The 72,089-nt window shown below is 43.9% G+C and overlaps 2 protein-coding genes and 1 long non-coding RNA gene across 3 annotated transcripts; 1 reads left to right on the forward strand and 2 right to left on the reverse strand.

The window, feature by feature from the left end:
• Nucleotides 1–28,098: 28,098 nt before the first annotated feature.
• Nucleotides 28,099–30,542, reverse strand: LOC142718393 (uncharacterized). The gene is made up of 3 exons (XM_075848752.1): nt 30,235–30,542; nt 28,301–29,060; nt 28,099–28,188 (listed from the first exon to the last, which is right to left on the reverse strand). The coding sequence occupies exons 1-2, from the start codon at nt 30,290–30,292 to the stop codon at nt 28,342–28,344; spliced, it is 777 nt and encodes a 258-aa protein (XP_075704867.1). The 5' UTR covers nt 30,293–30,542; the 3' UTR covers nt 28,099–28,188; nt 28,301–28,341.
• Nucleotides 30,543–31,512: 970 nt separating this feature from the next.
• Nucleotides 31,513–33,901, forward strand: LOC142718392 (uncharacterized). Its single transcript, XM_075848751.1, has 2 exons — nt 31,513–31,766; nt 32,941–33,901. The coding sequence occupies exons 1-2, from the start codon at nt 31,709–31,711 to the stop codon at nt 33,657–33,659; spliced, it is 777 nt and encodes a 258-aa protein (XP_075704866.1). The 5' UTR covers nt 31,513–31,708; the 3' UTR covers nt 33,660–33,901.
• An 11,663-nt stretch (nt 33,902–45,564) lies between these two features.
• Nucleotides 45,565–46,790, reverse strand: LOC142718394 (uncharacterized). Its single transcript, XR_012872517.1, has 3 exons — nt 46,415–46,790; nt 46,127–46,332; nt 45,565–45,640 (listed from the first exon to the last, which is right to left on the reverse strand). It is a non-coding gene; the product is annotated as an uncharacterized LOC142718394 (long non-coding RNA).
• Between the last annotated feature and the right edge of the window lie 25,299 nt (nt 46,791–72,089).

A 72,089-nucleotide genomic window follows, 5' to 3' on the forward strand; every position in this document is an offset into this window, starting at 1 on the left:
TCATAAATACAAATGTTTATGACATAAAGAAGATTCCATATTAGAAGGTTTTACTGCCACGTTCAGCGCCATATTGGATGGGACTGAGGACCTTGAGCTTGACTTCCCCACCAATACCGACCTGATGTAATTTGGAGGTTCTAGCAGGGAAACCCTTCACCCCAGACCACTTCTTCATCACAGTGATGCCATCCTCTTCATACGGGTTGTCTGTAATAGAGGGGGGTTTCCAGCAGGAGATCCCCCTCTATTAGCCAGAGCGGAGACAGGTGCTACAAGGAGGCATCTGGAGGACCCGTCTCATCCGTGGATCACCCATTCATTTTAATGGGTGCCCAGGAAGAGAGACATCCGCCTAGCCAACCAGATCAGCCGATTTATGTGTTTTATGTCGTTCGTTCATTGTATTGTCTTTCCTTGAAAATCTGAGAAAACGTACAAATTCTGTTACAAATGATATTTTGGCACCTTCTAAGCCCAGAGGAAGGGCAATCCTCCAGCCATGGTTTCCCTAGAGGTTTCCCCCACAGGGGGTTTTTCCTTTCCTGCGTGCTGGAGGGTGACTCTTCGTGAGTGGGAGGTTTGCCATTTTGGGTTTGGTCATATAATATAATAAAAGTTTTGACCATTTAACACCCAATTATAATGTTTTGTGTCTTTATTTTGCATTCTTTGGTTTGGTGATTGGGATTCTGGGTCTATCACATATCACAAAATCATAAGGCCGGACATCTACTTCCCACACTGACATAGAATGGAGACAACAAGCGTTGCTGCACAATTAAGTGTACACATCCTTACATTAAGATATTGTATTACGGTCTGTAGCCTTTGGGGGGAATATATTAACCTTTCTACAACAGTTTACTAGCGTAGAAAATTCACAAAATGCTCAAATGTCTTTATGTATTTATATGAGAACATATATGGTAGGGCAGATAACTAAGAGTTCATTTGACAATGTGGTTGAAAAAGTGATCGTCGTGACTAGAGATTACCCCCAGTCTATAAATTAAATGTAGGGTTCACAGAAAAGCCGCAAAAGTAAATCCCTCATTCAGACCACCAGGGCTAAGGGATCCCAGACGGTGGATCCAACGTGCCTCCTCCTGTAGTAGCTTGCGGTCCAAGTTTCCTGCTTGCTCTGTTGAGCCAGTGATTGCTAGTGCCGTCCGTCTGTCAACAGAGGAGGAGGCTTGGCCCTCTACTCCTCTCATGATAGGTCATAGACTGATTGGAGACACGTGTGCAGAGACTTGCAGTGAATATATAATTAGGCTGACTCCGCCGCTCGCTGTCATTGGCCCCGATACCCCTGAAGACGCTACATCGTAGCGAAACATGTCGGGGGGGCTTCTACCATCATTTTAATAATTGTCCTATTGCAACTTTAGAATTTAACTATCAATTTACTGGATGGAGTGCTCTGTGGTTGTGGCACTTAACCCTTTCTAATACAGAGTTTCTACGTCTGGCACTATGCTGACAGTTGTCAGAAATGGACTTTAACTTTTAAACTCTATGTAGTCTGTTCTTTTCAAATCTAATAAAGACTTTTTTATTTGATTTTTCATAATAGTTGGAAAACAGGGCATCTTTTTGCCGGTAGGCAACCGCTTTTGAATTTAACTGTTTGACGCCCACCAACTATTGAGGTCCTGCTCCTTGTATTCATCACATCATAGTTACTCTCAGTGGGCGAGAACTTCCTGGAGAAGTAGGCACAGGTACGGAGAAGGGTGAGGGACCTGGTACCCTGGGACAAGACAGCACCCATTCCCACCTCGGAGGCATCAACCTCCACGATGAATGGCTCCATTTGGTTAGGCTGAATCAGCACTGGGGCAGAGATAAAGCACTTCTTAAGGATCTCAAAAGCCTGGACCACCTCCGGAAACCAGTGGAGGAGATCAGCACCTTTGCGAGTAAGATCCGTAAGAGGCTTAGCAATGACCGAGAAGTTACCAATAAATCTCCTAATAATAGCAAACCCCTGGAAGCATTGTAACGCCTTTAGGGAGGCAGGTGGACCCGTTCAGCCACAGCCTGGATCTAGGCAGGGTCCATGCGGAATTCATGAGGAGTGAGGATTTGACCCAAAAATGGTATCTCCTGCACCCCAAATACACATTTTTCGGATTTAGCAAAGAGTTTGTTTTCCCGAAGGGCCTGGAGCACCTTCCTGACATGCTCAATGTGGGAGGACCAGTCCTTGGAAAACACAAGTATGTCATCAAGGTACACTACAAGAAATACCCCCAGGTAGTCTCTTAAAATCTAATTTATGAAATTCTGGAGGGCCGCAGGAGCATTACACAACCCAAAGGGCATCACGAGGTATTCGAAATGACCTTCCAGTCTTCCACTCATCCCCTGCTCTGATTCGGATAAGGTTATAAGCCCCCGAAGATCAAACTTCGAGAACCATTGGGCCCCCTGAACCTGATTGAAGAGATCAGGAATCAAAGGAAGGGGATACTGGTTCCTTACAGTGACCTTATTCAAGTTTCAGTAATCGATGCACGGCCTAAGACCACCATCCTTCTTCCCTACGTAGAAGAAGCCAGCACCTACCGGAGAAGTAGAGGGGTGAATCTAACCCTTGGCCAGGCTTTCCTGGATATATTCTCTCATGGCTTCACGTTCGGGACAAGAGAGACTAAATATCCTACCCTTAGGAAGCTTAGCTCCTGGTACCAAATAGATTGCACAATCGTATTCTCTATAAGGAGGTAACACTTCGGAGGCCTTTTTAGAAAAAACATCAGCGAAGTCCTGAATAAACTCAGGTAGAGTGTTCACCTCCTCAGGGAGCGAAATAAAATTAACAGAAAAACTGGACGTCATGCATTCATTACCCCATTTGGTAAGATCCCCAGTATTCCAGTTAAACGTGGGATTATGCAACTGCAACCAGGGAAGGCCTAAAACCAAATCGGACGATAATCCCTGCATCACCAACACAGAACACTGCTCCAAATGAATGAGCCCACAATGAGTTCAAAAACAGGGGTATGCTGCGTAAAAAACCCATTAGCAAGTGGAGTGGAGTCTATACCCACTTCCGGGACAGGTTTAGGCAAATCAATCAATGGCATAGCTAGAGACATAGCAAATTCCACAGACATAATAATAGCAGAAGACCCTGAATCCACGAAGGCACTGCCGGTAGCAGACCTACCACCATAAGAGACCTGAAAGGGAAGCAAGATCTTATTAGGTTTCATATTTACGGGAAATACCTGTGCGCCCAAGCGACCTCCCTGATGGTCACTTAGGCGCGGAAGTTTTCCGGCTGCTTATTCTTACGCCTAGGATAGTTGTTCACTTGATGCTTGTCATCCCCACAGTAGAAGCAGAGACCATTCTTCCTTCTGAGCTCTCTACGTTGTTGGGGAGACACGAAGGCCCCAAGTTGCATTGGTTCATCCGAGTTTTCCGTGGAAGAACGAAGCAATGGAACCTCGGGAGCCATCATGGGGGAGCCATAGGGGAAGGCACAAAAACGTTCAAGTCATCGTTCCCTGAGACGTCGGTCAAGACGTACCGCTAAAGCCATAACCTGATCTAGAGAGTCAGAAGAGGGATAGCTAACTAACAGGTCTTTCAGGGCGTTCGACAGACCCAATCTAAACAGGCACCTCAAGGCAGTGTCATTCCACCGAGAACCTACACACCACTTCCTAAAGTCAGAACAGTACTCCTCAACGGGTCTCTTACCCTGACGTAAGGTCACCAGCTGACTCTCGGCAAAGGCAGTCTTGTCAGTCTCGTCATAGATGAGCCCGAGAGCAGAAAAAAAAAGGTCAACAGAGGAAAGTTTAGGGGCGTCAGGAGCCAAGGAGAAGGCCCATTCTTGGGGGCTGTCCTGGAGCCGGGACATAATTATACCCACTCGCTGGCTCTCAGAACCTGAGGAGTGGGGCCTTAGACGGAAATAGAGCCTACAACTCTCCCGAAAGGAGAAAAAAAGTCTTCCGGTCCCCTGAAAACCGGTCAGACAACTTGAGGTGGGGTTCAAGAGGTGAGGTGGAGGGCACTACCTGGTTAGCATCACGCTGGTTGCACCTCTGAGCCAGGGCTTGGACCTGTAGGGAGAGAAACTGAATTTGCTGAGCCAGGGTCTCAATTGGGTCCATAGTTGTGTAGGAACCAAGGTAGAAAAGGTATATGGGCCTGTGATTATGTAATGTCGGGGTTGGAAGACAGACAGGTGTGCCCTAATCTACCCTCCACTCAGTCCCTGCCTACTTGCAGGGCCCGTCCTAGGCGACGGCGTACAACTGGGCGACGGTCCCTACGCTCAATATGTGCATGACAGACAAACAGACAGGGGTACACAGAAGCTAAGGGAAACAGGGCAGTTGACCACGGCAACACCGTGAGCAACAAGAGTAGTGAACGAGCCGAGTCAAACCAGGAGTGTACGAGGTACCAAACGCAGAGCAGGAGCATAGTCAGTAAAGCCAGGGTCAATATGAAGCAGAGGTCAATAGTAATAGCAGGAACAGCAGAGCCAGGAAGCAAGAGAATCACAGGCAAAGAACAAGCAGCAAATGAAGGTATAAATAGACCGAGGGCGGGAGCTAGAACCGTCTGGCTAGGCTGTGATAGGTTCTCCCACTCCTCAGCCTACAAGCCTGAGTGGTAGCAGATCAAGTCACTCTATCAGACCTAGGAACAGATACAGGACAACCTAACCAAAAACCTCGCACCAAAGAAATGGCATGTAATGGGGTCCCCTATAGCAATAAAACCTAAAAACGAACCAGATGGGACATATCCCTAAAGAAAATATTGTACTCAATATAAAAAGCACAAAAAATATCTTTATTAAATATAATGACAAAATAGCACAGTAATAGAAAAAGAGAAATAATACAGCATATACGGAGATATATACAGCAGGGTCAGATAGAAAAGACCAAGACAAACAGAATCAACCATGTACTAATGATCGCTCACACGCTCAAATAATATTCAATAATGACACAAGCCCAGGGGTGTATGATGTAAATCCCACATGTAGCCAAAACAGTGTGAAGGTGGCCTGTATAATATCAAAGCCTATACAAATAGGAAAGGGCAGAATAGCTTATGGCAATGTCCATATAATGATAATACGTCAGAGCCAACACAAAAAAGGTGCAGCTAAATAGATATACATAAAATAATGCGTAAAAGGACAGAGCAGTATAGCTAAATAGATATACAATACCGCTGGGTAGAAATCAGCACAAGAAAAGAGTGTGGCTGTTGACGTATATCAATAGATAGTGTAGCTAAAATAGCCATAGAGAAATGCAGCTGCCATAGTTAAACAGTGTAGCCCAAAGATCAGTGCAAGTTTAGCAAAAATACAGACACATACCCTGAGACATGTTGAGAGAGCGTGGAGGATCAGAAGAACTGGGTGAACAAGCGCCTCGACGCGCGTTTCGCCCGATAGACCGGCTTCGTCAGGAGGCTAATTTAAAATGGTACTCCAGGGTTATAAATAAAGAGCATAAAATTAGGCTCACCTGTGATGAGCGCAAATCGGCGCTCGGAACACACGCCCAGTGACGCCCACATCACGGGACGCGCCGCGCGTCAGATGGAGAAGACGCCGCATGGTGAAAATCACCATAGCGACGTAAGACGCTAAGCGGCACTCCCGGATGTAGGCCACACTGCGCATGCGCAACCGAGCGTCTGTGCGGACACCACAGGGGAGACAACAGAAGACAGAACTAACACAATGGCAGTTTAGGAGTGGGACGTAACTACGAGAATGGGATACATACAGCGGAATCTAGTGATAGAGGTTAGATGCAGATAGAGCAGGATATATAAAAAATAAAAATAATGAAATAAGATAAGAAAAACAAGAAAAACAGAGGAAGTGTACTATTAACAGGACTGTGCACAAAAAGAAAAAATAATAATAATAGAAAGATGAAAAAATAAATAAGCTATAATCCAATAGATATAGGAACCAAGTGAAGAAAAGAAAGGGCATGTTGATATGAATAATGAATATAATATATAATATGAAAAGTGATATACATTAATGTGGATAGGCAATTCCTAAACATCCTATAAGAGTGAATATATATATTATAAAAAATAAATAAATAAATAAATAATAAAATAGTGACAAGTGAGTGCATATATATATATATAAATACATATTCATGAAACAAAAAGTGGAATACATCAAAATATGTGTTTAAAATAAATCTACTCCATCCCATATAACCCATTATATACAGCAAATAGAAAGCCGACAATGTGAAACCCAAAATATAGTACAATGAAATCCACAGTGTCGGCAATAAATACACACATATAGATACATTAGTGGATGTACAAAATGCTGCAACATCAAATATACAATAAATAAAAATAGAGTACTATACATTGTATATTAGAAAAATACATAGTTATTATATCGTAAGTTGAAAAACGCAGCAATTGCTCCAGAAATTTAGAAACATATACACATTGACAGAAAAAATACAACAAATGTACAATACATCAGAATTACAATATGTGTATAACTTCTCCACTTCTGGTTTGCGGTAAAGGCCAGACACGATCATCGTAGATATGTAGAGGAATAAACCCACTCACTGGACAAGATAAACTGCAATATACAAAAGTAGATATAAAACACAAGAAAAAAACCCTAGAGAAAATAAAATTCACGCATGGTTAGAATTTACAAAAAAGGCCTGAAACTAGTGGCTTCGTTTAAGCCAGATGGAGCTACAGTATTAACCCCTTCCCGACATTTGACGTACATGTACGTCATGGAAAGTACTGACTTCCCGCATCTTGCCGTACATGTACGTCAAACGTTTGGCACCGGCTCAGAAGCTGAGCCGGTCCCATCATCACCGGATCTCAGCTGTATCTTACAGCTGACATCCGACTGTAACGGCGGGGACCGAAATTAGCTTCGATCCCCGCCATTAACCCCTTAAGTGCAGCGCTCAAACGCGATCGCTGCACTTAAGGTGTTTGCAGCTCATCGGAACCCCAGTAATGAAATTGCCGGGGTTCCGGTGGCTGCAATGGCAACCGGAGGCCTAATACTGGCCTCCCGGTCTGCCTAGCACCGAAGCCGGTCAAGATCCGCCCGGCGGCGGAGCCTGATCGGCTTCCGTAGCTGCCGGCAAGATGGCGCCGGGTCAGGAGCTGATCCGGCGTCATCAGCGGTGGAAGTCAGCTGTACTGTACAGCTGACATCCACCTGTAACGGCAGGAACCGGAGCTAGCTCCGATCCCTGCCATTAACCCCTTCGATGCAGCAATCGAAAGCGATTGCTGCATCGTAGCGGTTACAAGCAGATCGCCAGCCCTGACAGGCAATCGGGACTGGCGACTGCTGTTATGGCAACAGGAGACACAATGGTCTCCTGCTCTGCCATTACGGAAGCCGATTTAGGCCCCGCCGGGAGGCGAAGCCTAAACGGCTTGCTGTCAGTGAATGACTGACAGATCTAATACATTGCACTACATAGGTAGTGCAATGTATTAGAAAAAAAAAAATCTGACCGTTGGACCTTCAAGTCCCCTAGTGGGACTTGAGAAAAAGTGTAAAAAAAGTATAAAAAAGTGTAAAAAAAAGTGCAAAAAATAAAAGTTTGAAAACAATAAAAGTTTCAAGTAATCAAATAACACACAATCCCCCTTTTACTCTTATCAAGTCCTTTATTATTGAAAAATAATAATAAACCATATGTATTTGGTATCGCCACGACCGTAACGACCGGAGGTATCAAAATATTATATTATTTATTGCACGCGGTGAACAGCGTAAAAAAAACCCGTAAAAAACGTTACCAGAGTTTCTGTTTTTTAGTCACTTTGCCCTACAAATATTACAATAAAAAGTGATCAAAAAGTCGCACGTATCCAAAAATGGTACCTATAAAAACTATAGCTCGTCCCGCAACAAACCAGCCCTCATACCGCTACGTCTATGAAAAATAAAATTAGTTATGGCTCCAATAAGTCAGGAAATAAAAAAATATGCAGTTGTGCCCGAGGAGAACATTTCTTCTGTTTCAAGAGGCGATTTATCAAGGACCTAAAATTAGGGAACCAGGAAGGGAGGGCCCAATCATATCCGATGGAAGCGACGGTGCCCGTATTATACCAGGATAATACTTTCCCAGCAAAATTCCCCAAACTACAAAGGCGCGGAGTGTGGACCAAAAGGGGGATAAGAAATGACACCATTTATCAGTGCGACACCGGCCTGTGCAGAAAGGATTGCTTCACAGCGTAACACACATCTATGGATAATTTTATTTTTTTATACCACCTGACTATGCCCCTTATATACTCCGCCCCGCTTATATGTACCCCCACATTATAGATGGAAACACCAGCAATACTCAAACAAATATAGTACCAAGCAAAATCCGCTCTCCAAAAGCCAAATGGTGCTCCCTCGGCCCTGAACCCTACAGCGTGCCCAAACAGCAGTTTCCTTCAACATATATGGCACCGTCATACCCGTGAGAACCCTTTTAACAATTTTTGTGGTGTGTGTCTCCAGCGTCATAAGCTGGGCATGACATATTTGCCACTGAATGGCATATCTAGGGAAAAATATAAATTTTTAATTTGCACCATCCGCAGCGCATTCATTTATGGAAAAGACCTGTGGGGTGAAAATGCTCACTACACCCCTTAATAAATGCCTTGAGGGGTGCAGTTCCATAATGGGGTCACTTATCAGGGGTTTCTTTTTATTATTTCACATCTGAGCCTCTGCAGTTGTGAACCAATACTTTGTAAATCGCCAAATTAGGCCTCCACTCCGCATGGTACTCTTCACTTCTGAGCCCTGTCATATGTCCAGACAAAAGATTAGGGCCACATGTAGGGTGTTTCTAAAACCGGGAAACACCGCATAATAATTAGAGAGCTGTCTTGTTATGGTGGCACAAGCCGGGCACCACATATTGGCATATCTATGGAAAAAAATCCCATTTTCACTCTGCAACATTGAGCGCACACTAATTTCTACAAAACACCTGCAGGGTTAAAATGCTTACTACACCCCTTGGTAAATGCATTGAGGGGTGTAGTTTACAAAATGGGGTCACTTCTGGGGGGTTTCCACTGTTTTGGGCCCACAGGTGCCCAGAAACCAATCCAGCAACATCTGCACTCCAAATGGCGGTCCTTCCCTTCTGAGCCCTGCCGTTTGCCCAAACAGCAGTTTATGACCACATATGGGGTATTGCCGTACTCGGGAGAAATAGCTTTACAAATGTTGGGTTCTTTTTTTCCTTTATTTGTTGAGAAAATGAAAAAATTTGCGCTAAAGCTACGTCTTATTGAAGAAAAAGGACTGTTTTTATTTTCACTGCCTAATTCTAATAAATTCTATGAAACATCTGTGGGGTCAAAATGCTCACTACACCCCTAGATGCATTCTTCAAGAGGTGTAGTTTCCTAAATGGAGTCCCTTTTTGGGCGTTTTCATTGTTTTGTCCCCTCAGGGGCTTTGCAAATGTGACCTGGCCTCCGCAAATCATTCCTGCTAAATGTGATCTCAAAAAGTCAAATAGTGCTCTTTCCCTTCTAAGCCCTGCCGTGTGTCCAAACAGCCGTTTATTACCACATGTGGGGTATTGTTTTACTCGGGAGAAATTGCTTTACAAATTTTGTGGTGCTTTTTCTCCTTTAGTCCTTCTGGAAATGAGAAAAAATTAGCTAAACCTACATTTTCTTTGAAAAAATGTAGATTATTATTTTCAGGGCCTACTTCCAATAATTTCTGCAAAAAAACTGTGGTGTCAAATCGCTCACTATACCCCTAGATAATTTCCTCAATGGGTGTTGTTTCCAAAATGGGGTCACTTGTGGGGGGTTTCCACTGTTTTGTCCCCTCAGGGGCTTTGTAAATGTAACATGGCCTCCGCAAACCATTCCTGCTAAATTTGAGTTCCAAAAGCCAAATGGCGCTCTTTCCCTTCTCAGCCTCGCCGTGTATCCAAACAGCCGTTTATTACCACATGTGGGGTACTGTTTTACTCGGGAGAAATTTCTTTACAAATTTTATGGTGATTTTTCTCCTTTAGTCCTTGTGGAAATGAAAAAAAATTAGCTAAACCTACATTTTATTTGAAAAAATGTAGATTTTCATTTTCACAGCCTACTTGCAAAAATTTCTGCAAAAAACCTGTGGGGTCAAAATGCTCACTATACCCCTAGATAATTTCCTCAAGGGGTATAGTTTCCAAAATGGGGTCACTTGTTTGGGGTTTTCACTGTTTTGTCCCCTCAGGGGCTTTGTAAATGTGACATGGCCTCCGCAAACCATTCCTGCTAAATGTGAACTCCAAAAGCCAAATGGCGCTCTTTCCCTTCTCAGCCATGCCGTGTCTCCAAACAACCGTTTATTACCACATGTGAGGTATTGTTTTACTCGGGAGAAATTGCTTTACAAATTTTGCGGTGCTTTTTCTCCTTTAGTCCTTGTGGAAATGAGAAAAAAAATCGCTAAACCTACATTTTCTTTGAAGAAATGTTGATTTTAATTTTCACGGCCTACTTCCAATAATTTCTGTAAAAAACCTGTGCGGTGAAAATGCTCACTACACCCCTAGATAATTTCCTTGAGGTGTCTAGTTTCCCAGATGGGGTCACTTTTGGGGGATTTTGACTGTTTTGGCACCGCAAGAGCCCTTCAAACCTGACATGGTGCCTAAAATATATTCTAACAAAAATAAGGCCCCAAAATCCACTAGGTGCTCCTTTGCTTCTGAGGCCGGTGTTTCAGTCCAGTAGCACGCTACGGCCACATGTGGGATATTTCCTAAAACTGCAAAAACTGGGCAACAAATATTGAGTTGCATTTCTCTGGTAAAACCTTCTGTGTTATAAAAAAAATTGTATTAAAAATGTATTTCTGCAGAAAAATATGAAATTTGTAAATTTCACCTCTACTTTGCTTTAATTCCTGTGAAATGTTTAAAGGGTTAAGACATTTTCTAAATGCTGTTTTGAATACTTTGAGGGGTGAAGTTTTTAAAATGGGGTGACTTTTTTGGGGTTTCTAATATATAAGGCCCTCAAAACCACTTCACAACTGAACTGGCCCCTGTAAAAATAGCCTTTTGAAATTTTCTTGAAAATGTGAGAAATTGCTGCTAAAGTTCTAAGCCTTGTGAGGTCATAGAAAAATAAAAGGATGTTCAAAAAACGATGCCAATCTAAAGTAGACATATGGGGGATGTTAATTAGCAACAATTTTGTGTATTATAACTGCCTGTCTTACAAGCAGATACATTTAAATTGAGAAAAATGCTAATTTTTGCAATTTTTCGCTAAATTTTGGTGTTTTTCACAATTAAATACTGAACATATCGAGCAAATTTTGCCAGTAACATAAAGTCCAATGTGTCACGAGAAAACAATCTCAGAATCGCTTGGATAGGTGAAAGCATTCCGGAGTTATTACCACATAAAGTGACACATGTCAGATTTGAAAAATGAGGCTCTGTCAGGAAGGTCAAAAGTGGCTAAAGAGGGAAGGGGTTAAGTAACGTGATCCACTTCATCTCTTTTCTCAATAACGCCACACGTACATCGCCACCTCTACAACCCAAAGAGATCTTATCAATTCCACGTACCTCAAACCCCCTTGGATTACAGGAGTGGAACTCGCGAAAATGCCGTGCAACAGGCTGGAGTTTGTCAATATCCACGACATTGAGTGCCGATTTGATCTTACTCACGTGTTCCAGCACCCGCACCTTCAATTGCCTGGTAGTCATACCAACATAAATGAGCCCACACGGACAGGTAGCAAAGTACACCACAGCTACGGTATTGCACGTGATGTGGTAGACAATTTTATAATCTTTCCTTCCGCTTGAGCTATAAAAGTTAGAGGTACGTAGAATGTATTTACAGGCAGAACAATGACCGCAGTTATACGAGCCCCAGGGAGGGCCTCTACTCCCAAACGGGTTGGGGGCAGCACTAGGAATATAGTGACTCACAGTCAGAAGGTCCTTAAGATTTCTAGACCGCCTCCAAGTAATGGAGGGGTAACTGGGTAAGACCCCTGCCAAGTCGCGATCAGTGAGGAGGACCCGCCAGTGCTTTTGCAAAATATCACGAATCTCAGTCCAATGAGGGTTGAAAGTGGTGATAAATCTGACATTCTGATCTATTTTGTGTCTCTTGGGTCTACTCACCAGAAGTCCATCGCGAGTTGAATTTTTAGCTCTTAGGTAGCCTTTCTTAATGACCCTCTGACTGTACCCACGACTCTTGAATCTTGCTGTAAGGTCCAAAGCTTGACGCTCAAAGTTGCTGTCACTGGAGCAGATACGCTTTGCCCTCAAAAACTGGCCCACGGGTATAGATGTTGTAACCTTCGGGTAGTGGGCAGACGTGGCATGGAGGAGGGCATTTGTGGAAGTTTTTTTCCTGAAAATATCGGTAGAAATAAAACCGCTATTATCTCTGCAAATCTTGATATCCAGAAAGTCAACGCATGTCAAGCTAAACTTCCATGTCAATTTGATGTTGATATCATTCCTGTTAAGGGAATCAAGGAAAGATTCCAAGCTAGACGTGGAGCCTTGCCAGATGAATAGAATATCATCTATATACCGTGACCACAGGAGCACTGAATCATGACCCGGAATCTGCTGCACAGTCTCCCACTCCCACAGCCCCAGGAACAGATTAGTATATGAGGGTGCACAAGTGGCCCCCATTGCTGTGCCCTGGAGCTGTAGGAAGAGACGGTCCTTGAATACAAAAAAATTATGTGTTAGTGCAAAGTCGAGAAGGCATAGAATAAACTCAACAAGATCCGGGTCATGATTAGTCATCTGTAAAAAATGTCTAGATGCTCGGATCCCGTGGTCATGGCATATAGATGTATACAGGGACTCCACGTCACATGTGACAAGAAGCATGTCATCCTCAAGATACAGCCCATCAAGACGTTGTAACATATCCGTGGTATCCCTGATGTATGACGGCAGGGTTTCCACACATTTCTGTAGATAAAAATCCACGAATATGCAGATGTTCTCACATAGGCCACCAATCCCTGACACTATTGGGCGCCCGGGAGGGCAGATGACATTTTTGTGCACTTTAGGCAGTAAATAAAAAGTGGGCTTGATGGGAAAGTCCACGGAAAGACCATCTCTTAATTTGGAGTTGATAATATTGGAATCCACACCTTGTTGCAATAAACTATCTAGTTCTGCTTTAAAGGCTAGCGTAGGATCTGATGGTAACCTACGATAACAATGGCTCATGTCTAGTTGACGAAAGGCCTCACATTCATACATCTGTGCCGGCCATAATACAACATTGCCCCCCTTATCAGCTGGTTTAATAATAACGTCCCTAAGTTTTCTAAGTTCCAGAATAGCTTGCCTCTCCTTATAGTTAAGATTACATGATGTACTAGACTCGGAAATACTTTCCAAATCCTTCTTGACTAATTTGAAAAAAATATCCACTGAGGGGCATAAGGTGAAAGGGGGGAAATGTTGAGAGTGGCGGCACAGATGCATGGGAAGTCTGGGATCAGTGTGAGCCTCCTGTTCCTCTAGAAGTGATAGAAGGGCATCAAATGCCTGTTTCTCTGCCGGAGAACCCATGGCAGCACTATAATCCCTTCTACCAAAATGTTTTTTAAAAAGTAGTTTTCTAGAGAAAAGAGCCAAATCCTTGATGGTGGTAAAAAGATCAAATTTACCCGTGGGGGAAAAAAGACAGACCCTTTTGCAGAACATTTATTTGGGAGGACGACAGAATATGGGAAGAGAGGTTAATTACCTTTAGAGCCTCCTGTTTCTCTTGTCCCTGTTGAATACCCCTCTGGTCTTTCTTTTGACTGCCGGTGTTCTGGGGTCGAACAGGGGGTCTCCATCTCCTGTGGCCTGAGGTTTGTCTAAAAAACCGCCACATTCTTCTTCAGATACAAGAGAGGCAGAGGAGACAGAACGGGACAGGGACCAAGCTCTATCCCTTTTGGTATGCCAACGATAGATTTTATTTGACTGGAAATCACTCAAATCGCGCTGAAATTTTCTGGTTTTGAGATCTTGTATCTCTCTCTCCCACTTTTTCAGCTCCTCCTCCAATGCCTTATCAAAAGTGCCAAGCTCTTCTGTACTAAGAGATTGATGTATCTTTTCCTTAAAGGAACAGTGTCATCACAAATTATTTTTTTATATGTTAAAGATGTTAGTGCTTTATTAAAAACGTTTATATTCATTTGTGTGTTTGTGTTTTACTTTTTCTTATTTTTACACTTTTTCTTCCCTATGGGGGCTGCCATTTTTTGTTCCATTTCTGTGTGTGTCGATTAACGACACATACAGACATGGAATACGGCAGCCACAGTCCCATAGGGACTGCGAACGGCTCCCGTCCCATTGACTGCAGTGTACGGCGTCTGTGTGGGAACTGCGCATGCGCCGCTCCCACACAGTCCTATTCGAAATTGGCGCCGTCCGGCGCCATTTTCCTGTGGACCGGAAGTCGCGGCCGGACAGTAATATTACTACTTCCGGTCGCGGCTTCCGGATTTGTGCACTTGCACCAGCGGCAGCAAACGGAGCGGACGGGCCGGAGGGAGCCGCGGCGGCAGGAGCAGGTAAGAGATTTCAATGTATGTTCGTGTTTGTGTGTGTTTACTACTGTATGTAAACCTACTACACTGTGGGTTAGCTCAAAAAATGGCGACACACAGTGTAGGAGGTTACATCGTTCAAACCCCTCGTTTATCCCGGCACTAGCCAGGATAAAGGAGGGGGGGATGCTGAGAGCTCACTAGAGCGAGGGCTTTTAACCCAATGTTGCAATGCTGCAATTTTGGGAACAGCTCCATCTAGTGACCAAAAATGGGTAGTATTATAAATTAGAAATAATTTATAATATTTCCTGGACTCGTGCAAAAAAATAAAAAAAATTTGAACAATGTTTAATCACCCACACACTAAATGTTTAATTTTTTTAAAAAAAACATGTTTTTCTGGCAACACATTCCCTTTAAGGGAATCAATATCCTTTTCCAGAGAGTCGAGGGTTCTACGATCTGCCCCAATGAGCAGCTCAATAAGCGTGCGCGAACATTTAGTAAGGGAATCTTCCCATTTCGCAACAAAAGAAGGATCCTCCGTATCCAAAGTGGGGAACACCTGCAGGTGTAGGCCGCGAGGTATAATATCTTTCTGCAGATAATTTTCCAAGGCTGCCTTGTTCCACCAAACTTTGGTGCGTTTTTTGAGAAGATCACGTATTTTAAGTTTCAAGCCCTTAATGTTACTACTTTCTGTAGTCACTGCTGAATTCTCTCCGAATATGGTACCAAGTTGTGTAATCCAATCCTTATCTCTTTTCCTGAAATCCATAAATCCTGAGGTATATTCTGTAAACACAGACAAGAATAGTCAAGACAACCTAACCAAAAACCTCGCACCAAAGAAATGGCATGTAATGGGGTCCCCTATAGCAATAAAACCTAAAAACGAACCAGATGGGACATATCCCTAAAGAAAATATTGTACTCAATATAAAAAGCACAAAAAATATCTTTATTAAATATAATGACAAAATAGCACAGTAATAGAAAAAGAGAAATAATACAGCATATACGGAGACATATACAGCAGGGTCAGATAGAAAAGACCAAGACAAACAGAATCAACCATGTACTAATGATCGCTCACACGCTCAAATAATATTCAATAATGACACAAGCCCAGGGGTGTATGATGTAAATCCCACATGTAGCCAAAACAGTGTGAAGGTGGCCTGTATAATATCAAAGCCTATACAAATAGGAAAGGGCAGAATAGCTTATGGCAATGTCCATATAATGATAATACGTCAGAGCCAACACAAAAAAGGTGCAGCTAAATAGATATACATAAAATAATGCGTAAAAGGACAGCGCAGTATAGCTAAATAGATATACAATACCGCTGGGTAGAAATCAGCACAAGAAAAGAGTGTGGCTGTTGACGTATATCAATAGATAGTGTAGCTAAAATAGCCATAGAGAAATGCAGCTGCCATAGTTAAACAGTGTAGCCCAAAGATCAGTGCAAGTTTAGCAAAAATACAGACACATACCCTGAGACATGTTGAGAGAGCGTGGAGGATCAGAAGAACAAGCGCCTCGACGCGCGTTTCGCCCGATAGACCGGCTTCGTCAGGAGGCTAATTTAAAATGGTACTCCAGGGTTATAAATAAAGAGCATAAAATTAGGCTCACCTGTGATGAGCACAAATCGGCGCTCGGAACACACGCCCAGTGACGCCCACATCACGGGACGCGCCGCGCGTCAGATGGAGAAGACGCCGCATGGTGAAAATCACCATAGCGACGTAAGACGCTAAACGGAACTCCCGGATGTAGGCCACACTGCGCATGCGCAACAGAGCGTCTGTGCGGACACCACAGGGGAGACAACAGAAAACAGAAGACAGAACTAACACAATGGCAGTTTAGTACATGGTTGATTCTGTTTGTCTTGGTCTTTTCTATCTGACCCTGCTGTATATATCTCCGTATATGCTGTATTATTTCTCTTTTTCTATTACTAGGAACAGATACAGACTGATTAACCACGGGCGTCGACACAGAAGCTGTGTCTGGCAGATCCTTTACAACAAGACTCTGGTTACTATGTGTACCATTGAACACCAGACTCTAGACACTATATATACAGCTGATCATCAGACTCTGGAAACTATATGTATCACTGACCACCAGACTCTGGATGCTATATGTATAACTGATCACCAGACTCTGGATGCTATATGTATAACTGACCACCAGACTCTGGATGCTATATGTATCACTGACCACCAGACTCTGGACACTGTATATACAACTGACCATCAGACTCTGATATATATATATATATATATATATTCAAACAGAGAAAGCAGCAGCACTCAATCTCAGTAAGAGAAAGCTTACATATGTGAACGGGTGCCAGCAAGCAGTCCAGATCCTAGGACTGTATCAATATTCAGGAGAAATAAATCTTGCAGCACTCCAACAGGGTGAATGAAAAAAAACGGTGATTTATTCAAGCCAACATACAGAGGTGCGACGTTTCAGTCCAACATTAGGACTTTTTTCGAGCATAATGGTGTGTACAACAGTCATGGTTTCTATAGTGTGCATCAAATACAAGCAATCAAGCTCATTACAATAGTATCACAAATACAAACAGCATTTAGTTACGTGTAAAACAAAAGTTACGGTATCAAAAAATAAAACATTGATACAGAAAGTGACAAGTGACATATTTAATAACATCTAAAAACGTCTATATATTAGAACGACTTAATATAGACCTAATTACAATGTAATCAAATATTCCACAAGATGTGTATCAAGTTACGGCTGTCAGACCACTGACCAATCAAAAGACTGATATTTAATTTATGCAAAGTGCTGGTATGTGTTTGACTCAAGTCCTCCCTATCAGGCATTTATTGTTAGCAGGTGCGCATGCGTCAGGCTGACAGCACCAGCAAGTCACGTCTATAGGAAGTTGCCTGGTTACAGGTAATCAACAAACTCCTGACGCCATTGTGCACACATTCCACTAGCGAGAACCGGAAAGAAGTCCCGGAACACGTTGCCAAGTGACAGGTAACAATCAATATTATTGTAAATAGCTTATCAAGCAAAATGTTTCACAAATACATATAGACACAAAATACATCAAACCACGGAATGACAGAATTGATAAATATTCAGGACATATATATGTCCGAAGATGTCCAGGATCAGCATCAAGAGAAGGTAAAACACCTGTATATACAAATGTATATGTATGAGAGGGAAGCAGCAAGAAAAACCAAGTGCAGCAAATAAACCCATTCCTAAAAATGTCATAGAAATTCTATATAGTCGATGGCAGTTATAAGGTATATTAAACTGCGGATAAAGGACTCACACGAAAGGGGAGGGATCAGGGTCCCAGTTATGTGCTCCATGAAAAGCTACACCAAGGTTAGTAGAGCGACAGTATCCCACTCCCGTGTGCCAAGTCCAACCACAATAACCAGCAATCATGGATCCAACCCATGAGAACTCCACAGTAGCTTATTACATCAGTCAGTTTATACACTAATATTTACATTATTGCTGCGCCCCTTTCACATACATTGAAAGAAATATTTTCCAAAACATTAATACATGAAAACTATTCACAGGACATCAAAATATGAATATCCAATTTCCATCTTCCATTTATTCTTGGTCAATTTTGTATCTTGTGGTCTGAAGTGGTCTACATTCACCTTATGATCTAAAATAGAAAAATAAAGTGTCAAAGATCAAGGTATATATATATACATCTCATATAACAAAATACAAAACCAAAAAAAGAATAATAGACAAAAGCAGAACATTGCTAGAGGATGAATGCAGATGTCAGAGATGAGTCTCAGAGAGTAGCCCTAGCGACATTCAATTCAACATTCAGACCTTTCCGTCTCAATGTTTCCAAAAGGAAAATCCCCTTTGATTGACATTTATGTAGTAATACATTCCTATCACCCCCACTCTGGGGAAGTGGAATATGTTCCAAAATCAGGCATTTTAAATCTCTTTCGGTATGTCCTAGTTCAAAAAAATGTTTCGCGCATGGCAAATCTCCTTTATGTTTCCTAATGGAATACCGATGGTTATTCAACCTAGTTTTGAAGTCGCAGGTGGTTTCACCAACATATAATAACTGGCAGGGGCACCATAACACGTCAATGATCCAATCAGAATCGCACGTAAAGTGCTGTCTAATGTTGTACTTTCTGTGTGTTTGAGGGAGCTCAAATACATTGCCCCTACACATGAGTGGACAATTGATCCATTTATAGCAGGGCACCCGTTCACATGTGTAAGCTTTCTCTTACTGAGATTGAGTGCTGCTGCTTTCTCTGTTTGAATATATTTGGATCTACTCAGCTGGCACCTTATTCCACTTTTTCTATTGCTGATACCATGGAACAAAATCGGTACTTTGCAGGATATGCCTTCAGCCAACTCTACTGTTTTTACGGAGGAGGACATTGCTAGAATTTTGAATGGAGCAGAAGGGGATGTCTCTTTCTTGAGTGTACCATCATTACCAGATGTAAAAAGAAATTTGGAGTTTGAATCAAAAAAGTTGATCAATGTGGAATTGCATCTCCTTACACTTGGTCAATATTACAAAAACAAGATGATTCCACGTGGTATGCGTCCCCATTTGAAGCCTACAATGCATACTCAACATGATGAATTCCGTATCAAATATGAGCAATTATCAACTAGGTACGCTTTGGATATCATTTTATTGAATATGGATTTTTTACAGAGAGATCTCATTTGGGTAAAGGCTAAAGTAAAGGAATTGGAGAATGTATTACAGTCGCTAGTGTCTGCTGAGGATTTTAGTCTACATATTGAGAAATTACATACTACATTGAGTAAAGCTAGATTGGAGACAGAAACCACCAAGAAAAGAAAATGGTATAGAGACCAACTTGATTATAAGACTGGACACGTTTATTCATGGGACAACTCTAATGATCGTATGGTGGGACTACCAAGGAGGGAACATAAAAATCGGGATATATACAGGAACATCAATGGTGAAGATCGACCTCTTGATCAGACCCAGAGTAACAGCTCAAGCCATACAGATTTTTTAGGAGTCGACAATATGGAAATCAGAAACGAAAACCCACCAGGAGAGCGGGACATAAGAGGCGCCGACGATCTACGGTCTAGTACATATGGTAATACTTTGAAACATCCTAATATTACTACACTTGATTATCTGCATTGGATGAGCTGGTCCATAGCCTCGACCTCACCATTAAACCCGCTGACAAAGGGGCTGCGGTTGTGGTTATGGACTCCAAATCCTAAATTGCTGAAGCTCATAGACAATTGAATGACACTAAGGTCTATAGACTATTAAGTTATGACCCTAGATTTGATATAGAGAGGAGAATTAAAAACTTATTTAGGGGTCTGGGGTCAGTATTTATTTAGGGTTCTGGTCTGGGGTCTGTATTTATTTAGGGGTCTGGTCTGGGGTCTGTATTTATTTAGGGGTCTGGTCTGTGGTCTCCATTGATTTAGGGTTCTGGTCTGGCGTCTGCATTTATTTAGGTGTCTGGTCTGGGGTCTGTATTTATTTAGGGTACTGGTCTGTGGTCTTAATTGATTTAGTGGTCTGGTCTGGTGTCTGCATTTATTTAGGGTTCTAGTCTGGGGTCTATTTATTTAGGGGTCCAGTCTGGGGTCTGTATTTATTTAGGGGTCTGGTCTGGGGTCTGTATTTATTTAGGGGTCTGGTCTGTGGTCTGTATTTATTTAGGGAAGTGGTCTGGGGTCTGTATTTATTTAGGGGTCTGGTCTGGGGTCTGTATTTATTTAGGGGTCTGTTCTGGGGTCTGTAGTTATTTAGGGGTCTGGTCTGGGGTCTGTATTTAGTTAGGGGTCTATTTATTTAGGGGTCCACTCTGTGGTCTGTATTTATTTACGGGTCTAGTCTTGGGTCTGTATTTATTTAGGGGTCTGGTCTAAGGTCTGCATTTATTTAGGGGTCTGGTCTGGGGTCTGTATTTATTTAGGGGTCCGGTCTGGGGTCTGCATTAATTTAGGGGTTGGGTCTGGGATCTGTATTTATTAAGGGGTCTGGTCTGGGGTCTGTATTCATTTAGTGCTCTATTCCTGGGTCTGTATTTATTTAGGGGTCTGGTCTAGGGTTTGCATTTATTTAGGGGTCTGGTCTGGCGTCTGCATTTATTTAAGGGTCTAGTCTTGGGTCTGTATTTAGGTGTCCGGTCTGGGGTCTGTATTTATTTAGGGGTCCGGTCTGGTGTCTGCATTAACTTAGGGTCTGGTCTGGCGTCTGTATTTATTTATACAGACCCCAGACCAGACCCCTAAATAAATACAGACCCCAAACCAGACACCTAAATAAATGCAGACCCCAGACCAGACCCCTAAATCAATGGAGACCACAGACCAGTCCCCTAAATAAATACAGACCCCAGACCGGACCCCTAAATAAATACAGACCCCAGACCGGACACCTAAATACAGACCCAAGACTAGACCCCTAAATAAATACAGACCCCAGACCAGACCGCTAAATAAATGCAGACCCCCAGACCAGACCCCTAAATGAATACAGACTCCCAGACCAGACCCCTAAAAAATACAGACCCCAGACTAGACGCCTAAATAAATTCAGACCCCTGACCGGACCCCTAAATAAATACAGACCCCAGACTGGACCCCTAAATAAATACAGACCCCAGACTAGACCCCTAAATAAATGCAGACCCCTGACCGGACACCTAAAAAAATACAGACCCCAGACTAGACCCCTTAATAAATACAGACCCCAGACCAGACCCCCAAATTAATGCAGACCATGTACCGGACGCCTAAATAAATACAGACCCAAGACCAGACCCCTAAATAAATGCAGACCCCCAGACCAGACCCCTAAATAAATACAGACCCCAGACCAGACCCCTAAATAACTACAGACCCCAGACCAGACCCCTAAATAAATACAGACCCCAGACCAGACACCTAAATAAATGCAGACCCCAGACCAGACCCCTAAATCAATGGAGACCACAGACCAGTCCCCTAAATAAATACAGACCCCAGACCGGACCCCTAAATAAATACAGACCCCAGACCGGACACCTAAATACAGACCCAAGACTAGACCCTTAAATAAATGCAGACCCCAGACTAGACCCCTAAATAAATACAGACCCCAGACCAGACCGCTAAATAAATGCAGACCCCCAGACCAGACCCCTAAATGAATACAGACTCCCAGACCAGACCGCTAAAAAATACAGACCCCAGACTAGACCCCTAAATAAATTTTGTTTGTGCAGGCGCACTTCTGTTCCAGAGGAGCTCCAAAGGAAAGGCAGTAGTATGTGGCTACTACTCAAGACTGTTTTCCTCTGCTGAGCGCAATTATTCCATTGGAGATCGGGAGCTACTGGCTATCAAATTGGCCCTGGAGGAGTGGAGACATCTTCTGGAGGGCGCTGCTCACCCCATCCTGATCTTCACTGACCACAAGAATCTCGCTTACCTTCAGTCTGCACAAAGACTGAATCCTCGTCAAGCCAGGTGGTCACCCATTTCCAATTTCTGCTCCACTAACGTCCCGCTGACAAGAACGTGAGGGCCGATGCCCTGTCCAGATCATTTGAAACGGAAGACACGGTGGAGTCCCTTCAGACGATCATAGACCCATCCTGCATTGTCACCGCCAATCCTCTGCAGCTTAGAAATATCCCTCCAGGGAGAACTTTTGTTCGGTTGGCAGACAGAAAAAGAATTCTCCGCTGGGGACACAGTTCTAAACTAGCTGGGCACGCCGGTGTCCGTAAGACCCAAGACCTGATCGCTCGTCCCTTCTGGTGGCCCACGCTACCTAAGGATGTTCTGGACTTTGTCTCTGCTTGCACGGTGTGTGCCTCTAACAAAGTGGCTCACAGCAAGCCTGCCGGCCTGCTTCAACCCCTGCCTGTACCCAGTGCCCCCTGGCAGCACATCGCTATGGACTTTGTCACGGACCTTCCTCTCTCAGCAGGATGCAACACCATCTGGGTGGTGGTGGACCGGTTCTCTAAGATGGCACATTTTATCCCGCTGACCGGCCTACCCTCTGCTCCTCGACTGGCAATTTCCTTCATTCAGCACATCTTCCGCTTGCATGGCATGCCTCTTCACATTGTGTCCGACCGGGGGGTTCAGTTTACCTCCAAGTTCTGGAGAGCCCTCTGTAAACTCCTGGATGTGAGTTTGGACTTTTCCTCTGCCTATCACCCCCAGTCCAATGGGCAAGTTGAGAGGATCAACCAGATCATGGAAAATTATCTCCGCAACTTCATCTCTTCACAGCACGATAACTGGGTACAACTTCTTCCATGGGCTGAGTTTTCATATAATAACCACACAAGTGAGTCCACCACTTCCACTCCGTTTCACATCGTGTACAGTCAACATCCCAGAGTTCCTCTTCCAGTGTCGACTTCATCTCAGGTACCCGCTGCTGACTCTGCATATGGGGACTTCCTGCAAATCTGGCAACAGACCCGGTCCTCTATTTTGCTGGCGGTAGACCGCATGAAGCGTAAGGCAGATACCAAAAGAAGAGAGCCGCCTCAGTATCTTCCAGGGACTAAAGTCTGGCTGTCCTCTCGAAACATTCACTTGAGGGTGCCTTCATACAAGTTTGCTCCCAGGTTCCTTGGTCCCTTCGAGATCCTGCAACAAATTAACCCTGTTTCCTATAAGCTGCAGCTGCCCCCTACCCTCAGAATCCCTAACTCCTTCCATGTGTCCCTCCTGAAACCTGTGGTCCTGAACCGCTACAGCAAGACCTCTAGTTCCACAGTTGCTTCCAGCGGCCCTTCTGATGTATTCGAGGTAAAGGAGATCCTGGACCGCAAGAGGGTAGGAGGAAGGACTTTCTATCTGGTGGACTGGAGAGGGTTTGGTCCTGAGGAGAGGTCCTGGGAGCCAGAAGAGAACCTCAGCGCCCCTACTCTTATTAAAAAGTTCCTCTCTCACTCTGGCACCAAGAAGAGGGGGCGTAAGAGGGGTGGATACTGTAGCGCCCATGGCCGCGGGCCGTCGAGTTCACTCACCTCCCGATGCCCGCAGCTATGGATCTGTGAGCGCTGGCCTCCGTCTCCCTCCTAGGAGAGGCCAGCGCTCGCTTCCGCTCCGTCCGGCTGGGTCCCGTAAGGGCCAGCGCGCGCACATGAAAACAATGATCATTAACCCACATGACTTCCTGCTCTATAAGAATGCCCCAGCCCTTCTGATCCTTGCCTGAGCGTTGTTAGTCTTTCCCAGTCTGTCTTGCAAATGGTCCCTTAGTGTCTCCCGTTCCCGCTGTTACCCATGCCCTATTACCGTTCCTGTATTCCGCATTGTTCCTGTGCCTACCCGTGTTCAAGTGTCATCTGCCACGTCAAGTGCCATCTGCCACGTCAAGTGCCATCTGCCACATCAAGTGCCATCTGCCACGTCAAGTGTCTTCTGCCACGTCAAGTGCCATCTGCTCATCGGATACTGCCCGCCACGTCTGGCGCCACTTTCCGCACCTGCCTCCATCCGTGCTGAAGCCACAGCCACCGCCCGGACTATTTCAGGTAGCTAAGCATTACTGTCTGCCATCTTACTTTCACATAGACTGTGACCTGGTCAGCTGCCTCCCCGCTACGGTGGAGCGGCCTAGTGCGTCCACAAACCCAGTGTCCGTGACAGCTGGCCTCCATATTCTTAATTCAATCGATCATCTGATAGATGTGCTGGAAAAACAAATCCAATCCATGGAGACCCCTACTCACAACTTACAGGACTTAACCCCTTAATGACGAAGCCTAGGTTGGGCCTTAAGGCTCAGAGCCCATTTGTCTAATCTGACATTTTCTAAGGGGAGACATTTCCTCAAGCTGTTGCAGGAAAATTTTATAGGCCAGTTTGTGGAAGACCCTACTAGAGGTGAAGCTCTGTTGGATCTGGTCATTTCTAATAATGCAGAGCTTGTTGGGAACGTCAATGTTCGTGAAAACCTCGGTAACAGTGATCACAATATAGTTACATTTTACCTATACTGTAAAAAACAAACACAGGCTGGGAGGGCAAAAACATTTAATTTTAAGAAAGCCAATTTCCCCAGGATGAAGGCGGCAATTCAGGATATAGACTGGGAAGAACTAATGTCAAATAATGGGACAAATGATAAATGGGAGATTTTCAAATCTACTTTGGGTTATTATAGTGCAAAATTTATTCCTATAGGTAACAAGTATAAACGACTAAAATTAAATCCCACATGGCTTACACCTTCTGTGAAAGGGGCAATACACGACAAAAAAAGGGCATTTAAAAAATACAAATCTGAGGGTACGTCTGAAGCCTTTGTAAAATATAAAGAGCTTAATAAAATCTGTAAAAATGTAATAAAATTAGCAAAAATACAAAATGAAAGGCAGGTGGCCAAGGATAGTAAAACAAATCCCAAAAAATTCTTCAAGTATATAAATGCTAAAAAGCCAAGGTCTGAACATGTAGGACCCCTAGATAGTGGTAATGGGGAGTTGGTCATAGAAGATCAAGAGAAGGCAGAGTTACTGAATGGGTTCTTTTGCTCTGTATATACAACAGAAGAAAGAGCAGCTGATGTAGCCGGTGCCAGTGCTGTTAATATATCAGTTGATATATTGAATTGGATGAATGTAGATATTGTCCAAGCTAAATTAAATAAAATAAATGTGCACAAGGCCCCGGACCAGATGGGATACACGCTAGAATTCTTAAAGAGCTTAGTTCAGTTATTTCTGTCCCCCTTTTCATAATATTCAGAGAATCTCTAGTGACTGGAATAGTGCCAAGGGACTGGCGCAGGGCAAATGTGGTGCCTATTTTCAAAAAGGGCTCTAGGTCTTCCCCGGGTAATTATAGACCAGTAAGCTTAACATCCATCGTGGGGAAAATGTTTGAGGGGCTATTGAGGGACTATATACAGGATTATGTGACAATAAATAGTATTATAAGTGACAGCCAGCACGGTTTTACTAAGGACAGAAGTTGTCAAACTAACCTAATCTGTTTTTATGAAGAGGTGAGCAGAAGTCTAGACAGAGGGGCCGCTGTGGATATAGTGTTTATATGAAGAGGTGAGCAGAAGCCTAGACAGAGGGGCCGCTGTGGATATAGTGATTATATGAAGAGGTGAGCAGAAGTCTAGACAGAGGGGCCGCTGTGGATTTAGTGTTTTTGGACTTTGCAAAGGCATTTGACACTGTCCCCCATAGACGCCTAATGGGTAAATTAAGGACTATAGGTTTAGAAAATATAGTTTGTAATTGGATTGAGAATTGGCTCAAGGACCGTATCCAGAGAGTTGTGGTCAATGATTCCTACTCTGAATGGTCCCCGGTAATAAGTGGTGTACCCCAGGGTTCAGTGCTGGGACCACTATTATTCAACTTATTTATTAATGATATAGAGGATGGGATTAATAGCACTATTTCTATTTTTGCAGATGACACCAAGCTATATAATATAGTTCAGTCTATGGAAGATGTTCATGAATTGCGGCAGATTTAAACAAACTAAGTGTTTGGGCGTCCACTTGGCAGATGAAGTTTAATGTAGATAAATGTAAAGTTATGCATCTGGGTACGAACAACCTGCATGCATCATATGTCCTAGGGGGAGCTACACTGGGGGAGTCACTTGTTGAGAAGGATCTGGGTGTACTTGTAAATCATAAACTCAATAACAGCATGCAGTGTCAATCAGCTGCTTCAAAGGCCAGCAGGATATTGTCGTGTATTAAAAGAGACATGGACTCGCGGGACAGGGATGTAATATTACCACTTTACAAAGCATTAGTGAGGCCTCATCTAGAATATGCAGTTCAGTTCTGGGCTCCAGTTCATAGAAAGGATGCCCTGGAGTTGGAAAAAATACAAAGAAGAGCAACAAAGCTAATTAGGGGCATGGAGAATTTAAGTTATGAGGAAAGATTAAAAGAATTAAACCTATTTAGCCTTGAAAAAAGACGACTAAGGGGGGACATGATTAATTTATATAAATATATTAATGGCACATACAAAAAATATGGTGAAATTCTGTTCCATGTAAAACCCCCTCAAAAAACAAGGGGACACTCCCTCCGTCTGGAGAATCTATGGAATAGCCTACCGCAGGAGCTGGTCACTGCAGGGACAGTAGATGGCTTTAAAAAAGGGTTAGATAATTTCCTAGAACAAAAAAGTATTAGCTCCTATGTGTAGAAATTTTTCCTTCCCTTTTCCCGTCCCTTGGTTGAACTTGATGGACATGTGTCTTTTTTCAGCCGTACTAACTATGTAACTATGTAACTATGACATGTGCCACTTTATGTGGTAATAATAACTTTGGAATGCCTTTATTTATCCAAGTGATTCTGAGACTGTTTTCTGGTGACACATTGAACTTTATGTTAGTGGTAAAATTTGGTTGATACATTCAGTGAAAAACAGAAAAAATTACAGAAAATGTGGTGTAAGGCAGATGGTTATAACACACAAAATAGTTATTAGTTAACAATTTGTTTTTTTAAATAAAGGACTTAATATTGAAAAAAGTTTTTTTATACAAGTGTTTTTTTTTTGTCTCACTAGGTGACTTGAAGTCAGGAATCCCTGATCGCTATTCTAATACACTGCACTACATGCGTAGTGCAGTGTAAAAGTGTTGTCAGTTACTCACTGACAGCAAACCTAAGGCAGGACAAACTAGGCTTCCGTAGATGACAAACCCGGAGGCCATTGTTAGGCCTCCTGTTGCCATAACATGATGGAATAGAACGTCAAGGAGCAGGAAGGGGTTAAAGGATCTGCTAACGTCTTGGTGCCAGATACCACAGGACACTTTTAAAGATCTTCTGAAATCCATGTCCCAACGGGTCAGAGCTATTATGGCAGCACGAGGAGGACTACACAAGGCAGGTGGTTTTAATGTTATGTCTGGATGGTGTATATGTTAGTAATTAATTTCTATTCATTTGTACATTGATGGAAATTAGGGTATGTTCACGCGCAAACTCAAAAATATCTGAAAATACAGAGCTGTTTTCAAGGTTTTCAGCGTTTTTTACGGCCGTTTTTGGAGCTGTTTTCAATATTGTCTAGGAAAAACGGCTCCAAAAGCGGCCCATAAGTGACTTGCACTTCTTTTGTGAACATACCCTAAAAAAAGAGTATTTTTTCTGTGATTTTTATTTTTACAATATATATCAATCACCCTAAATATTGTAATCTTGGGGCCTACATTGCTCCTATGTAAACATGGGAACGCCACCATTCTCACCAGTTTTAAGGCGTAATGTAAGTCTTAGGCCAAAATGTAGTAGTAGTCGAAACGCCAATCCAACCGAGATGGAATATGAAATATCCAAAATAGAAGGGAGTCCCAGGCATAAAATAAGATAAGATAACTTTATTAATCCCCGAAGGGAAATTCCAGTATCACATAAATGGATTCTGGGAAACGGCATCAGGGATCTTTTATTATTAGGTCTCTGTGCAGATTGAGATTCTGGCGTCCAAGGTGAAGATGATGAAGAAGACTAGGTGGTACTGTAGACAAAACAAAAAATAATCAGACCAGACGATAATCACTCAGCAATATACTGGTGCCGAAGCTCCAGCCATGATTTCACAAAAATACTATAGATGTCAGTGATCATACCTGTACTGCTGGTGTTTCTTCTGCACCACAGCTGTTGGTACTTATCTCCTCCTCTTTCTTTGAAAGGCATGGACGCGGCACAAGGGACAGCGTGGATTTGTCGGGATCCAATGTGCAATACAAGGCAGATGGAATATGTGAGAACATGGCAGAACGGTGACTTGCTCTCCAATCTCATAGTCCTCTAGGCATATAGTGCAGGACTGGATGTCTTCGTTTTCAGTAAAGGTTCGAGATGGGAGTCTATCAATCTGCCTGCCTCTCCTGCCTCGCCGACGTTGTCTTCTCTGCACAGGTCTGCTGTCTGTGGTCTCTGTTGTCGACTGTTGGTTGGGAAGCAGCTGACTGGTGCTTGGTGTTGGCTCCACCAGCCTGTTAGATGTTTGCTGAGGAGATATGCTTCCTTCTCTGGACGGCTGCAGGTTTGGTAGCGGCTCACTGGTGCTGGGGTCTTGTGTTGGTTCCTCCAGCCTTTCGGATCTCTCCTGAGTAGTTGATGGAGTAGACGCAGGCTGGGATTCTCCAGAAATTCTGAGCTCGGTCGCACTATTAATACGACGGCCACTTGTCGTTTCAGACTGTTCTATTGGCTCAGATCGTAATGGGGACCGGCTTCTGTCCGCTCCGTCTTGCTGCAACCTACGGCGCGGTGGAACTTGACCACGTCTTCGTCTCCTGTCGGGGACATTGTCATGGTCTTCATCCTGTTCCACACTCTGACGCCTTCTATGTCCAGATCTTAATCTTCCATCAGCAATGCCTAGATGTGAAACAATGTGTATAACATATATTAATTATGTACAGAAAAAATGGGAAAAAAGATCAATACCAGACATTTCCTATGGACTCGCGTGGCCTTCTTTCTAGAGGAAAGCTCCCATGTCTTTCTAATCTTGGACAACCGTTTTAATACTATGAATATATACACAGTCGAGTCACATTATTATAACTACTACTAATATCCAGAGTAACCGGCGTGTGCAGCACGGACAGCAGTAGACGGGCTGGGAGTGACTCAATAAGGTGCTGGTAAGTGGTCTCATATGTGGAGCCTCGCTGACTCCATACATCCCACATTTACTGGAGGGTGCGTGGGGGAGGATCCATAAAGCGAACAACACGATTGACGTGGTCCCACAGATGCTCAATTGGGTTCAAGTCTGGAGAAATAGGGGGCCAGGGAAGTACTTGGAAGTCTTGGTCGTGCTCTTCCAACCACTGTCGGGCATTTATAGTCGTGTGACATGTCGCATTGTCTTGCTTTAAGATTCCATTTGCTCCAGGGAAGACAATCAGCATGTATGGTGGATGTGATCTGTAACGATGGATTCATATCTAAATCGGTTCAGAGCCTTCCATATGGATGAGTGGCCCAGAGAATGCCATGGAAAAATACCCCAGGCGCTGACGTCGCCGCCAGCTTTTTCCAGCAATGGTTGTAAAGTCCATCCTTTCGATGAAGCAGAAAACTTGATTTATCGGAGAAGACAACCCTTTGCCAATCATCGGTGCTCTGAGACCAATACTGCCGTGCAAATTGAAGCCATTTTCTCTGATGCACCTTTGTTACATAGGAGCAGTGACCATCCGTCGGGTTCGGAGCCCCATACGCAGTCGGGTTCGCTGAACTGTTGTATTAGACATACGTCTGGTAGCCAACGTTCACCTCTCAAATACATGGCACGTGGTGCTCTGCAGTTTCCATGTCCGTTATTCCCAATGATGCCATTTGTCCACTCACGATACACTGTCACCACAGCAGCACGCGAACAGTTCACAAACTGCGCTGTTTGAGAAATACCGCCGCCCTTGGTCCGAAAGCCAATAATCATCCCTTTTTGCAACTGAAAAACGGTGCATTTTTTGCGGACGCAAAACGGACACGTTTGTGTGAAACTAGCCTAAATGTATCTGATATAACAAGTTCCACTTACCTTGATTTATCCGGGAACTTTCGTCTATTGCAAGCTGCAAGAGTTCTCGGTAACTCATTGTTCCTTGTTGCAGGCGGCTTGATGTTTAAATTCAGGAACAATGGAAAAACGGGATTCCTCAAATAAGAGGGAATCTACCACGATGTTCAGAAGTTGCACTGGTGTTTAAGTGCCCTGAACAGATGATGTAGTAGTCGCTTTGTAGCACAAATTTGCTCTTTGAAAAACCAAGTGAAGTTTCAGCATCAGCATCAACTCGAGATATGGCACTGATGTGACCGCGCTTGGGGTCCTTAGAACTTCACGCCATTGTGATGTCACTGCTATAGATGCCACACCCTCCATTGTTCTGATGACATCACTGCCTGCAGTGATGTCATAATGCTTACGGTATGTCATAAACGGTCCCCTGCTCTGCATTATACCAATCACTGCAGCAAAGCCTCCAAATAAAAAAATAAATATATATTACATTTTTTTATATTTACATATTGCAGCTGAAAATCTCTAATATTTGTTTAGTAAATGTTTCTCTATAATTGTTTAGTAAATGTTGTAGCACACAATTCATCTAAGTAAAAGTCTTAGTAAGTCTTAGAGACTTAGTCTTAGTAAGTCTTAGTCTCAGTGTAATTTGTACTTCCAGATAGTGCAGCTTAATGTCGCTGATTGTGACCCCAGTGATCAGATTTAATCTGTGATGGAACTTGAGAAGTGTTGAATTCCCCTGCAGCGCCACCACAGGAGAAACTAAGCATTACACAGTGAAATCAATAAGAGACTTGTCCTTTCTTAACTTAGAATTCCCCAATAGGGTATTTACAATGGGTTTCTTATACCAGACAACCTCTTTAGGTTATAAAGGATTCTTATTTACTCCAGAATCATCTAGTTTTAGAAAAATAAAGTTACATTTCCACCTCTCCATTGTGGTAATCTGTTACTAAGACTTTTACTTAGATGAATTGTGTGCTACAACATTTACTAAACAATTATAGAGAAACATTTACTAAACAAATATTAGAGATTTTCAGCTGCAATATGTAAATATAAAAAAATTTAATATATATTTATGTTTTTTATTTGGAGGCTTTGCTGCAGTGATTGGTATAATGCAGAGCAGGGGACCGTTTATGACATACCGTAAGCATTATGACATCACTGCAGGCAGTGATGTCATCAGAACAATGGAGGGTGTGGCATCTATAGCAGTGACATCACAATGGCGTGAAGTTCTAAGGACCCCAAGCGCGGTCACATCAGTGCCATATCTCGAGTTGATGCTGATGCTGAAACTTCACTTGGTTTTTCAAAGAGCGAATTTGTGCTACAAAGCGACTACTACATCATCTGTTCAGGGCACTTAAACACCAGTGCAACTTCTGAACATCGTGGTAGATTCCCTCTTATTTGAGGAATCCCGTTTTTCCATTGTTCCTGAATTTAAACATCAAGCCGCCTGCTACAAGGAACAATGAGTTACCGAGAACTCTTGCAGCTTGCAATAGACGAAAGTTCCCGGATAAATCAAGGTAAGTGGAACTTGTTATATCAGATACATTTAGACTAGTTTCACACAAACGTGTCCGTTTTGCGTCCGCAAAAAATGCACCGTTTTTCAGTTGCAAAAAGGGATGATTATTGGCTTTCGGACCAAGGGCGGCGGTATTTCTCAAACAGCGCAGTTTGTGAACTGTTCGCGTGCTGCTGTGGTGACAGTGTATCGTGAGTGGACAAATGGCATCATTGGGAATAACGGACATGGAAACTGCAGAGCACCACGTGCCATGTATTTGAGAGGTGAACGTTGGCTACCAGACGTGTGTCTAATACAACAGTTCAGCGAACCCGACTGCGTATGGGGCTCCGAACCCGACGGATGGTCACTGCTCCTATGTAACAAAGGTGCATCAGAAAAAATGGCTTCAATTTGCACGGCAGTATTGGTCTCAGAGCACCGATGATTGGCAAAGGGTTGTCTTCTCCGATAAATCACGTTTTCTGCTTCATCGAAAGGATGGACTTTACAACCATTGCTGGAAAAAGCTGGCGGCGACGTCAGCGCCTGGGGTATTTTTCCATGGCATTCTCTGGGCCACTCATCCATATGGAAGGCTCTGAACCGATTTAGATATGAATCCATCGTTACAGATCACATCCACCATACATGCTGATTGTCTTCCCTGGAGCAAATGGAATCTTAAAGCAAGACAATGCGACATGTCACACGACTATAAATGCCCGACAGTGGTTGGAAGAGCACGACCAAGACTTCCAAGTACTTCCCTGGCCCCCTATTTCTCCAGACTTGAACCCAATTGAGCATCTGTGGGACCACGTCAATCGTGTTGTTCGCTTTATGGATCCTCCCCCACGCACCCTCCAGTAAATGTGGGATGTATGGAGTCAGCGAGGCTCCACATATGAGACCACTGACCAGCACCTTATTGAGTCACTCCCAGCCCGTCTACTGCTGTCCGTGCTGCACACGCCGGTTACTCTGGATATTAGTAGTAGCTATAATAATGTGACTCGACTGTGTATATATTCATAGTATCAAAACGGTTGTCCAAGATAAGAAAAACATGGGAGCTTTCCTCTAGAAAGAAGGCCACGCGAGTCCATAGGAAATGTCTGGTATTGATCTTTTTTCCCATTTTTTCTGTACATAATTAATATATGTTATACACATTGTTTCACATCTAGGCATTGCTGATGGAAGATTAAGATCTGGACATAGAAGGCGTCAGAGTGTGGAGCAGGATGAAGACCATGACAATGTCCCTGACAGGAGACGAAGACGTGGTCAAGTTCCACCGCGCCGTAGGTTGCAGCAAGACGGAGCGGACAGAAGCCGGTCCCCATTACGATCTGAGCCAATAGAACAGTCTGAAACGACAAGTGGCCGTCGTATTAATAGTGCGACCGAGCTCAGAATTTCTGGAGAATCCCAGCCTGCGTCTACTCCATCAACTACTCAGGAGAGATCCGAAAGGCTGGAGGAACCAACACAAGACCCCAGCACCAGTGAGCCGCTACCAAACCTGCAGCCGTCCAGAGAAGGAAGCAGATCTCCTCAGCAAACATCTAACAGGCTGGTGGAGCCAACACCAAGCACCAGTCAGCTGCTTCCCAACCAACAGTCGACAACAGAGACCACAGACAGCAGACCTGTGCAGAGAAGACAACGTCGGCGAGGCAGGAGAGGCAGGCAGATTGATAGACTCCCATCTCGAACTTTTACTGAAAACGAAGACATCCAGTCCTGCACTATATGCCTAGAGGACTATGAGATTGGAGAGCAAGTCACCGTTCTGCCATGTTCTCACATATTCCATCTGCCTTGTATTGCACATTGGATCCCGACAAATCCACGCTGTCCCTTGTGCCGCGTCCATGCCTTTCAAAGAAAGAGCAGGAGATAAGTACCAACAGCTGTGGTACAGAAGAAACACCAGCAGTACAGATATGATCACTGACATCTATAGTATTTTTGTGAAATCATGGCTGGAGCTTCGGCACCAGTATATTGCTGAGTGATTATCGTCTGGTCTGATTATTTTTTGTTTTGTCTACAGTACCACCTAGTCTTCTTCATCATCTTCACCTTGGACGCCAGAATCTCAATCTGCACAGAGACCTAATAATAAAAGATCCCTGATGCCGTTTCCCAGAATCCATTTATGTGATACTGGAATTTCCCTTCGGGGATTAATAAAGTTATCTTATCTTATTTTATGCCTGGGACTCCCTTCTATCTTGGATATTTCATATTCCATCTCGGTTGGATTGGCGTTTCGACTACTACTACATTTTGGCCTAAGACTTACATTACGCCTTAAAACTGGTGAGAATGGTGGTGTTCCCATGTTTACATAGGAGCAATGTAGGCCCCAAGATTACAATATTTAGGGTGATTGATATATATTGTAAAAATAAAAAGCACAGAAAAATTACTCTTTTTTTAGGGTATGTTCACAAAAGAAGTGCAAGTCACTTCTTGGGCCGCTTTTGGAGCCGTTTTTCCTAGACAATATTGAAAACAGCTCCAAAAACGGCCGTAAAAAAACGCTGAATACCTTGAAAACAGCTCTGTATTTTCAGATATTTTTGAGTTTGCGTGTGAACATACCCTAATTTCCATCAATGTACAAATTAATAGAAATTAATTACTAACATATACACCATCCAGACATAACATTAAAACCACCTGCCTTGTGTAGTCCTCCTCGTGCTGCCATAATAGCTCTGACCCGTTGGGACATGGATTTCAGAAGATCTTTAAAAGTGTTCTGTGGTATCTGGCACCAAGACGTTAGCAGATCCTTTAACCCCTTCCTGCTCCTTGACGTTCTATTCCATCATGTTATGGCAACAGGAGGCCTAACAATGGCCTCCGGGTTTATCATCTACGGAAGTCTAGTTTGTCCTGCCTTAGGTTTGCTGTCAGTGTATTAGAATAGCGATCAGGGATTCCTGACTTCAAGTCACCTAGTGAGACAAAAAAAAAACAGTTGTAAAAAAAACAACTTTTTTCAATATTAAGTCCTTTATTTAAAAAAACAAATTGTTAATTAATAACTATTTAGTGTGGTATAACCATCTGCCTTACACCACATTTTCTGTAATTTTTTGTTTTTCACTGAATGTATCAACCAAATTTTACCACTAACATAAAGTTCAATGTGTCACCAGAAAACAGTCTCAGAATCACTTGGATAAATAAAGGCATTCCAAAGTTATTACCACATAAAGTGACACATGTCATAGTTACATAGTTACATAGTTAGTACGGCTGAAAAAGACACATGTCCATCAAGTTCAACCAAGGGACGGGAAAAGGGAAGGAAAAAATTTCTACACGTAGGAGCTAATACTTTTTTGTTCTAGGAAATTATCTAACCCTTTTTTAAAGCCATCTACTGTCCCTGCAGTGACCAGCTCCTGCGGTAGGCTATTCCATAGATTCACAGCTCTCACAGTAAAGAAGGCTTGTCGCCTCTGCAGGTTGAACCTTTTTTTCTCCAGACGGAGGGAGTGCCCCCTTGTTTTTTGAGGGGGTTTTACATGGAACAGAATTTCACCATATTTTTTGTATGTGCCATTAATATATTTATATAAATTAATCATGTCCCCCCTTAGTCGTCTTTTTTCAAGGCTAAATAGGTTTAATTCTTTTAATCTTTCCTCATAACTTAAATTCTCCATGCCCCTAATTAGCTTCGTTGCTCTTCTTTGTATTTTTTCCAACTCCAGGGCATCCTTTCTATGAACTGGAGCCCAGAACTGAACTGCATATTCTAGATGAGGCCTCACTAATGCTTTGTAAAGTGGCAATATTACATCCCTGTCCCGTGAGTCCATGCCTCTTTTAATACACGACAATATCCTGCTGGCCTTTGAAGCAGCTGATTGACACTGCATGCTGTTATTTAGTTTATGATTTACAAGTACACCCAGATCCTTCTCATCAAGTGACTCCCCCAGTGTAGCTCCCCCTAGGACATATGATGCTTGCAGGTTGTTCGTACCCAGATGCATAACTTTACATTTATCTACATTAAACTTCATCTGCCAAGTGGATGCCCAAACACTTAGTTTGTTTAAATCTGCCTGCAATTCATGAACATCTTCCATATACTGAACTATATTACATAGCTTGGTGTCATCTGCAAACATAGAAATAGTGCTATTAATCCCCTGCTCTATATCATTAATAAATAAGTTGAATAATAGTGGTCACAGCACTGAACCCTGGGGTACACCACTTATAACCGGGGACCATTCAGAGAAGGAATCATTGACCACAACTCTCTGGATAAGGTCCTTGAGCCAATTCTCAATCCAATTACAAACTATATTTTCTAAACCTATAGTCCTTAATTTACCCATTAGGCGTCTATGGGGGACAGTGTCAAATGCCTTTGCAAAGTCCAAAAACACTAAATCCACAGCGGCCCCTGTGTCTAGGCTTCTGCTCACCTCTTCATATAAACACTATATCCACAGCGGCCCCTCTGTCTAGGCTTCTGCTCACCTCTTCATATAAACACTATATCCACAGTGGCCCCTGTGTCTAGACTTCTGCTCACCTCTTCATAAAAACAGATTAGGTTAGTTTGACAACTTCTGTCCTTAGTAAAACCGTGCTGGCTGTCACTTATAATGCTATTTTTTGTCACATAATCCTGTATATAGTCCCTCAATAGCCCCTCAAACATTTTCCCCACGATGGATGTTAAGCTTACTGGTCTATAATTACCCGGGGAAGACCTAGAGCCCTTTTTGAAAATAGGCACCACATTTGCGCTGCACCAGTCCCTTGGCACTATACCAGTCACTAGAGATTCTCTGAATATTATGAAAAGGGGGACAGAAATAACTGAACTAAGCACTTTAAGAATTCTAGGGTGTATCCCATCTGGTCCCGGGGCCTTGTGCACATTTATTTTATTTAATTTAGCTTGGACCATCTCTACATTCATCCAATTCCGTATATCAACTGATATATTAACAGCACTGGCAGCGGCTACATCAGCTGCTCTTTCTTCAGTTGTATATACAGAGCTAAAGAACCCATTTAGTAACTCTGCCTTCTCTTGATCCCCTGTGATCAACTCCCCATTACCATTATCTAGGGGTCCTACATGTTCAGACCTTGGCTTTTTAGCATTTATATACTTGAAGAATTTTTTGGGATTTGTTTTACTATCCTTGGCCACCTGCCTTTCATTTTGTATTTTTGCTAATTTTATTACATTTTTACAGATTTTATTAAGCTCTTTATATTTTACAAAGGCTTCAGACGTACCCTCAGATTTGTATTTTTTAAATGCCCTTTTTTTGTCATGTATTGCCCCTTTCACAGAAGGTGTAAGCCATGTGGGGTTTAATTTGAGTCGTTTATACTTGTTACCTATAGGAATACATTTTGCACTATAATAACCCAAAGTAGATTTGAAAATCTCCCATTTATCATTTGTCCCATTATTTGACATTAGTTCTTCCCAGTCTATATCCTGAATTGCCGCCTTCATCCTGGGGAAATTGGCTTTCTTAAAATTAAATGTTTTTGCCCTCCCAGCCTGTGTTTGTTTTTTACAGTATAGGTAAATGTAACTATATTGTGATCACTGTTACCGAGGTTTTCACGAACATTGACGTTCCCAACAAGATCTGCATTATTAGAAATGACCAGATCCAACAGAGCTTCACCTCTAGTTGGGTCTTCCACAAACTGGCCCATAAAATTTTCCTGCAACAGGTTGAGGAAATGTCTCCCCTTAGATAATGTCAGATTAGACAAATGGGCTCTGAGCCTTAAGGCCCAACCTAGGCTTCGTCATTAAGGGGTTAAGTCCTGTAAGTTGTGAGTAGGGGTCTCCATGGATTGGATTTGTTTTTCCAGCACATCTCACAGATGATTGATTGAATTAAGAATATGGAGGCCAGGTCAACACCTTGAACTCTTTGCCATGTTCCTCACATCAGTCCTGAACGATTTTTGCAGTGTGGCGGGGGCATTATCCTGCTGTAAGACAGCACTGACATTAAAGAATACCTTTACCATGAAGAGGTGGATTTGTCTGTAGCAATGTTTAGGTAGGTGGTCTGTGACAAAAAACAGTATGGGAATATCAAAATAACCACCATAAATTCCCCATAGAAAATTGTGCCATAATCTGTCAAATCAGATGAAATTCTAGTGTTGGGTCCCAGTGACTCCAACTGAGGGGCTTGCATTTAAAAAAAATAAAAAAATCATTATTAGTTTTTAGCATTGGATAAAGCAAAGGAGAAACAACAGGAACCTCTCAGAGGAACCTCTCAGAGAGCGGCGCTGTGCTCCGTATACTGCACGAGCAGTAGTACAGCGAGTACATAGAGTACAGCGGGGCCGATCATATGACGAAGAGTCGTGTCGTCACCAAAGAAGACTGTACAACTAGACTTCCGGTTCCTCATCAGCGCTATAAAAATCTATGAAAATCTCAGAAACAGCACCAAGGGGGACGGGAATGTATATTAGCGAGTTTACTCACATGTAGCATCTATGGCCAGGGGCCGTCGGTTCCACTCACCTCCTGACGCCCACAGCCATGGATCTGTGAGCGCTGGTCCCCATCTCACTTCCGCTCCGGTCCGCCAGTGTGACGAATGGAAGACAGCATTTAACACCCGTGACGGGCACTACAAATACGTAGTGATGCCCTTCGGACTGTGTAACGCTCCCGCAGTGTTTCAGGAACTCGTTAATGATATCTTCCGAGATCTCCTCTATATCTGTGTTGTTGTTTATCTCGATGATATTTTGATTTTCTCCCCAAGCTGATATTTATACGCCAAGCTGGAGAAGTGCGTCTTTGAGAGGAGTTCTCTGCACTTCCTGGGCTACATCATATCGGATCAAGGTCTCAAGATGGATCCTGAGAAAGTGAGAGCTGTCCTGGAGTGGCCACGTCCTCAAGGTCTGAGGTCCATACAGCGTTTCCTGGGATTTGCCAATTTCTACCGGCAGTTTATCCCAAACGTCTCATCGCTGACATCTCCTATTTCCACCCTTACCAAGAACGATGTGAACGCCAAGGTGTGGACCCCAGAGGCAGAGTCCACATTTTTTAGTCTCAAAAAAGCCTTTACTTCTGCCTCAATCCTCTATCATCCTGACGTATATATACAGTTTTCTTTGGAGGTGGACGCCTCTTATGTTGGTGCAGGCGCACTTCTGTTCCAGAGGAGCCCCAAAGGAAAGGCAGTAGTATGTGGCTACTACTCGAGACTTTTTTCTTCTGCAGAGCGCATTTACTCTGTTGGGGATCAGGAGCTACTGGCCATCAAATTGGCTCTGGAGAAGTAGAGCCATCTGCTGGAGGGCGCAGCTCACCCCATCCTAATCTACACCGACCACATGAACCTCACCTACCTTCAGTCCGCTCAACGACTAAATCCCTGTCACGCAGAGTGGCCGCTGACAGGAATGTGAGGGCCGATGCCCTGTCCAGGTCATTTGAAACGGATAACACGGTGGAGTCTCTTCAAACTATTATAGACCTGTCCTGCATTATCACTGCCAATCCTTTGCAGGTTAGAGACATCCCTCCGGGGAGGACTTTTGTTCGATTAGCAGGCAGGAGAAGAATTCTCCGATGGGGACACAGTTCTAAACTGGCTGGGCACCCTGGTGTTTGTAAAACCCGAGACCTGATTGCTCGTCACTTTTGGTGGCCCACGCTGCCCAAGGATGTTGTGGACTTTGTCTCTTCTTGCACGGTGTGTGCTTCTAACAAGGTTACTAATTCCAAGCCTGCCGGCCTCCATCAACCTGTGCCTATACCCAATGCCACCTTGCAGCACATTGTGATGGACTTTGTCACTGACCTTCCTCCCTCAGCAGGATGCAACACTGTCTGGGTGGTGGTGGACCGGTTCTCGAAGATGGCACAATTTATCCCGCTGACCGGCCTACCTTCTGTTCCCCGAATGGCGAATCTCTTCATCCAGCACATCTACCGCTTGCATGGCTTGCCCTTCACATTGTGTCTGATCGGGGGTTTCAGTTTACCTCGAGGTTCTGGAGGGCTCTCTGTAAACTCCTGGATGTGATATTGGACTTTTCCACAGCCTATCACCCCCGGTCCAATGGGCAAGTCGAGAGGATCAACCAGATCATGGAGAATTATCTCCGTCACTTCATTTCCTTACAGCATGATAACTGGGTACAGCTTCTTCCTTGAGCCGAGTTCTCGTACAACAACCACACAAGCGAGTCCACCACTTCCACTCCGTTTTACATTGTATACGGTCAACATCCTAGAGTCCCTCTTCCAGTGTCTACTACTTCTCAGGTACCCGCTGCTGACTCTGCATTTGGGGACTTCCTGTAAATTTGGCAACAGATCCGGGCATGAAGCGAAAAGCGGATACAAGAAGAGAGCCGCCGCAGTATTTTCCAAGTACCAAAGTCTGGCTGTCCTCATGGAACATTCGTTTGAGGGTGCCTTCATACAAGTTTGCTCCCAGGTTTCTCTGTCCTTTTGAGATTCGGCAACAGATTAACCCTGTCTCCTATAAACTGCTGCTGCCTCCTACCCTCAGAATCCCCAACTCCTTTCATGTGTCCCTCCTGAAACCAGTGGTCCTGAACTGCTACAGCAAGACTTCCTGTTCCACAACTGCTCCCAGCGGTTCTTCTGATGTGTTCGAGGTGAGGGAGATCCTGGACTGCAAGAGGGTAGGAGGAAGGACTTTCTATTTGGTGGACTGGAGAGGCTTTAGTCCTGAGGAGAGGTCCTGGGAGCCGGAGGAGAACCTTGATGCCTCTGCTCTTAAGAAGCTCCTCTCGCTCTAGTCCCAAGAAGAGGGGGCGTAAGAGGGGGGATACTGTAGCGTCCAGGGCCATCGGGTCCACTCACCTGACGCCCGCAGCCATGGATCTGTGAGCGCTGGTTCTCATCTCCTTCCCAGGAGACGCCAGCGCTCACTTCTGCTACGATCTGCTCTGTCCCGTAGGGTGCGCGCGCACGCTCGTGCCCTCTCTTAAAGGGCCAGCGCACGCACATGTAGGAAATCACCATCATCAACACACATGATTTCCTGGACTATAAGAAGGGCCCAACCCATCTGATCCTTGCCTGAGCATTGTTAGTATACCCCAAGTCTGTCTTTCACTTCAGAGACTGTGCACGCGTGCACACAGCTCTATGCCCTGGCTGTTGCTAACAGCCATGGGCACTGGGCAGAATGTCAGGGGTCAATCTTTTGGCCCCTGAACATGTGATCGCTGTGACAACCAATCACAGCGATCACATGCATTTCTGCATAGAAAACAGTGTGCACTCGATCGCGTGCACACAGCCCTGTGCCCACGCTGTTACCAACAGCTCTGGGCACTGGGCAGAGTATCAGGGACCAATCTGATGGTCCCTGAACATGTGGTCACTGTGAAAACCTATCACAGCGACCACATTTGTTTTATTTTGACTTTTCTGGCAGTAAATCTCCTGCCTCTTTTCTTCTCCTCAAACATTGTTTCAGTTTGAGGAGAAGAAGAGACTCGGGAGAATTGCTGCCAGAAGAATACAGTTACAGTTACAAAAAAATACAGTTAGACTCATAAAACATTCTCTGTATAGATAGATTTCTATCTATCTATACAATCTATCTATCCATCTATCTTTTTTTCTATCTACCTTTCTTTCTTTTATTCTATTAGAATAGGCAGGTAGGGAGTATATAATTATATATATATCCACATATATATATAATTAATATAGCAATAGCGGTTTATTTTTTGTTAGCGGTAGTGTAGATATATATAGCAGTTAGTTTGTGTGTTTTATAGAAAAAAAAATAATAATTTGTTTAGTTAGTGTTAGTTACGTTATGGCGAGGAAGTTGTTTAGCGCCAAGGAGGCATACGCCATGCTGTGGTCTGAGTCGGAGACCGCATCAGAGATGGCGTCCGAGATGGAACCTGTTTTAGGTAGTGACGATGACAGCGTCACTTCAGGTTCATCTTCAGGGAACGTTGTCCCTGATGCAGTTGAAACTCCAGAACATGAAAGCGCAGGGCCAAGTAGCGCTGTAGCACAGGACAGCCTGGTCCCTTCAGTCCAGGCTCTTGTATGGGCACCTGCCCCATCTTTTGGGCCTAGAATCCACGGATTTACTGCCACTCCTGGCATAACCGTGGACAATACAAATTTTGTCCAAATGGATTACTTCCATTTATTTATAACGGACGACATCCTAAATCAGATTGTCCACGAAACAAATTTATATGCCACGCAATATATAAGGCAGAAACCTTCATCCACCCATGCCAGAGATTGGACGCCCACCAATTAGCAGGAATTAAAAAATTTTTTGGGGCTCACCCTAAATATGGGTATTGTCAAAAAGCCCTCCATTAGGTCTTACTGGTCAACAAGACCCGCCCAAGCCACCCCAGTATATTCTGCAGTAATGCCCAGGTCTCGTTATGAGACAATAATGAGGTTCCTCCACTTCAATGACAACGCACAGGCCCCCCCAAGTACCGATGCAAACCGGGATCGGTTGTTCAAAATAAGACCGCTAGTAAATTCCCTGAATAATTTATTTCTGCAACTCTACACCCCTGAGCAGAATGTAAGTGTGGACGAATCCCTCCTCAACTTTCATGGCAGACTTAGCTTTCGCCAATATCTACCTTCCAAAAGGGCAAGATATGGCGTTAAGCTCTACAAACTGTGTGAAAGCGGGTCAGGATATACCACCGCCTTCAGGATTTATGAAGGGCGGGACCGCTCAATAAATGTTCCTGGATGCCCCCCTGATCTTTCCACCAGCAGTAAGATCGTGTGGGAGATAATGCAGCCTCTGCTTCACCAGGGGTACCACCTGTACTGTGATCATTTTTATTCCAGTGTGCCCGTTTAGGCATTTGCATGCTGCAAGGACTGGGGCATGTGGTACCATGCGCAAAAACAGAATTGGTTTTCCACAGCAATTAGTGGGGAAGCGCATGGTAAAGGGGGTCTCCTGTGCTTATGCATCTGAAGAATTGCTGGCGGTCAATTTCAGGGATCGCAAAGATGTGTATGTGCTAAGCACGATTCATACCGCAGGAACAGTGGCAGTGAGGGAAAGAGGGGCAACATCGGACAAGCACAAACCAGTGATCGGGTCCGAATATAACAAGTACATGGGGGGGTGGATTTAAGCGACCAGGTTTTACAGCCCTATTTAGTAAAACGCCAAACTAAAACCTGGTACAAAAAAGTGGCCATTTATCTGTTACAGGTGGCAAATCCACAACTCATTTGTGCTCTACAAAAAAAACAGAGGCAGAGACACATACCTGGATTTCCAGGAGAAAATTATTGAGGGCCTCATTTTTGATGTTCAGGACACCCGAGAATGCCCCCAGTCTGAGGATGTCACGCGACTGACTGAAAGACACTTCATCAGTCGGATTCCCCCAACACCAACCAGAAGCAACCCCCAGAAAAAGTGCCGCGTCTGCAGAAAAGACCGGCACCGCAAAGATTCCCGATATTTCTGTCCCTCATGTCCCTTACAACCAGGCCTGGGCATTGAGCCATGTTTTAAAAAATACCACACTGTTCTGCATTATTAGATTTTAGTTAATTCGTTGAAAATATATTTGCCCTACATTACGTTTTTATTTTTCCCCTGATTTTACTCCAAGGGTGGGGGAGGGAATGGGTGGGGGGTGGATGTCATGTTTGCATGTTCTCTATAGTTCATCTGCTGGAGAGCTCCATTTGCATAAACCTGCAATTTCTTATTTTAGAAAACCCAAAAAAATAAATTCCCATTCTACCCCTAGATGAATATTTTGGGATTTCTGCTTCAAGAGCAGATATTTTGGACGTGTTATAGAAACTCTGTTGAGTTTTGTAAAACCAGCTTTGAAAAAAAGTGATTTGTGAAATAATCTTCTTCTATCGTCCGCCCTCCTACTTCTCTATGTGATAATAAGACACACATATTTGGTATCCCCATGCACAGGAGAAGTGGCAGAAAGTGAAAGGAGATTATTTTTGTCCGTGGTCTATGCCGTGTGTGAAAAATGCTGGTATAAACTGACGTATTTGCTAAAAAATTGCTAATTTTATTTTGATCCATCTTATTCAAGAAACTTTCAGAAGAAAACTGGACAGTCTAAAAATATGATAAACCCCTTGAAGGAAACCTTGTGGGGTCTACTTGTGTGAATGAAGTCATTTATGGGGTGATTCTAATGTTTCAGCAGCATTAGGCCCCCCAGAAAACAGTATGCGGCTATAAAGTCAAGTGCAGAATTCCTGGACCAAAAAGCCTCCTTTTATGCCAAGCCCTGGCACATGCCCGCACAGTGAATAAGGCACACATATTTGGTATCCCCATGCACAGGAGAAGTGGCAGAATGTGAAAGGAGATTAATTTTGTCTGTGGTTCATTTTGTGTGGGAAAAAGCTATCATAAACTGACGCAATTGCTAAATTCTTGCATTTTTTTCCAATTTTGCCCACTTTAGAGAAAGAAATAAAAATGATATATACTGACAAATGCCACTAAAACAAAGCCCTATCTGTCCTTTAAGAAGAGTGTAAAATTCAACGATGAACTTTATTCACCTGCAGAGTTATAGTCATCTAAAGAAGCGCTCTGGTCATTTAGCTGTAAAACAGCCTAGTCCTTAACCGGTTAAAGGTCTGTGTCCATACATACTGACAGTTTCCAATCATCGCTGACGAAATGCCTTCGTCCGGGGGTGGCGTCTCTCCAGTGGGACCCTCCATTTACATGCACAGCATCCAATCAGGCATGATAGGGGCGTTACTCATCCAGGCAATGTGTTAGCTCGTACTGGCGTCATGCGCCAGGTCTAAAGATGGCCGACGGCACACTCCTGGCCACGCGTCATCCAGGCGGGCGGGGGATCGACGACGGCTGACGTCGCGAAGCCCCGCCCACTGGGATATAGACGCACGAGCAACGAGATAGCCCAGTCACTCCCCCTGGCGTAAGCGCACAGCTGTACATGCCTGGATATATAGGTGGGTATGGATACAGATTAGCCTGACTGGACGATGTCGCAACAAAAGACATAGTATTGATTTATACATTGGATGAAGTACCAAACTGACAGTATGGCGATGGCGTTATGAACTATAATTCTATCATCGGTCATGGTTATATGTCAAGCACATCATTGAGAAATAAATGCATAAAAATAAATAGAGTGAAAATATATATATATTATGTATGATGGTGATATGAAATAAAGTGACCCGAAATTGGTAAAACATTATATGTTGTATGTTTTTATGTGTGATAAAAAAGTGAGTAGAACCTATGTATAAAATTGGTTATGTGAATTCATATAGTATAAGTGTACACAAAACTATGTATATACAAAAAAATATAACTATATATCATGAAAAATAAAAAATCTATATATATTAAGTGACATGTATAGATATGCATATTTAGACATATAAATAAATATGCAAGTGCAAAAACGAATAAAAATATAAATAGAAGAGAAATGACATTAGTGAAGAAAAAAGTATACGTACATGGTACAGAAAGATATTCCAAACATGACTGTGTGTGTGAATAAAAGGTGAAAAGCGTGTAACCAATGTGGAAACAAAGAATAATAGAAATATATACAACAGATGCATAAAATATACGCATGTATAAGCTATATATAATAAAAATGCTCATAAAATACATTTAGTGCATTTAATCAAATAAATGTATATTTCTATGCAATCATATAACCAAAATGGATCAATATGCATATTATTGTTATATGAGTCATTATTCGCTATATTAGCCACATGTCTTCATAGAAATATTCGTACTTCCGAGGTCACCCAATAAAGTAGCGACACAACTATCTGTAGAGAAACTGAAAAATGGAGGGCAAATTAATAACAATACAAATTAAAATAAAATATATACAACGTACATTTATGTTATAAAGAGTGACCCACTGGAGGTCAATGGTCAGAGAAATGGAGCAAAATTCACATTTTCATTTAGTCCAAGTGGACGCAGAGTCCCCAGAGTCCAGATCCACTTTGATTCACACTGAGCCAGTTTTTTTTTATATATCGCCTTTACGAATATTTGGTTCGATGCAATCAATGCCCCTAACTTTCAATTTCGTCGGGTCACATGCATGGTGTGTCTTAAAGTGTGTCTACAGCTTTTAAAGTTTCTAATGTTTCAATGGCCCCCGCTCCCATGATGTCTCTTACATGTTCTCTAACCCGGATCTTAAATTCTCTGGATGTGAGACCAATATATATTTTGGGGTATGGGCATGTAGCATAGTAAACTACTGCTTTTGTTGAACACGAAATTGAATGCGTAATGGTAAAGGTTTTCTTACCTGCTGAATAAGAAAAAGAGGTCGCCCTCTCAATGTTGGGGCACGCAACACAACTTCCACATGCTCTACAGCCCCATTTTGGGTACCAAATGGGAACTTCAAGTCATTACGTTGATAGTAGCTCTTGACAAGATAGTCTTTGAGGTTTTGTGATCGTCTCGCAGAGATACTTGGGTACTTGGTGATATCTTTTTCTATTGTGGGGTCTGTGAGTAAAATGGGCCAAAATTGTTTAATTATTCCCTTCATTTGAAACCAGCGTGATTGGTAGTTTGTTGTAAATCTTACCTGTACTTCAGACTGGCTTTTCGGTTTAGGGAATAAAAGATTCTCTCTCGGAGTACTTTTGGCACGATAGTACGCTTTTTTGATCGATCTTTTGCTATATCCGCGGGCCAGAAAACGATTAGTGAGGTCATAGGCTTGTTTTTCAAAGACCTCTATAGAGAAACAAATCCTTCTGATCCTGAAGAATTGGCCTGTTGGTACTGCCCATATAGTCTGTTTGGGGTGAGAAGAAGAAGCATGAAGAAAAGAGTTTACCGCAGTGGTTTTACGGAATACATCAGTTTGGAGGAAACCATTAGAGTCCCGTAATAGTTTAATGTCCAAAAATTCTGCTTGATGTTTATTAGAATGATAGGTTAACTTGATATTGAAGTCATTTTTGTTCAAGTCATGTATAAAAGTGGCAAGTGATGCCGGCGTATCTTTCCAGATGAGCAGGATGTCATCAATGTATCGGGACAAAAAAATATGACCTGGTCCATTGAGACACCCTGCCCACCCTGGAAAAGATCCCTCTCCCACAGCCCGAGGAACAAATTGGCATATGAGGGTGCACAGGCCGCCCCCATTGCCGTTCCCTGGAGCTGTAGGTAGAAAGACCAGTTAAAAATGAAAAAGTTGTGAATAAGGGCGAATTCAAGTAAGGTAAGTATAAACTTAGAGAAATTAGTTTCCATGTTTCCTGTGTTGAGAAAGAATTCAGCTGCTTTGAGTCCGTCAGCATGACGTATACTGGTGTATAGCGACTCAACGTCGCAAGTGACTGACAACATATCATCCTCTATATTGATTCCGTCAACCCTTTGCAGAAGATCTGCTGTGTCTCGTACGTATGATGGTAAGCACTCGACAAATCCCTTTAAATTATAGTCAATAAAGTTACAGTTTTTTTCTGTCATATTACCCCTACCTGATATGATGGGCCTTCCTGGAGGAATCTTAGAGTCTTTATGGACTTTAGGTAGTAAGTAGAGGGTTTGGATTGTCGGTTCAACTGGTGTAAGTGCTTTGTAAAGCTCCTTTGTGATGGTGTTGTCAAATAGGGCTTTATTCAATATTTTTAGAGTAAATACAGATAGACCTACAAAATTATTATAATCCCCAGACCTCCCTAAACAAAAACAGACCCCTAAATAATTACAGACCCCAGATCAGACCCCTAAAGAAATGCAGACCCCAGACCAGACCCCTAAATAAATACAGACCCCAGACCAGACCGCTAAATAAATGCAGACCCCAGACCAGACCCCTAAATAAATGCAGACCCCAGACCAGACCCCTAAATAAATACAGACCAAAGACTAGACCCCTAAATGAATACAGACCCCAGACCAGACCCCTAAATAAATACAGACCCCAGACTACACCCCTATATAAATACTGACCCAAGAATATGCCCCTAAATCAATGCAGACCGCAGAACAGACCCCTAAACAAATACAGACCCCAGACTGGACCCCTAAATAAATGCAGACCCCTGACTAGACCTCTAAATAAATGCAGACCCCAGACTAGACCCCTAAATAAATACAGACCCCAGACCAGACTCCTAAATAAATACAGACCCCAGACTAGACCCCTAAATAAATGCAGACCCCAGACTAGACACCTAAATCAATGGAGACCCCAGACCAGACACCTAAATCAATGTAGACCACAGACCAGACCACTAAATAATTACAGACCCCAGACCATATCCCTAAATGAATTCAGACTACAGACCTAACCCCTAAATAAATACAGACCCCAGACTAGACCTCTAAATAAATGCAGACCCCTAAATAAATACAGACCCCAGACCCCTAACAAAATACAGACCCCAGACCAGACCCCTAAATAAATACAGACCCCAGACTAGACCCCTTAATAAATACAGACCCCTAAATATAAACCCAGATTCTATATTTGTTTGGAGTCTTACTGGTGTTTCCGTTTATAATGTGGGGGTACATGTAAGCGGGGCGGAGTATATAAGGGGCATAGTCAGGGGGTATAATAATGGGGTAAAAAAAATAATAAATAATCCATAGATGTGTGTTACGCTGTGACACAATCCTTTCTGCACAGGCCGGTGTCGCACTGATATATGGCGTCCTTCCTTATCCCCCGTTTGGTCCACACTCCGCACCTTTGCAGTTTGGGGAGTTTTGCTGTGAAGTGTTGTCCTGGTATAATACGGGCACCGTCGCTTCCAGCGGATATGTTTGGGCCCTCCCCTTCCTGGTTCCCTAATTTTAGAACCTTAATAATTCGCCACTTGAAACAGAAGAAATGTTCCCCTCGGGCACAACTGCATATTTTTTTATTTCCTGGCTTATTGGAGTCATAACTAATTTTATTTTTCATAGACGTAGTGGTATGAGGGCTGGTTTGTTGCGGGACGAGCTGTAGCGATTATTGGTACCATTTTGGGGTACATGCGACTTTTTGATCACCTTTTATCCTATTTTTTGGGAGGCCAGGTAAACAAAAAAACGCAATTCTGGCACAGATTTTTTAGTTTTTTTCATACAGTGTTCACCACGCGTTATAAACTACATGTTACCTTTATTCTGCGGGTCAGTACGATTCCGGCAATACCTAATTTATAGAACTTTTTTATGTTTTACAACTTTTTGCACAATAAAATTACTTTTGTAAAAAGAATGTATTTTTTCTGTCGCCAAGTTGTGAGAACCATAACGTTTTAATATTTTTGTCGCCGGAGCTGTACGAGGGCTTGTTTTTTGCGGGACGAGCTATAGTTTTTATAGGTACCATTTTTGGATACGGGCGACTTTTTGATCACTTTTTTATTCCAATATTTGTAGGGCAAAGTGACCAAAAAACAGAAACTCTGGTATAGTTTTTTACGGGTTTTTTTTTACGCTGTTCACCGCGTGCAATAAATAATATAATATTTTGATACCTCAGGTCGTTAGGGTCGCGGCGATGCCAAATACGTATGGTTTATTATTTTTTTTCAATAATAAAGGACTTGATAAGAGAAAAAGGGCAATTGTGTTTTATTTTATTACTTGAAACTTTTATTGTTTTCAAACTTTTATTTTTTTCACTTTCTTTTACACTTTTTCATACTTTCTTTTACACTTTTTTTCAAGTCTCACTAGGGGACTTGAAGTTCCAACTGTCTGATGTTTTTTTTCTAATACATTGAACTACCTACGTAGTGCAATGTATTAGATCTGTCAGTTATTCACTGACAGCAAGCCAATTAGGCTTCCCCTTCTGGCGGGGCCTAATCGGCTTCCGTAATGGCAGAGCAGGAGGCCACTGTGTCTCCTGTTGCCATAGCAGCAGTCGCCAGTCCTGATTGCCTGTCAGAGCTGGTGATCTGCTAGTAACCACTACGATGCAGCAATCGCTTTCGATTGCTGCATCGAAGGGGTTAATGGCAGGGATCGGAGCTAGCTCCGGTTCCTGCCATTACAGGTGGATGTCCGCTGTAACATACAGCTGACTTCCACCACTGATGACGACGGATCAGCTCCTGAGCCGGCGCCATCTTGCCGGTGGCTACGGAAGCCAATCAGGCTCCGACGCCGGGCGGATCTTGACCGGCTTCCGTGCTAGGCAGACCGGAAGGCCAGTATTAGGCCTCCGGATGCCATTGCAGCCACCGGAACCCCGGCAATTTCATTGCTGGGGTTCCGATGAGCTGCAAACACCTTAAGTGCAGCACTCGCGTTTGAGCGCTGCACTTAAGGGGTTAATGGCGGGGATCAAAGCTAATTTCAGTCCCCGCCATTACAGCCGGATGTCAGCTGTAAGATACAGCTGAGATCCGGTGATGATGGCACAGACTCAGATTCAGAGACGGTGCCAAACATTTGGCGTATGGATACGGCAATTTGCGGGAAGTCATAGCTTTCCATGGCGTACCCATACGGCAAATGTCGGGAAGGGGTTAATGTAAGGATGTGTACACTTAATTGTGCAGCAACGCTTGTTGTCTCCATTCTATGTCAGTGTGGGAAGTAGATGTCCGGCCTTATGATTTTGTGATATGTGATAGACCCAGAATCCCAATCACCAAACCAAAGAATGCAAAATAAAGACACAAAACATTATAATTGGGTGTTAAATGATCAAAACTTTTATTATATTATATGACCAAACCCAAAATGGCAAACCTCCGACTCACGAAGAGTCACCCTCCAGCACGCAGGAAAGGAAAAACCCCCTGTGGGGGAAACCTCTAGGGAAACCATGGCTGGAGGATTGCCCTTCCTCTGGGCTTAGAAGGTGCCAAAATATCATTTGTAGCAGAATTTGTACGTTTTCTCAGATTTTCAAGGAAAGACAATACAATGAACGAACGACATAAAACACATAAATCGGCTGATCTGGTTGGCTAGGCGGATGTCTCTCTACCTGGGCACTCATTAAAATAAATGGGCGATCCACGGATGAGACGGGTCCTCCAGATGCCTCCTTGTAGCACCTGTCTCTGCTCTGGCTAATAGAGGGGGATCTCCTGCTGGAATCCCCCCTCTATTACAGACAACCCGTATGAAGAGGATGGCATCACTGTGATGAAGAAGTGGTCTGGGGTGAAGGGTTTCCCTGCTAGAACCTCCAAATTACATCAGGTCGGTATTGGTGGGGAAGTCAAGCTCAAGGTCCTCAGTCCCATCCAATATGGCGCTGAATGTGGCAGTAAAACCTTCTAATATGGAATCTTCTTTATGTCATAAACATTTGTATTTATGACATCAGCACCTTCATCATCATTACTACAGGAATTTATTACCACTGCACAACTCATACATTGTGACGTCACCCACAGTGGTCTGAAGTGTTAACCCTTTAATGACTGGCAGTGTACTTACCACAGAGGCCATAAAGCTGAATAGAACATATCAGCGGCCATAAAGGAAAAGGGATAATGCAGGGAGCATCTCCGCACAAGAACTATCCATGACAAAGGGTTGTCCAGGATAAGATAACTTGTCTGCTTTCTCCAAAAACCAGCACCACACCTGTCCATAGGTTGTGTGTGGTACTACAGCTCATTACCATTCACTTCAATGGAGCAAACCTGCAATACCAGATACAACCTGTGGATAGGTGTGGTGCTGTTTTTGGAAGAAAGCAGACATATTTTTCTAATCGTGCACAGCTCCTGTTAGAAATAGTTCAAAAAAAGTGGGGGGAGAAGGAGAAGAAGGGGAGAGGGAAAGAAGAAATTAAAAAAAGGGAAAAAGGGGAACTCTGAGGTAAAAGAAATCAAACTAGACTGAAAGGAGTCTGCTGGAGGTGCCAGATGGAAAGACAGATTCTGCCATGGGGACCAGATTAGTTGAAATGTATCTTGAAGGGGGGCTTCAGAGAGTGGGTTTTAACCCCTTCCCGCCCTATGAAGTGCTGTTGCATTAAAAAACTATGCAGTTCATCTTCGAATGCAGCGTCACAAAAACAAATTATTTTGTAAAAAATAAAACTATATAAATTTGGTATCGCCATAATCGTAGCGACCCGCAGAATCAAGTTATCATGCAATTCATGCCGCCCGATGAACACTGTAAAATCAAAACAGAAATGGCGGAATTACAGGTTTTTTTTCAATTCACCCCACAAAATGTAGGTTTTTAAAAAAAAAAAATTAATACATTATATGGTACATTAGTCCGCAGGGTAAATTCCACATAAACAGCGCCATTCATCGGTTAACTGTTTAAATGATACCAGTTCAAGTGACCTTTATCGAGAAACACCATAAGAAATGTTTTCACAATTAACCTTCTAATTGGGCCTAGCATGTGTGGTACTGTCTGCTAAGCCGTTGTATCTAAGCATATTATATGTGATACTGTCTGCTGAGCCGCTGTCTCCTATCAAGTAGCAGAGCTATCAGGTGTCATAGTGTAATGAAACGGGGTAGGGAGACAGACAGGTGAGCCCTAATCTACCCGAAACTCAGTCCCTGCCTACTTGCACGGCCCGTCCTAAGTGACGGCGTACAACTGGGCGATGGTCGATACGCTCAATAAGTGCAAGACAGACAACACAAGACAAGGGCACACAGAAGATAAAGGGGGAGGTAGGGGCAGTTGCCCACGGCAACACCGTGCGCAACAGGCAGTGGTGAACGAGCCGAGACAAACCAGGAGAGTACGAAGTAGCAAATCAGAGCAGGAGAATAGTCAGTCAAGCCAGGGTCAATAAGTAACAGCGGTCAATAAGGTAAGTAGCAAGAATCGCAGAGCCAGGAAACCAGACAATCACAGGCAAGGAACATGCTGCAAGTGAGGGTAAAAATAGACCAAGGGCAGGAGCTAGAACCGTCAGGCCAGGCTTTGATAGGTTCTCCCTCTCCTCAGCCTGCCAGCCTGAGTGGTAACAGATCGCGTCACTCGAGCAGACCTTGGAGCTGATGAAGGCTGATTAACCCCGGGCGTCGACACAGAACCTGTGTCTGGCAAACCCTTTACAGTACCCCCCTTTTTATGAGGGGCCACTGGACCCTTCCTAGGTGGGCCTGGCTTGTTGGGGAACCGAAATTGGAACTTGCTGAGCAATATACCGGCGTGAACATCCCGGGCGGGTACCCAAGTCCTCTCCTCAGCCCCGTATCCTCTCCAATGGACCAGGTACTGGAGGGAGCCTTGGACCATCCTGCTGTCCACAATCTTGGCTACCTCGAATTCTACCCCATCCGGAGTGAGAACAGGAACCGGAGGTTTCCTCGATGTAGCCAAGGACGGGGAGCAGCTTTTCAAGAGGGAGGCAAGGAAAACGTTGTGTATCTGAAAAGACGGGGGTAACTCCAGCCGGAAGGTGACAGGGTTGAGGACCTCAATAATTTTGTATGGCCCTATATACCAGGGAGCAAACTTCTTGGACGGAACTTTAAGGCGCAAATTTTTAGAAGACAGCCACACCAGATCCCCGACCACAAGCAGAGGGTTAGATGAACGTCTTTTATCTGCCTGAGTCTTTTTGATGATCTGGGACGCCTCAAGGTTCTTCTGAACCTAGGCCCAGACTGTGCACAGTTCCCGATGAACGACATCTACCTCGGTATTGTTGGAACCACCAGGTGAAACGGAGGAGAACCGTGGATTAAGCCCAAAATTACAGAAGAAGGGGGAAACCCCCGACGAGCTACTGACCCGGTTATTAAGGGAAAATTCGGCGAGGGGAATGAAGGAGACCCAATAATCTTGAAAGTTTGAGATAAAACAACTTTAGTATAGTTCCACAGACTGATTAGTCCTCTCAGTTTGGCCATTAGTTTCAGGATGGAAGGCCGAGGAAAAGGACAGATCAATCTCCAGCTTCTTACAGAAAGCTCTCCAAAACAATGAAACAAATTGTACCCCTCTGTCAGAAACAATATTGACCGGAACCCCATGACGCAGGATGTGTTTGACAAACAAGGTAGCTAACGTCTTGGCATTGGGTAGTTTCTTGAGGGGTGCAAAGTGGCACATCTTACTGAAGCGGTCTCCTACAACCCACACCACCGACGTGCCTTGGGACGGAGGCAGATCGGTGATAAAATCCATGGAGATATGGGTCCAAGTCTCTGGGGAATGGGCAAAGAACTTAGTAAACCCGCAGGTCGGGACCTGGGAGTCTTGGACCTAGTACAAATTTCACAAGCGGCGACGTAGGCCTTAACGTCTTTAAGCAACCCAGGCCACCAATAGGTTCTAGAAATGAGGTGCTTGGTACCCAGGATGCCTGGATGGCCAGATAGTGCGGAGTCGTGGTTCTCCCTGAGCAACCTTAGCCGGAATTGCAGGGGAACAAATAGCTTGTTCTCAGGAAGGTTCTCGGGAGCAGAAGCTTGATCAGCCGCAATTTCGGAGACTAAGTCTGAATCCACAGAGGATATGATTATACCTGGGGGCAAAATACAAGCGGAATCCTCCTCAAGAGAGGGGCTGGCCATGAAACTACGCGACAGAGCATCAGCTTTAACATTTTTTGTCTAACTCCAAGGACTTCCCAGCTACAGCGAACAGGCCTTGACCCCCTCAAGCCTGAGAGTCCCGCCACAACAAAATAGCCCTCCCAATGCCATCCTGCAAGCCCAAGCACCACAAATCCATTCCCACATCCATTCCCACATCATTCAGGTGAACACCATCTGCACTCCAATACGCTCCAACTCCAGCTTCCAAGTCCCAGTGCCGAACACATATGCCGCCATTCCGCGCAACAAATGCAGACACCGCCCTGTTAACTTTTATCCAGGCTTTGTTGATCCGCTCCACCGACCGTGCCAAACGCCAGGATTTTCTAGGCACAATATCCGACCACACCGTCATCAAGTTCGGGTACAACGACCACAGATGCAACAGATCGTGTTTTATGTCCCGAACCAACTCACGGAACGGGCGGGCCCCAAGATCGTTGCGCACAAGAAATCATCTAAATAATGAATGATCGAATCCACCCCCGCCACAGATTTGACCACCCATTCCAAAAATGAGCTAAACACCTCAAAGTACGCACAAGAAATGGAACAACCCAAGGGGAGACACTGATCCACATAAAAACCGCCCCCCCCCAAAAAACACCCCAGTAAACGCTGACTATCCGCATGCACCGGCAACAGCCGAAAAGCCGCCTCGACATCCGTCTTGAACATTAACGCCCCCTACCATGGAAACGCACCCACTGCACCGCCGCGTCGAATGACGTATACACGACCGAGCAAAGATCCCGATCTATCCCGTCATTAACCGACAAGCCCTTAGGATAAGACAAATAGTGAATCAAACGGTATTTGTTCGCCTCCTTCTTCGGGACAACCCCCAGCGGGGAGACGACCAAACCCGGGATGGGGAGAGAACTCAAGGGCCCCGCCATGCGCCCCAAATCCACCTCTTTTGCCAATTTCTCCCTAACCACGTCAGGATGCTGGTAAGCTGACTTCAGATTTTTTATGGAAAAGGGGACCCTGTGAGGAGGGGAGGGGATACAAAAACCCACATTAAAACCATCAAACCACAACTGCGCACTGGCCCTGTCCGGATAACTATTTAGAAACCTGACTATCCTTTCCAGCTTCACTGGCGTTACCCCCATGACTGGCGTTAAAACCCCCACCCCCACCTCATTTTCCCTTGTGCAAGCATTTGGATGCCCCGTGGGACGCCCCATTGCATTGAGCACAAAGGTGCTTGAACTTGCAACCTGCACCGAATTTACACTGCCCCTCATTGTATTGCCAGCACAGCTCGAGCTTTGCGTTGCCCCCTGAGCTGGATTGACCAGATTGGCCTGCTGCCCCCCCCCCCCGCTCCCGGGAAAGGATTGGCCCGTAACCAGAGGGCAATATCCTCGTGGTCCCACCTAATATTGGGCCGAACCGCCTTCCGTTGTCTAAACTGCTTGTCATAACGTAGCCAAGCTACCCCCCCATATACCCTATGTGCTTCCCCGATGGCATCCATATAGCAAAACAGGGGGGAGCAATATTCCGGAGCCTTTTCACCAATAACACTAGCCAAAATGGCGAACTCTTGCAACCAGTTAACAAATGTCTTAGGGATAAGGAGGTAACAACGCTTTTCCTCCTCCTCCTTCTTACTCTCATCTCGCTTCCCCTTCTCCAGATTAAATTTTTCCAGGGGCAACAATGAAAAAATTTCCACGTACTCGTCCTTCCAAATTTTTTCCCAAACTTCCTGCTTCAAGTGTGCCCCCAAAGGTCCTTCAAAACACACATAAACCTCCACCCTGGCTTTATCGTCCAACCGAACACCATCAACCGCCGCCGCCGAGTCGGTCTGAACAGACACCGCCACCGATTCCGTATTTGCTCCTACACTCGCAGCGACCGCCGCCGGGGCATTAAACCCTACCCTACCAGCCCCCACCCATGCCGCCACAGGAGACCGCGAAGGGGGCTCGGTGACCCCCGTCCCGTCGAGCCGGCCTAACAATTCCTTGACGCAACCAACCAACTCTCGCAGACTTTCCCCCCCACCCCCAACATTCCCAAACCCAGACCCCACATCACATAACCGCTCCTCAACCGCGGAACCCTCCCCCGAAACAGGAGACATAAGTATAGCAGGAAAAGGTAAAGATGGTGAAAACGACTCACCGAGCTGCACAGGTGCTGTGGACCCATCAGCTGGACCGTCCTGTCCACGAAGCTCCCCATCCTCAAGGTCTTCGGCAGATCTGGTCCCAGTTCCATGGCAGAACGCACAGGCGTGCTCAACGGCCGGAACCGAGGTGGGTGAGGGGCGGGCTCCCAAGCTCTCTCTCTGGTAGTCGACCGACACCAGAGGGCCGGCAGCTCGCTGCCCGGAAGTCACCCTCGAAACAGACGACTTAGGCCTGCGGCCCAATGCAGGTCCCTTGCTTCCACCGGATCGCCGTGGGGCTCCACACCCAGCCGGCACATCACCAGGGGCAGCCGTCCGAACCATGGAACCCGGCGTAGAACTGGCGAGTGGAGGGGTGATCGGAAGTAGAGGCTGCACCCACCCCACTTCCGCTGGACTCCACTGCGAAGTGGGATTCCTTCCGACCCTGGCACCGGCTGCAGTATCTGTGCTGCCAGACGCCCCAGCCGGAGGTTCCCTCACAGGGCTCCCTCTGTGGCGCCGAGTTCGACAAGCCACATCGAGGCTCAGCCTTTCTGGAGGACGCGAGCGCCGGACCCGGCGCGAGGGAGAGACAGCCGAAGGTACCGGAGCGTTGGCCACCGCTGCAGCTTGTTCCTCCAACCAGGCGGGGCCGAATGCAGCAGCCGCCGCCCGCATCTGCTCAATGAAGTGCTGCGCTGACATGAGGTAAGGTGGCCGCCGGATGGGAGATGCGTGGATGGATGTCTTACTCCGTGCGCTGCTCCCGACCAAAAGACCGGGAAGTCAGCGCACTTCCGGCTAACCCTCACCGGATCCCCTCCCTCTCCTAGACCATCCCCCTCCACTAACTCTCCCCTTTGGCTGTGACACGATCCTCCCTCCTATCCCCGTCATGTCTGGCCTACCCTCCATTGTGGCAGAGACCGTCCGGCCTGTGCTTTCTATGGTTTTGTGCTTGGGATTTTGGGTCTATCACATATCACAAAATCATAAGGCCGGACATCTACTTCCCACACTGACATAGAATGGAGACAACAAGCGTTGCTGCACACATCGATTACATTAAGATATTGTATTACGGTCTGTAGCCTTTGGGGGAATATATTAACCTTTCTACAACAGTTTACTAGCGTAGAAAATCCACAAAATGCGCAAATGTCAAAATTTTTGGGGGCAACAAATGGGCAGGGCTTAGCAGAAATGGCCAACAATTTTACTATAATTTACGCCAGTAACTGATGTAAATTATAGCAGAAATCTATATGTATAGTGCGGCCCAGATTTATCTCTGGGGGGCGTAACAAGGCAAAGGTCCGTGCCAGACCCATACCTCCCCACCAATCAGACTGTATGCCCCCCCAATCAGACAATAAAATACATTTTAAAAATGTACTTACCTCACCACTCCGTTTCTCCCTCCCGGATTCCCTCAGACTCTTACAGCAGGCCGCAGCATGTAGAAAGTACTGATGACAGGCCGCGTTGCAGCTAAAAGATGCGACACATTTATTAAGAGTAGTTCGCCTGTTAATAAATGTGTTGCATCTTACTCCAGCAAACTGTTTAATAGGACTGGTGTATGAAACGCCAGTATTAAAGGGAATGTGTCGCTAGAATTGTTTTTAGGGGACTGAGTGGCACTGAGTGGCGGGTAGATTAGGGCTCACCTGTCTGTCTCCCTACCCCGTCATTACATAATCACAGGCCCATATACCTTTTCTAAACTGGTCCCTGACACAACTATGGACCCTCTTGAGACCCTGGCTCAGCAAATGCAGGGCCTCTCCCTACAGGTCCAAGCCCTGGCTCAGAGGGGCAACCAGCGTGATGCTACCCTGGTAGTGCCCTACCTCACTTTTTTCTCCTTTCGGGAGAGTTGTAGGCTCTATTTCCGTCTAAGGCCCCACTCCTCAGGTTCTGAGAGCCAGCAAGTGGGTATAATTATGTCCCGGCTCCAGGACGGGCCCCAAGAATGGGCCTTCTCCTTGGCTCCTGACGCCCCTGAACTTTCCTCTGTTGATCTTTTTTTTTCTGCTCTCGGGCTCATCTATGACGAGACTGACAAGACTGCTTTTGCCGAGAGTCAGCTGGTGACCTTACGTCAGGGTAAGACACCCATTGAGGAGTACTGTTCTGACTTTAGAAAGTGGTGTGTAGCTTCTCGGTGGAATGACCCTGCCTTGAGGTGCCAGTTTAGATTGGGTCTGTCGAACGCCCTCAAAGACCTGTTAGTTAGCTATCCCTCTTCTGACTCCCTAGATCAGGTTATGGCTTTAGCGGTATGTCTTGACCGACGTCTCAGGGAACGACGACTTGAACGTTTTTGTGCTTTCTCCTCTGCCTCCCCCATGATGGCTCCCGAGGTTCCGTTGCTTCGTTCTTCCACGGAAAACTCGGATGAACCAATGCAACTCGGGGCCTCCGTGTCTCCCCAACAACGTAGAGAGCTCCGCAGGAAGAATGGTCTCTGCTTCTACTGTAGGGATGACAAGCATCAAGTGAACAACTGTCCTAGGCGTAAGAATAAGCAGCCGGAAGAACTTCCGCGCCTAAGTGACCATCGGGGAGGTCACTTGGGCGCACAGGTATTTCCCGTAAATATGAAACCTTAAAAGATCTTGCTTCCCTTTCAGGTCTCTTTTGAGGGTAGGTCTGCTACCGGCAGTGCCATCGTGGATTTAGCGTCTTCTGATATTATGTCTGTGGAATTTGCTATGTTTCTAGCTATGCCATTGATTGATTTGCCTAAACCTGTCCCGGTAGTGGGTATCGACTCCACTATAACCAGCCCGATACAACACAGCAGCAGCAGCCATGCATTACAAGGGTGGGAAGGTCCACTGTTTTTGGCCCTTCCCAGCCTCATAATACCAGCCTACGGCCGCCCCAGTACCCGACCATCACAACAGATGGTCGGGTACTGGATTGTACCAAGCTCTTCCCGGCACCCCTGTAATAACGGGTGTTTTTACGGTCGTGTGCATGAGGCCCCGTAATGACGGGTGGCTACATGTGTGCACCCGTCATTACGGCAGCGTTGCTAGGCGACGTCAGTAAATAGTCACTCTTCAGGGTGCTGAAAGAGTTAACTGATCGGCAGTAACTGTTTCAGCACCCTGGACAGTGACTACCGATCACAGTACCTGTTCATACTTACCGGGAACTCCCTGCTTCCTCCAGTCCGGTCTCCTGGCCGTTGCCTTGGTGACGCGTCCCTCTCGACATCCGGCCCGACATTCCTTGATGACGATGCAGCCCATGTGAGCGCTGCAGCCAATCACAGGCTGCAGAGGCCTCTGCAGCCAATCACAGGCTGAAGAGGCCTCTGCAGCCAATCATAGGCTGCCGCGTCAGAAAAGAAGGTCGGACTGGAGGAAGAAGAGGGACTCGTCACCAAGACAACGACCGGGTACGTATGAAATGCTTTTTATTTTATTTTTAATCAGCAGCCTCTTTTCTCTATCAGTGATTGATAGAGATAAGTGGCTGCCGATTTGTATAATATTTTTGACCGGGTTCGGTCAAAACGCATTCGCTGCGAACCGAACTTTTCCGGAAGTTCGGACCGAAACCGAGTTCGGTTGTCCCGGTTCGCTCATCTCTACAAATTTATATAGTTTTATTTTTTACAAAATAATTTGTTTTTGTGACGCTGCATTCGAAGATGAACTGCATAGTTTTTCAATGCAACAGCACTTCATAGGGCGGGAAGGGGTTAAAACCCACTCTCTGAAGCCCCCCTTCAAGATACATTTCAACTAATCTGGTCCCCATGGCAGAAATCTGTCTTTCCATCTGGCACCTCCGGCAGACTCCTTTCAGTCTAGTTTGGTTTCTTTTACCTCAGAGTTCCTCTTTTTCCCTTTTTTTAATTTCTTCTTTCCCTCTCCCCTTCTTCTCCTTCTCCCCCCACTTTTTTTGAACTATTTCTAACAGGAGCTGTGCAGGATTAGAAAAATATGTCTGCTTTCTTCCAAATACAGCACCACACCTATCCACAGGTTGTATCTGGTATTGCAGGTTAGCTCCATTGAAGTGAATGGTAATGAGCTGTAGTACCACACACAACCTATGGACAGGTGTGGTGCTGGTTTTTGGAGAAAGCAGACAAGTTCTCTCATCCTGGACAACCCTTTGTCATGGATAGTTCTTGTGCGGAGATGCTCCCTGCATTATCCCTTTTCCTTTATGGCCGCTGATATGTTCTATTCAGCTTTATGGCCTCTGTGGTAAGTACACTGCCAGTCAGTAAAGGGTTAACACTTCAGACCACTGTGGGTGACGTCACAATGTATGAGTTGTGCAGTGGTAATAAACTCCTGTAGTAATGATGATGAAGGTGCTGATGTCATAAATACAAATGTTTATGACATAAAGAAGATTCCATATTAGAAGGTTTTACTGCCACATTCAGCGCCATATTGGATGGGACTGAGGACCTTGAGCTTGACTTCCCCACCAATACCGACCTGATGTAATTTGGAGGTTCTAGCAGGGAAACCCTTCACCCCAGACCACTTCTTCATCACAGTGATGCCATCCTCTTCATACGGGTTGTCTGTAATAGAGGGGGGTTTCCAGCAGGAGATCCCCCTCTATTAGCCGGAGCGGAGACAGGTGCTACAAGGAGGCATCTGGAGGACCCGTCTCATCCGTGGATCGCCCATTCATTTTAATGGGTGCCCAGGTAGAGAGACATCCGCCTAGCCAACCAGATCAGCCGATTTATGTGTTTTATGTCGTTCGTTCATTGTATTGTCTTTCCTTGAAAATCTGAGAAAACGTACAAATTCTGTTACAAATGATATTTTGGCGCCTTCTAAGCCCAGAGGAAGGGCAATCCTCCAGCCATGGTTTCCCTAGAGGTTTCCCCCACAGGGGGTTTTTCCTTTCCTGCGTGCTGGAGGGTGACTCTTCGTGAGTCGGAGGTTTGCCATTTTGGGTTTGGTCATATAATATAATAAAAGTTTTGACCATTTAACACCCAATTAGAATGTTTTGTGTCTTTATTTTGCATTCTTTGGTTTGGTGATTGGGATTCTGGGTCTATCACATATCACAAAATCATAAGGCTGGACATCTACTTCCCACACTGACATAGAATGGAGACAACAAGCGTTGCTGCACAATTAAGTGTACACATCCTTACATTAACCCCTTCCCGACATTTGCCGTATGGGTACGCCATGGAAAGCTATGACTTCCCGCAAATTGCCGTATCCAAACGCCAAATGTTTGGCACCGGCTCAAAAGCTGAGTCGGTGCCATCATCGCCGGATCTCAGCTGTATCTTACAGCTGACATCCGGCTGTAATGGCAGGGACTGAAATTAGCTTTGATCCCCGCCAGATCTAATACATTGCACTACGTAGGTAGTGAAATGTATTAGAAAAAAATCATCAGACAGTTGGAACTTCAAGTCCCCTAGTGGAACTTGGAAAAAGTGTAAAAAAAAGTATAAAAAAGGTGTAAAAAAAAAGTAAAAAAAATAACAGTTTGATAACAATAATATTTTCTGCGTCCTATTAATTTCAATTGGAGCTCAGAGGTGGAAACCACTTGTAGAACATCAGCCCCCCACTCACAGTGAAATAACCATCAGTGGTATCCGCCCTGGAAACCACAGGGAATTCCACCTGAAAAACCGCACCAAATTTTAGTGCAGTTTTTCGGGCGGTATATCTCCTGCGGAAAGACCGCAGAAATCATTTTAAAAAAGCTTATACTTACCATAGTCATAGCGACGCGTATTCTGTTCTGAGCGCAGCCTGGCCTCCTGTGATGATGCTGTAGTACATGTGACCGCTGCAGCCTTTGATTGGCTGCAGCAGTCACATGGGATGGTATCATCATCCCCTGAGGCCAGACTGCGCTCAGTACAGAATATGCGTCGCTATGACTATGGCCGGGAGTAAGTATAAGCTTTTGTTTTTTCTCATTATACAATCAGGGCCGGGTCTAGGTTTATGTGAGCTATTTGGTGACACAGACTTAGTAGACCCCTTTGCGGGGGAACTCACGGGGGCAGTAAAATGGTAGAAAATGTCACTTTGTGCCTCCATATAGACGTTAGGACCTACTTATGCCCCCACATAGAAGTTAGGCCCCCAGTTTGTACCCCAAAAAAATTTGTGCCCTCTGTAGATAGTGGTAGTGCCACACAGCCCCCCTCCCTGGTTGTGCCACACAGCCCCCCTCCCTGGTTGTGCCACACAGCCCCCCTCCCTGGTTGTGCCACACAGCCCACCTCCCTGGTTGTGCCACACAGCCCCCTCCCTGGTAGTGCCACACAGCCCCCTCCTCCCTGGTAGTGCCACACAGCCCCCTCCCTGGTAGTGCCACACAGCCCCCCTCCCTGGTTGTGCCACACAACCCCCTCCTCCATGGTAGTGCCACACAACCCCCTCCCTGGTAGTGCCACACAGCGCCCTCCTCCCTGGTAGTGGCACACAACCCCCTCCTCCCTGGTAGTGCCACACAGCCACCCTCCCTGGTGGTACCACACAGCCTCCCGCCCCCCCCCGGTAGGTAGCGATTTTGGTTTCCCTCTAGGAGTGGAATTCCAGCCAGAGTATATGCAGAGCTAAAGAACCCGTTTAGTAACACTGCCTTCTCTTGATCCCCTGTGACCAACTCCCCATTACCACTATTTAGGGGTCCTACATGTTCAGACCTTGGCTTTTTTTCATTTACATACTTGAAGATTTTTTGCAGATTTGATTTACTATCATTGGCCACCTGCCTTTCATTTTGCATTTTTGCTGATTTTATTACCTTTTTACAGATTTTATTAAGCTCTTTATCATTCTAGGCCAAATGGGCAACTATCTTTTAATAGACACTTACCATCTCTCCTTGCTCACTGTTACTGTATAGGGTGTGATTTCTGACCCTGATCTTCCAGGACGACACCATCTCCATTAACCATAACTGGGTGAACGGGTGTAACGTGTCCTTCATGTGGAGCCTCCTGCAGGCCAATCTGAGCGCTGTACAGAGGGAGATCAGTGAGTGGCGGGAGACCATGGACGGCTGGGAGCATCACTGTCAGGTGACATTATTATATATCGTATACATTCTGAGCATGGCCAGTGGGGGCGGGGCCTGTCTCTGGCAGACTAATTGGGGGCGGGGTCTTTTCATTTGATGGAGGACCCAGTTGAGTCGAGGTCTATCCCTGGAGGGCCCAGTGGGGGAGAGACCTGTCCCCGGAGGTCCTAGTGGAGTGTCCCCGGAGGACCTAGCGAAAGACTGCAGCACCGAGCAGGCCGGCCTCCTGGGATTACATCTCATCCCTGGAGACCGCTGTAGCCTGGACTGGCAGAGCGGTGGTCACATGGGATGAAGTGTTCTCCAAGAAGGACGTCGTCATGCAGGCCAGCCTCCTGGGATGACGTTTCATCTATGTGATCGCCGCTACAGCCTGTGATTGGCTGAAGAGGATAATCGCTGGCAGTGGCGGATCCCCAAATGGGCGTTTCAGGCGGTCGGCCGGGGCCCAAGACTTGCAGGGGGCCCATGCACACAAGTGAAACAAAACTCTCCAGGGCTGCTGCTGCCGGCCGCATTCTAGAGATCATCGGTCCCACGTGCTGATGAAGAGGCGGGGGGAATGTGCAGGGGGAGTCAATTGCGGCCAGGGAACAGGGGCACAGCACATCAGCTGTAGAGAGCAGACTGTCAGAGATTGTGATGGGCAGGTGCTGGAGTCTCCCTGACAGTCTGCTCCTCTGTGCTGCTGTACATTGTCCCTCCTGTCTAAACCTCCAGCAGCTGCCTGATAACGGCAAAACTGAAACTAGAGGGTGTAGGACCTGTGGTGACATCACAGTCACATGATTAAGGTCCTGGAGGCTGCCAGAGACAAGCACCGCAGAGGAAGAGACTGTGGTAAGTAAGTGTGTGTGAGTGTGTTAATGTATGTCTATGTAGTGTGTGCTGTGTATATAGTGTCTATAATGTAAGTCTATATAGTGTGTGCTGTGTATATAGTGTCTATAATGTAAGTCTATGTAGTGTGTGCTGTGTATATAGTGTGTGCTGTGTATATAGTGTGTGCTGTGTATATAGTGTCTATAATGTAAGTCTATATAGTGTGTGCTGTGTATATAGTGTCTATAATGTAAGTCTATGTAGTGTGTGCTGTGTATATAGTGTGTGCTGTGTATATAGTGTGTGCTGTGTATATAGTGTCTATAATGTAAGTCTATAGTGTGTGCTGTGTATATAGTGTCTATAATGTAAGTCTATATAGTGTGTGCTGTGTATATAGTGTCTATAATGTAAGTCTATGTAGTGTGTGCTGTGTATATAGTGTCTATAATGTAAGTCTATGTAGTGTGTGCTGTGTATATAGTGTGTGCTGTGTATATAGTGTCTATAATGTAAGTCTATATAGTGTGTGCTGTGTATATAGTGTCTATAATGTAAGTCTATATAGTGTGTGCTGTGTATATAGTGTCTATAATGTAAGTCTATGTAGTGTGTGCTGTGTATATAGTGTCTATAATGTAAGTCTATGTAGTGTGTGCTGTGTATATAGTGTCTATAATGTAAGTCTATGTAGTGTGTGCTGTGTATATAGTGTCTATAATGTAAGTCTATATAGTGTGTGCTGTGTATATAGTGTCTATAATGTAAGTCTATGTAGTGTGTGCTGTGTATATAGTGTCTATAATGTAAGTCTATGTAGTGTGTGCTGTGTATATAGTGTCTATAATGTAAGTCTATATAGTGTGTGCTGTGTATATAGTGTCTATAATGTAAGTCTATGTAGTGTGTGCTGTGTATATAGTGTGTGCTGTGTATATAGTGTCTATAATGTAAGTCTATGTAGTGTGTGCTGTGTATATAGTGTCTATAATGTAAGTCTATATAGTGTGTGCTGCGTATATAGTGTGTGCTGTGTATATAGTGTCTATAATGTAAGTCTATGTAGTGTGTGCTGTGTATATAGTGTCTATAATGTAAGTCTATGTAGTGTGTGCTGTGTATATAGTGTCTATAATGTAAGTCTATGTAGTGTGTGCTGGGTATATAGTGTGTGCTGTGTATATAGTGTCTATAATGTAAGTCTATGTAGTGTGTGCTGTGTATATAGTGTCTATAATGTAAGTCTATGTAGTGTGTGCTGTGTATATAGTGTGTGCTGTGTATATAGTGTATATAGTGTGTGCTGTGTATATAGTGTCTATAATGTAAGTCTATGTAGTGTGTGCTGTGTATATAGTGTCTATAATGTAAGTCTATATAGTGTGTGCTGTGTATATCGTGTGTGCTGTGTATATAGTGTCTATAATGTAAGTCTATGTAGTGTGTGCTGTGTATATAGTGTCTATAATGTAAGTATATATAGTGTGTGCTGTGTATATAGTGTCTATAATGTAAGTCTATGTAGTGTGTGCTGTGTATATAGTGTCTATAATGTAAGTCTATGTAGTGTGTGCTGTGTATATAGTGTCTATAATGTAAGTCTATATAGTGTTTGCTGTGTATATAGTGTCTATAATGTAAGTATATATAGTGTGTGCTGTGTATATAGTGTCTATGATGTAAGTCTATGTAGTGTGTGCTGTGTATATAGTGTCTATAATGTAAGTCTATATAGTGTGTGCTGTGTATATAGTGTGTGCTGTGTATATAGTGTCTATAATGTAAGTCTATGTAGTGTGTGCTGTGTATATAGCGTCTATAATGTAAGTCTATGTAGTGTGTCCTGTGTATATAGTGTCTATAATGTAATTCTATATAGTGTGTGCTGTGTATATAGTGTCTATAATGTAAGTCTATGTAGTGTGTGCTGTGTATATAGTGTGTGCTGTGTATATAGTGTCTATAATGTAAGTCTATGTAGTGTGTGCTGTGTATATAGTGTCTATAATGTAAGTCTATATAGTGTGTTCTGTGTATATAGTGTGTGCTGTGTATATAGTGCCTATAATGTAAGTCTATATAGTGTGTGCTGTGTATATAGTGTCTATAATGTAAGTCTATATAGTGTGTGCTGTGTATATAGTGTCTATAATGTAAGTCCATATAGTGTGTGCTGTGTCTATAGTGTCTATAATGTATGTCTATATAGTGTGTGCTGTGTATATAGTATCTATAATGTAAGTCTATATAGTGTGTGCTGTGTATATAGTGTGTGCTGTGTATATAGTGTCTATAATGTAAGTCTATATAGTGTGTGCTGTGTATATAGTGTGTGCTGTGTATATAGTGTCTATATAGTGTGTGCTGTGTATATAGTGTCTATAATGTAAGTCTATGTAGTGTGTGCTGTGTATATAGTGTGTGCTGTGTATATAGTGTCTATAATGTAAGTCTATGTAGTGTGTGCTGTGTATATAGTGTGTGCTGTGTATATAGTGTCTATAATGTAAGTCTATGTAGTGTGTGCTGTGTATATAGTGTCTATAATGTAAGTCTATGTAGTGTGTGCTGTGTATATAGTGTGTGCTGTGTATATAGTGTATATAGTGTGTGCTGTGTATATAGTGTGTGCTGTGTATATAGTGTCTATAATGTAAGTCTATGTAGTGTGTGCTGTGTATATAGTGTCTATAATGTAAGTCTATATAGTGTGTGCTGTGTATATCGTGTGTGCTTTGTATATAGTGTCTATAATGTAAGTCTATGTAGTGTGTGCTGTGTATATAGTGTGTGCTGTGTATATAGTGTCTATAATGTAAGTATATATAGTGTGTGCTGTGTATATAGTGTCTATAATGTAAGTCTATGTAGTGTGTGCTGTGTATATAGTGTCTATAATGTAAGTCTATGTAGTGTGTGCTGTGTATATAGTGTCTATAATGTAAGTCTATGTAGTGTGTGCTGTGTATATAGTGTCTATAATGTAAGTCTATATAGTGTGTGCTGTGTATATAGTGTCTATAATGTAAGTCTATATAGTGTGTGCTGTGTATATAGTGTCTATGATGTAAGTCTATGTAGTGTGTGCTGTGTATATAGTGTCTATAATGTAAGTCTATATAGTGTGTGCTGTGTATATAGTGTGTGCTGTGTATATAGTGTCTATAATGTAAGTCTATGTAGTGTGTGCTGTGTATATAGTGTCTATAATGTAAGTCTATGTAGTGTGTGCTGTGTATATAGTGTGTGCTGTGTATATAGTGTGTGCTGTGTATATAGTGTCTATAATGTAAGTCTATAGTGTGTGCTGTGTATATAGTGTCTATAATGTAAGTCTATGTAGTGTGTGCTGTGTATATAGTGTGTGCTGTGTATATAGTGTCTATAATGTAAGTCTATATAGTGTGTGCTGTGTATATAGTGTCTATAATGTAAGTCTATATAGTGTGTGCTGTGTATATAGTGTCTATAATGTAAGTCTATGTAGTGTGTGCTGTGTATATAGTGTCTATAATGTAAGTCTATGTAGTGTGTGCTGTGTATATAGTGTCTATAATGTAAGTCTATATAGTGTGTGCTGTGTATATAGTGTCTATAATGTAAGTCTATGTAGTGTGTGCTGTGTATATAGTGTCTATAATGTAAGTCTATGTAGTGTGTGCTGTGTATATAGTGTCTATAATGTAAGTCTATATAGTGTGTGCTGTGTATATAGTGTCTATAATGTAAGTCTATGTAGTGTGTGCTGTGTATATAGTGTCTATAATGTAAGTCTATGTAGTGTGTGCTGTGTATATAGTGTCTATAATGTAAGTCTATATAGTGTGTGCTGCGTATATAGTGTGTGCTGTGTATATAGTGTCTATAATGTAAGTCTATGTAGTGTGTGCTGTGTATATAGTGTGTGCTGTGTATATAGTGTATATAGTGTGTGCTGTGTATATAGTGTCTATAATGTAAGTCTATGTAGTGTGTGCTGTGTATATAGTGTCTATAATGTAAGTCTATATAGTGTGTGCTGTGTATATCGTGTGTGCTGTGTATATAGTGTCTATAATGTAAGTCTATGTAGTGTGTGCTGTGTATATAGTGTGTGCTGTGTATATAGTGTCTATAATGTAAGTATATATAGTGTGTGCTGTGTATATAGTGTCTATAATGTAAGTCTATGTAGTGTGTGCTGTGTATATAGTGTCTATAATGTAAGTCTATGTAGTGTGTGCTGTGTATATAGTGTCTATAATGTAAGTCTATGTAGTGTGTGCTGTGTATATAGTGTCTATAATGTAAGTCTATATAGTGTGTGCTGTGTATATAGTGTCTATAATGTAAGTCTATATAGTGTGTGCTGTGTATATAGTGTCTATGATGTAAGTCTATGTAGTGTGTGCTGTGTATATAGTGTCTATAATGTAAGTCTATATAGTGTGTGCTGTGTATATAGTGTGTGCTGTGTATATAGTGTCTATAATGTAAGTCTATGTAGTGTGTGCTGTGTATATAGTGTCTATAATGTAAGTCTATGTAGTGTGTGCTGTGTATATAGTGTGTGCTGTGTATATAGTGTGTGCTGTGTATATAGTGTCTATAATGTAAGTCTATAGTGTGTGCTGTGTATATAGTGTCTATAATGTAAGTCTATGTAGTGTGTGCTGTGTATATAGTGTGTGCTGTGTATATAGTGTCTATAATGTAAGTCTATGTAGTGTGTGCTGTGTATATAGTGTCTATAATGTAAGTCTATGTAGTGTGTTCTGTGTATATAGTGTCTATAATGTAAGTCTATGTAGTGTGTGCTGTGTATATAGTGTGTGCTGTGTATATAGTGTCTATAATGTAAGTCTATATAGTGTGTGCTGTGTATATAGTGTCTATAATGTAAGTCTATGTAGTGTGTTCTGTGTATATAGTGTATATAATGTAAGTCTATGTAGTGTGTGCTGTGTATATAGTGTCTATAATGTAAGTCTATATAGTGTGTGCTGTGTATATAGTGTCTATAATGTAAGTCTATGTAGTGTGTGCTGTGTATATAGTGTCTATAATGTAAGTCTATATAGTGTGTGCTGTGTATATAGTGTCTATAATGTAAGTCTATGTAGTGTGTGCTGTGTATATAGTGTCTATAATGTAAGTCTATATAGTGTGTGCTGTGTATATAGTGTCTATAATGTAAGTCTATGTAGTGTGTGTGTGTGTGTCATAATGTAAGTCTATATAGTGTGTGCTGTGTATATAGTGTCTATAATGTAAGTCTATGTAGTGTGTGCTGTGTATATAGTGTCTATAATGTAAGTCTATGTAGTGTGTGCTGTGTATATAGTGTGTGATGTGTATATAGTGTCTATAATGTAAGTCTATGTAGTGTGTGCTGTGTATATAGTGTCTATAATGTAAGTCTATGTAGTGTGTGCTGTGTATATAGTGTCTATAATGTAAGTCTATGTAGTGTGTGCTGTGTATATAGTGTCTATAATGTAAGTCTATGTAGTGTGTGCTGTGTATATAGTGTCTATAATGTAAGTCTATGTAGTGTGTGCTGGGTATATAGTGTCTATAATGTAAGTCTATATAGTGTGTGCTGTGTTTATAGTGTCTATAATGTAAGTCTATATAGTGTGTGCGTGTAGTGTGTGTGGTTTGAATATATAGTGTGTGGTGTTAGTGTGAATTGTATATAGGGTGTTTAATCTCACATTTTTTGTGTGTGAAATAATTTCCCACCCATAGAGCCCTCTGCAGTAAGTCAGATGCTCAGAACCCCCCCCCCCCCCCTGCAGTATAATCTCCCCCATGGAGCCCTCAGTAGTTTTTATACTGCAGGGGGGGGGGGGCAGAGCGTTTGATTGACTGTTCAGGGTTCTATAGGGGAATAACTCCTTCCCCCCCCAAGAGCCATAAGGGCGGATTTACACGAACGTGTAATACGTCCGTGCAACGCGCGTGCTTTTCACGCGCGTCGCACGGACCTATGCTAGTCTATGGGGCAGTGCAGACTGTCAGTGATTTTTGCGCAGCTTGAGTCCGCTGCGTAAAACTGACATGTCCTATATTTCTGCGTTTTTTGCGCATCACGCACCCATTGAAGTCAATGGGTGTGTGAAAATCACGCATGCCACACGGAGGCACCTCCGTGGGACGTGCGTGATTTGCTCAACAGCAGTAAAACTGTGATTGCAAACAGAAAAGCACCAGGTGCTACAAACATACAAACAGAGTGTCATAATGATGGCGGCTGCGCGAAAGGCACGCAGCCGCGCATCATATGGTGATGACACACGGAGCTGTTAAGTGTCTTTTGCGCGCGCAAAACGGCGTATTTTTTGCGTGCGCAAAACGCACATGCTCGTGTAAATCTGCCCTAAGTGTCAGACGCTTAGACCCTCCCATAGGGCACTCAGCAGTCAGTCAGATGCACTGGGGAGGGGTGTCTGACTGCTTAAAGGGTAACTAATGAAACTTTTTAAAAAAAATTACATGTCATAGTGACATGTCAAATGTTCTAATCGGTGGGGGTCCGGGCACTGAGACCCCACCAATCGCTGAAACAAAGCGCTCAGGTGAGTGATGTGCCACTTTGTTTCTGATCGTCTTTCCTCTGATAGCCGAGCATGCGGTGTACGGGCACAACAGAAAGTCTATGAGTCCGTACACCGCGCCGAGGAAAGACAATCAGAAATGAAGTGGAACAGCGCTCACCCGGGCACTCCTGCTGCTTTGTTTTAGTGATCGGTGGTGGTCTCAATGCTGGGACCCCCATCAATCAAAACTTCTGACATATCACTCTCACTATGACATGCCAAATGTTTTTTAAAAGTTTAGTTACCTCTTGGGGACTGAATTTATTGGTTTGAGTTAATGTATGGGCCTGGGTCTTAATTTGCTTAGGGGTCTGGGGTATAAGACAATTTATGGTGTTTATTTCTGAATTTTTATGTTGCTATAGATGCTGAAAATGGCTACAGAATCGAGGGGAAAAGATTTCTCATCAGGAAACTCTGCAATCATCAGGAGAAGTCGCCATAACGGTCTGTGTCAGATGGAGAAGAAAAGAGAACGACCCATCAGTGAAGACATCTCCTGTGAGTCATTGCATTTATCTGTCCCCTCTCCTGACATGCCTGTTATCGGAAATCCTTGTATTCCACATAAAGTCTTTGTGTACCCAGGACTAATAGACAAATGCGTGTTACCATTCCCCTTGTCAGGAGGAAGTGTCCCACACAGTGTGATAATGTCAGCGATGGTTGGAGACTGTCAGTGTGTAGGGACACAGCCCTTTGACAAGGGGAATCGTAAAACTCATTTGTCAATGCTCACACAGAAAGGTGGTGTTTAATATAGACATGGTGTGGCAGGGCGGTGGTGGAGAAGGGGGCCCAAGCTTGAGGAACAGCCCAGGGCCCATGGTTTACTTAATCCGCCACTGATCGCTGGAGGATAAAACACAGACTCCTAGATACGTTTGGGATCGCTGCGAATGCGCCACAAAAAAACGGAACTGCTATTTGATGCGTGATTTACATCCCCTTTGAATTCAATGGGGAAATCCCGCAACATATAATCAGTGTTTACGTAAAGACAATTGACATGCTGCGAAATGAAATTCCGCATCGCAGGTGAATTTGAGCGTATTTTTCTACTCAGTATTTGCACAGCGTGTGGATGAGATTTGTTTTACCTCATCCACTTTGCTGCTGCTGTATTTGTTGCGGATTTTTTGCAAAGAAATCAGTTGTGGAAAG

Source organism: Rhinoderma darwinii, unplaced genomic scaffold, assembly GCF_050947455.1.
Source record: "Rhinoderma darwinii isolate aRhiDar2 unplaced genomic scaffold, aRhiDar2.hap1 Scaffold_465, whole genome shotgun sequence".
NCBI classification, from domain to species: Eukaryota; Metazoa; Chordata; class Amphibia; order Anura; family Rhinodermatidae; genus Rhinoderma; species Rhinoderma darwinii.

Bases quoted from the DNA above. Each gene is read 5' to 3' on its own strand.
- LOC142718393 (XM_075848752.1), bottom strand. From the start codon at position 30,292: ATGAGTTACCGAGAACTCTTGCAGCTTGCAATAGACGAAAGTTCCCGG. The intron at 29,061-30,234 runs GTAAGTGGAACT...TTTCACATCTAG, and splicing joins AAGTTCCCGGATAAATCAAG to GCATTGCTGATGGAAGATTA.
- LOC142718392 (XM_075848751.1), top strand. From the start codon at position 31,709: ATGAGTTACCGAGAACTCTTGCAGCTTGCAATAGACGAAAGTTCCCGG. The intron at 31,767-32,940 runs GTAAGTGGAACT...TTTCACATCTAG, and splicing joins AAGTTCCCGGATAAATCAAG to GCATTGCTGATGGAAGATTA.